Here is a 72,089-nt window from a genome sequence, read left to right as displayed (position 1 = left end):
CACTTCCCCCACAATCGTAGATGTTCCCTTTAAGACACTTTTTCTCATTTTACTCTTAACACAGCAACACAGCTACATCACACAAGTAGCAAAACTTCATTTTCTGCCTAAAAGCACATTTTGTTCAAACAAATTCAAACTAAACTCTATCAAAACAGGGCAAATCTTAATCAATATTGAGTCTTTCATTTAAAACCCTGGCACATGTTGTTTGTCCAAGAGGAACATAGAGTCAGTCATAGCACAACGACTGTAAAATACTAACAGTTGAAGGCATCGCAGATCAGCTTCTACCATCATTTTTGTTCGGAAACACACCGTTCCACCTTAAAAGATGCAGAGCTCCTGACCATACACAAACCAGAGAGAACAGCATTTCCCACACAATCCCTTTAATGGTATAGTTCATAATCGACAGATGTTGGGCTAATTGTATTTAGAGCTTAGAATATGTGAGTTCAGACTGAGTGAAGTTAGCGATTGTAAAAACTGCCCCAGGTTCACCTCCAGTTAACTCCAGTCATCTCCATCAGACAATCAGATTCATATAAAGACATGACTTCACTTGTCTGGTATTTTCCAAGCTGTTTAAAGTAACAGTCAGCGAGGGGTATGTAAATTGACCCACAGGAATTCTGATACTGTGAATTTGAAAAAGTGGAGTGAAATGATCTGTGTGTAAACACTTCTTGTAAAAATAGCTTGTGTTTGTACGAAGGAGATCTCCTGAAATTCTGAACGTTTGTTACAGGGAACCTGTGGAGGACAGAGTGACTTCAACACAAGTGTAAACCTATGACTGCATGTGAATGAGTGAATGTGAGTATGTATGTGTATAAGTGAGTCTATATGTATCTATGTGAATGAGTGAATGAATGAGTGAGTGGGTGGGTATATACGTATGTGAATGTGTCAGTGAGTGAGTCTGTATGTGAGAGAAAGAGTAGATATGTGAATGATTGAATGACTAAGTAAATGTGTGTGCTTGAGTGTATTCCTGAGTCACTAAATAAACGAATGAGGGTGTGAGTGAGTGAATGAGTCTTTTTGTGTGTATATATATATATATATGTAATGTGTGTGTGTGTGTGTGTGTGTAAAAATAAATGAATATGTGTTTGTGTGAGCGAGTGAATTGGTATGTGATTGAGTGGCTGAGTGATGTGAGACATGAGTAGGACACTGGAATCCTGTCCTCGTGTCTTTTCCAGGATGCAGTAGAGTTTATGATCTTCCACATCCTGGAGCCTTTTTGACAAATAAACACACTAGTTACCTTAAACCTCATACCTAAAACCTCAAACCTCATATCTTATACCTCAAAACCTATACCCTAAACCTCATACCTCATATCTTATACCTCAAAACTCATACCCTAAACCTCATATCTTATACCTCATACCTCAAAACTCATATCTTATACCTCAAAACTCATACCCTAAACCTCATACCTAAAACCTCAAACCTCATATCTTATACCTCAAAACCTATACCCTAAACCTCATACCTCATATCTTTTACCTCAAAACTCATACCCTAAACCTCATATCTTATACCTCATACCTCAAAACTCATATCTTATACCTCAAAACTCATACCCTAAACCTCATACCTAAAACCTCATACCTCATATCTTATACCTCAAAACTCATACCCTAAACCTCACATCTTATACCTCATACCTCAAAACTCATACCCTAAACCTCATACCTAAAACCTCATACCTCATATCTTATACCTCAAAATTCCTATCCTAAACCTCATACCTAAAACCTCATACCTCATATCTTTTACCTCAAAACTCATACCCTAAACCTCATATCTTATACCTCATACCTCAAAACTCATATCTTATACCTCAAAACTCATACCCTAAACCTCATACCTCATATCTTATACCTCAAAACTCATACCCTAAACCTCACATCTTATACCTCATACCTAAAACCTCATACCTCATATCTTATACCTCAAAATTCCTATCCTAAACCTCATACCTAAAACTTCAAACGTCAAACTGAAGGCTTTATTAAAGAGTAGCAGTTCCTCTTTTTATTCTATAAGCCTCTGAAGAAGTAGCTGAGGGTGAACGGTCTCCTCTCACATTTCTGTTTTTGTCGTTAGGGATCAGAGTGCGCTCCTAAGGCTTATGATATAAATTATAACTGTTAGACAACTTCAGTTCAATGTGAACAAATTAAAACGACATCAATCCCAGAGGGAAGTAAAATACAGTTAATAAAACCCTTCACTTTATCTCTGTATTTTCTCCTACAAAATAATGAGATCAGATGGAAAGACAAAGGAGACTTTAGCATATGTCTCCTGCTGCTCAACTATGTCTCCTGAGATAAAGGCCTCAGAGATCTCACATTTATCTTCTCTTGAGGTGTAGTGGAGATCTCGGAACTAAGCACTACCTTCTCCTTTATCTCTCTCATGTTTCATGTTTGTTTTCTGTCTCAATCTGTTTTTTCTGGAGGATTTGAGGAGAATCACCATCTCATGAGCCATTGCGAGCAATCTATGAGCAATAGAAATAGAAAACTAAAACACAAAGAGCGACATGACTCTCCTTCATGTTATGAATCAGTCATGCTGACACCTAGTGGCCTGAGTGTGTCAGTATTGAAGCCTATTTTAAACATGTGGGCAACCCTCTCTATGGAGCATATTCTTTTTAATTTGGGGTGGGGGGGGGGTGGTTTGAAAGCCTGCACCACGTATGGTAGTGGGTGGTAGGGGTTCAAGTACCTCAGGGTCTTTATTCTGGACTTTAGGGTGGAGTAATCTATGGCAAGTCTGCCCTTGGTAGTGCACACTTCTAGTGTTAGTCGCTGTTAATCTCATCAGAGCCGAAGTGAGCCAAATATAACTGAGAGTTATAACGAGAGCGTGAGTTTCAGGAGCAGATTCAGGAGCAGGAGCTGGGAAACACCGTCTGGGAAATCACTCAGCGGGACCACCAAGGCTAGCAGGAAGTGGAGCCCACATACCCCCACCCCACCAGGAGGCACAGAGGGTCCCGTTAGCATTTCCTCCCAGTAGTGAGGCCTCCCCTAATCACACAACACTGCTGTGTTTCCTCCAAGACACATGTTTTCAATCTGCAGTTTACACAGCGCCACTGGAGCTCATGGCGCTTGCAGGAGAACACTAACTGCTCAGTTCCGTTATGTCAGCTTTGACATAAAGCTAACAGATGTTCTTCTTTGCTACCGTCTTCCTGAGTGATGGGGGGAGGGAGTGCCATCCGGGCCATCCCACCCACCCACCCACCCAGAAAGATCTATGAAGGAAGGATGGCTGTGGCATCCCTGCGGAACAAGCTCGGGAGACTCCATCTGAATTATTTAGAGACGCCACCTGCTGTTCGCACTCTGTCCAAATCCCCCAGTGAGTGGACCAATAGAAATGCTCCAAAATGACTTCAACACTTCTATCACCTCTCAGACAAAGCTAAGAGCGATTGGTTCTGTGGTAAAAACTATTACAAAGACTTGTTCTGACAGAGACTACGTTCCAGAGTCATGACATTTCCTTTGATTCCACTGCTGAGGAGCCTCAGAGAAGAATAAATATATCTATTTTGAGCGAACAAACTGAAGAGCTCTTCCTTTGTTTTCTCAACTTGTGGCCACAAGTTCTTAATCTGTTCTTACCATTTACCGTCATGTTCTCTTTTTAATCTTAAGTCTTTTTCTGCACCGCCTCCATCACATTTTTAAACAGAGAACACACTGACCCCTAGTGGCCTGAATGTGTCAGATATTCTGCGCTAAACTAAACATGGCCGATCACATTGTGGGGGACCCTCTCTATGGAGCGTGAACTGGTTCATTCTGGTGCTCGTGTGAGTTACACTTCATAGAAAACATGAAGTCAAATGAATAAATCACTTTCACAAGCACTGCCTGCTAAAGGGATAAATGACTGACTGCACCTTTAAAGCAGCTGAAGTCTTTAATGAAGAGGGGGCGGAGATTGAAGAATGTGTGGATGTTGATAAAGAAATGTTTTGGAGTTCTCCTCCTTTCCCAGCGGTGGAGGGATGTGTGTGAATGATTTTAGGTGTTCAGACGAGTGTGTGTGTGTGTGTGTGTGTGTGAGAGAGTGTGTGTGTGTGTGTGAGAGAGTGTGTGTGCGTGTGTGCTGAGGTACAGCGATGACCTCTGTGTTGGAGATACGGTCATCCATCAAAGAGAAAGCACCCCATGAATTTTCCGGACAGTCCCTCTGATCTGCTGTAAGGAGCCCTGCTCCCTGGGGTCCTCTGATGTGAGGCAGGTGTCCAGCAGGACTCGGTCACGGCATTAATCAGACCCTTCACCTGCGTGTGTTCTCATGATGAACGCTTGCTCGTGGCTGGTGGGCATCTCCGGGACGTTGGACAGGACTGTGTGGTCATGCGGTGTGGACGTTTCTCACATGAGCCTAATGTGGCCACGCCCAATGCCAAGTGTGGGCTCGAGGGGTGTACAGCCTCTACAGCATTGGGCTGCGGAGCAGTGGTTGTGTGTTGTCTGGAGAGATCCTCACAGCAGTGTGTTGGGATGTAAAGGAAAGTGTGTTATCGTGGACTTCCTCCTGTCTGTTGTTGGAGTAGAGAATGACCCCCAGGACTGAGTCGTCGCTGTTGTCTGACAGAAGCTACTCCAGAACCATCTGGTGCCCCCCTCCCCCTCCCCCTCCCCATCATCTGAATCAGGAGACCACCTGGATGGATTCATTTCTTACCTGCTGAAACAAAGCGGTCCATGTCAAAGCCGATGGAGCGTGTACAATGCTGCGCTTCTGAGTTCCCCAGGGGCTGATAAAAGCCACTGACACAACACCAGGGCTGCGTCCTAAACCGTGCCCTCTGCCCTACATTGTAAAGCCTGGATTACTACACTGTCCGGGTTCACTCTCTGTGCCACAGAAGCTTGTGAGGATTTGACTGCATGCAGCCAGGCTAGGTACTGATGTTGGATGATTCTTTCTGGCCCCTCCGACTCATCCTAAACACAGTGGAAGGAGATCCATCACTCCCAGGAACACCGTTCCACACAGACACAGGGAGAACACACCACACTCCTCACAGACAGTCACCCAGAGGAAACCCACGCAGACCCAGGGAGAACACACCGCACTCCTCACAGACAGTCACCCGGAGGAAACCCACGCAGACACAGGGAGAACACACCGCACTCCTCACAGACAGTCACCCGGAGGAAACCCACGCAGACACAGGGAGAACACACCACACTCCTCACAGACAGTCACCCGGAGGAAACCCACGCAGACACAGAGAGAACACACCACACTCCTCACAGACAGTCACCCGGAGGAAACCCACGCAGACACAAGGAGAACACACCACACTCCTCACAGACAGTCACCTGGAGGAAACCCACGCAGACACAGGGAGAACACACCACACTCCTCACAGACAGTCACCCGGAGGAAACCCACGCAGACACAGAGAGAACACACCACACTCCTCACAGACAGTCACCCGGAGGAAACCCACGCAGACACAAGGAGAACACACCACATTCCTCACAGACAGTCACCCGGAGGAAACCCACGCAGACACAGGGAGAACACACCACATTCCTCACAGACAGTCACCTGGAATAAATGAATAAAAACTAATAACTAATGTGAAAAACTGTTAAATGAACCACTGTTTCTGAACAGAAAATCACAAGGAAATAAAAACAGGAAAGTGCTCAGTCCGTCTGATGACGAGGTGTGTTCCTGCTGCTCTCTCTGTTCAGAGCTGCTGCTCAGACTCGAAACCACACTCTGAAAACATTCTCCACACGGCACAAAGCGCACTGTGTTGAATGATTGTGGGGAAGAAGCATTTCCTTTAGGAGTGTGAGGAGATGTAAAATAGCTTGAGTAGACTCTCTGTTTCTACCTTAGACCCCTTTCTTCCTCACAGCCCTGCGACACGGGGCAGTTATTTTCAGAGAACCGTTCCAAAGCCATCGTCCCTCTGAGCAGCGTCTCTGTTCACAGCGAGAGCCGTGGAGTAAGGTCAAAGAAAAGGTTTTTACTGAAGAGGAGTCGACTCCCAAATGAATCGATTCTTTGAGCATCTGGGAGTGGTTCATAACAATGATTCATAGAGTTGAATCTCTTGGGAGTCGACTCAGTCTCATTTTAATCTAAGTATAAAACAAAAATGAAATTGAAATGCCAAAATAAACGCTGGTGCTGACAGGGTGTGTACCCCTCAGACATTAGGTGTGTTTATCTGATGTCTTCAAGCTGAAGGTCTGTGTCCATCTGTAACTGGACATTGTGTGTGTGTGTGTGTGTGTTTGGTGATTTATCCGTACTGTGATCCCCTTGTGACTGTCCGTCTGTTCCATCCTGTCTTTGCCCCTCTGCATAGCTCTGTTAACCTCTCCGCTCACAGGAGGACCATAATTCAGCAGAGACCACTGTTCCCCAGGAAGGTGGGGTCTGACCTGGTGCACACGTGCTTTAACGCGGTTAACATGATAACAAGAGCCCTCCAGGGTGTCACCACGTGGCCAAAAGTATGTGGACACCTGGTTATCAGACCTGATCTGAGCACGGGGGGGGGTCCTGGTGCTACCGACGGACGCCGCTGATACACGAGTGTCCACTTGCTTTTGGCGATGAAGGCTGTTTCTCAGGACTCTGCTCCTCTGATATATGCTGGAACAATGCTGTGAGGATCTGATGGATCACAAATGCCACACCAACTCATCCCCAGAGCAGCTTAACTTGCTGTTTATATAGCCGTCTACAAACTTTTGGACACGCAGAGTGCCCTGTACTGACCCTGAGTTATTCGTGATTTGCTGATACCTTGCGGTCCATTTCTCTGACCACAGTCATATCAAGCTCCAGCCCAACACCAAGCATTGATTACAGATGTCCACTGTGTGAGAACAAATGCATTATCATTAAATAAACACCGTTATTCCTCGCTCCCATCGTCTCACTCACATCCCGCTGAATCAAAACATCACTGACCCAGCCACAGTCCGCCCTCTGACTCCATGAACACAGCCAGAACATTAAAGACCACTCTCTCAACTCCACTGACCACACAGGGGCACTTTTGTAGTCCTACAGATAAAGACTGTAGCCCAGCTGTTGCTCCGCATACTTTATTAGCAAGTTCCCTCTGACCCTCAGCGCTCAGGACCCCCACAGAGCGCTGCAGTGACACTGAAGTGGTGGTGGTGTGTTAGTGTGTGTTGTGCTGGTGACACAGCAGTGCTGCTGGAGTTTTTACACCCCTCAGTGTCACTGCTGGACTGAGAAAAGTCCACCAACCAAAAACATCCAGACAACAATGACATTCTGTGGGCAGCATCCTGTGATTGGCATCTTTTGAGCAGTGGCCTGTGTCCTGTGAGGCTATAACTTATGAGCAGTGACTTGTGGGCAGTGTCTTGTGGGCAGTGTCCTGTGGGCTGTGTCCTGTGGGCTGTGTCCTGTGGGCTGTATCTTGTGGGCAGTGTCCTGTGGGCTGTGTCCTGTGGGCTGTGTCCTTTGGGCTGTATCTTATGGGCAGTGTCCTGTGGGCAGTGTCCTGTGGGCTGTGTCCTGTGGGAAGTGTCCTGTGGGAAGTGTCCTGTGGGCTGTGTCCTGTGGGAAGTGTCCTGTGGGCTGTGTCCTGTGGGCAGTGTCCTGTGGGCTGTATCTTATGGGCAGTGTCCTGTGGGCAGTGTCCTGTGGGCTGTGTCCTGTGGGCAGTGTCCTTTGGGCTGTATCTTGTGGGCTGTGTCCTGTGGGCTGTGTCCTGTGGGAAGTGTCCTTTGGGCTGTATCTTATGGGCAGTGTCCTGTGGGCAGCATCCTGTGATTTATATATTTTGGCAGTGTCCTGTGGGCTGTTTCCTTTGGGCTGTATCTTATGGGCAGTGTCCTATAGGCAGCATCCTGTGATTGATATCTTATGGGCAGTGTCCTGTGGGTAGCATCCTGTGATTTACATCTTTTGGCAGTGTCCTGTAGCCAGTGTCTTTTGGGCAGTGTCCTATGGGCTGTTTCCTTTGGGCTGTGTCCTATGGGCAGCATCCTGTGATTGACATCTTATGGGCAGTGTCCTTTGGGCTGTGTCTTGTGAGCATTGTCCAGTGGGCTGTATCTTTTGGACTGTGTCCTGTGGGCAGTGTCCTGTGGGCAGCTTCCTGTGGGCAGTGTCCTGTATTAACACTGTAAAAGGTGGACAAGCAGGTGTCCACACGGTGTATTTATTGTCCACATTCTGAAAAGTCTCTGAGAAAGTGGGAATGTGGTGATTATGAAAAAATGAGTCTCAGAGAGGAGAAGAGAAACGTGATGCTCCAGAGCACAGTTAGGGGGCGCTGTCTGGTGCCAGGGCAAGTTTTAATGGGCTGTGATGGCATGAATGTGAGGAATGTCTCTGACTGGGATGGTAAAGGTTACCCCACACTGCTGCGGTCACCCTCCCGCGGCGCCGCTCTAAGTCACGCCAGCCCTCCAGCACTAACTGCGTGTGAGCGGGTGATGGATGTTTACGAGCCGGGGTTGAGTGTCTCCTCCTGGGACACGTTATTAGTGCGGCACTTTGGTCAACGTCCAATTTCAAGGGCAAAGGAGAAGCATCTGGAGACGGCAAAACACTTTCAGCACATCTGTCTCTGTGGAGGAACCTTTTGTACTTTAAATTCATCCATTCATTAACTTTTAGCATCCACATCATCCTGAGGAGTGTGATGTTGGTAGACAGCACTCATCCAGCCCAAGTCTCCAACCCCTTTACTGCAGTCACAGCTCCACACAAGGCTCCTGGAACATTGCTGTGAGGATCTGATGGTGGCTGCAGGAGGTGGATGTTTAGCTGTGGCACTCGTTCCAGAAGTGTTGGAAGGAGCTCCATAAGAAGCGACTGTATCTTTTAAGGTGGAGTGGTGTGTGTGAGTAAGAAGCCACTGTATCTTTTAAGGTGGAGCGGTGTGTGTGAGTAAGAAGCGACTGTATCTTGTTGGTGTCTGAAGTGTAAATTGTCTGTAAGTGTTTATTCACTGTTTGAATTCCCACAGAAACTCATGTGTAACTCGAGCTGTTTAGTTTTGTAGCACGTTCGCTCTGTGTTTACTTTCATGCAGTTAGCGCTGTCCTGAATTTAGAGTCAGTTCCACCTTAAGTAATGTAACTGTAACAGCAAAAATAAGTCAGTGTTACCCCCCTATGGAGCAGGAATAGAGCAACATCCTCATCTCATTTTCGTGCTTCTCCACCATCGTGTCTCAGCCAGCAAAGCAGAGAGAGAAAGCCTGAGCCGTATCGGGCCGATACCTTTAGTTTCCCCCATTTACTGCCACAGGGATTCGTAAACACATCTGACTTTTTACAGCACTTACACGGACTGGAGAGCATTTTATGAAATGTTTTCTGATTTAAATGAACATTGCCTTTAAGTTGTGGACTTATGAGGACTGTGGTCATTCTGATAAAACCTGTGAGTGAAAGGATGTGTGGTGTTTTCTGCTCAGCATTAATCCCATGTTACAGAGAGTTACTGAGAGACTGAGCCTGGGCCTGTTCTCCAGAGGAAAGAAAGGTGTTGAAAAGATGTGTAAAGCTCTGTGAGAGATGTTATTGAGATGGTATCTCCCTCCTCCTCCTCCTCACACGTAGAGACTGGACCTCCCAGTGGGGCTCTATTACACAGCTCTCTCTTACCTTTGGACAGATTCACCCACTCACCCAGTCACTCACACTCACACCCAGTCACTCAAACACTCACCCACACACTCACTCACACTCACACATTCACCCACACACTCACACGCAGTCACTCACACACTCACCCACACACTTACCCAGTCACTCACACTCACACCCAGTCACTCACACACTCACCCACACTCACACGCAGTCACTCACACACTCACCCACACACTTACCCAGTCACTCACACCCAGTCACTCACACACTCACCCAGTCATAAACTCACTTTTGGACAATTTTACACACTCACCCAGTCACTCACACACTCACTCAGTCACTCACACACTCACCCAGTCACTCACACACTCACCCAGTCACACACACCCTCACCCAGTCACACACACCCTCACCCAGTCACTCACACACTCAGACCTGTGGACAGTTACACACACTCACCCAGTCACTCACACACTAACCTAGTCGCTCACTCACCCAGTCACTCACACACTAACCTAGTCGCTCACTCACCCAGTCACTCACACACTTTCCCAGTCACGCACACACTCACCTTTGGACAGTTTTGCACACTCACCCAGTCACTCACACACTCACACTTACACTCACTCAGTCACTCACACACTCACAGCTGTGGACAGTTACACACACTCACCCAGTCACTCACACTCTCACCCAGTCAATCACACACTCAACCAGTCACACACACACTCACCCAGTCACACACACACTCACCCAGTCACTCACACACTTTCCCAGTCACGCACACACTCACCTTTGGACAGTTTTGCGCACTCACCCAGTCACTCACACACTCACACTTACACTCACTCAGTCACTCACACGCTCACAGCTGTGGACAGTTACACACACTCACCCAGTCACTCACACACTCACAGCTGTGGACAGTTACACACACTCACCCAGTCACTCACACACTCACACCTGTGGACAGTTTCACACACTCACCCAGTCACTCACACACTCACCCAGTCACGCACACACTCACCTTTGGACAGTCACTCACACACTCACACTTACACTCACTCAGTCACTCACACACTCACAGCTGTGGACAGTTACACACACTCACCCAGTCACTCACACACTCACCCAGTCACACACACCCTCACCCAATCACTCACACACTCACCCTGTCACTCACACACTCACCCTGTCACTCACACCTGTGGACAGTGTCACAGAGCCCTGGTTGTGAACCTTATATTAAAATAGAACCGGAGTCACATTTCTGCAGCTGTGAGGAGCATGAGGTTAAATATTTTTATTAATTTATAAAACCTGAGCACAGACACTGTTCTGTATCCTCGGAACCCTCCGGCGCAATGGTCCTGGCCCAAGCTTCTCTCAGTGGAAGCCCATTTCTCCTCTAATTCCTCACTTTTTCCAAAGACACTCCGAAAGATCCAAATACACAGAGAAGAATCGGGAGGCAGGTATTTTTACGGGCTGTAGCTCAGCAGCAGACACTGAGGGGGGACACGTTAGGGACAGTGTTAAAGAGTCCTTGTGTTGGACATGTAAGGCATACAACTTAAAAGTGATGGACACATGACACATGTAATGAAGCCCACTATTTTGGGGGTTCACACATTGACATTCTGGAGCAGCTGCACATGAGCCCAAGTCCACCACACTCAATACAGAGTGGTTCTGAAAATACAGGCTCCTGGGCTTCACTGAGGGACTCCACTGCTTAAGGGTGCACCCAAAGCTCATTGGCCTGTTTTCCACTTGATGGTCCCTACTTGAATCGACTTCTCTCCTCCTCCACCAGGTGAATCAGGTCCTGGTTCTGGAAGCGGGTTCTTGTTTAGTGGCTGTTCTCTCGTGGTTCAGAGCGAGTCGAGTAGGGACTAAACCGTGGCGTGTAAACCTTGCAGAGCGCTGATCGTCCAGAGAGAGTCGTCACTCTACGCCACGCAACGCAGACGACCAGCACCAACTCTCCATCTGTAAAATCTCCAGCTGCAGCAGAGATCACGTTTGTTTTTATCTGACTCACGACGGCAGCTCGTAAAATGACGCCGTGGTCTTTTGAAGAGGTTCAAACGCTCCTTGGATCGGTGGCCGACGAAAGAATCCAGCGAGAGCTGGACGCTGCAACAAGGAAGGAACAAGCTCTACTGATCTGTCTGAACTGATAACGGAGCTGTGTTCAGTCCCAAACAACAACAACACGCCGATACACCATGAGTAAACACCGTGTAACGTTACCACCGCCGTTGTGGCCTTTCGGGGGGGGAGAGCTCTGGGAGTGGAAAACCAACCAGGGACCAAACCGAGAGTAGAGTCCAGTAGAGTCGGGACCATGCAGTGGAAAAGCACCATATGTTTAAACCCTCCTCCACAACCGAGTGGGCTCCAGTTTCCCAGAGGCCTGTGTAAACCAACACCCGGAACCATTAGAAACAAGGAGACTCCAAGAGTCCACTCTTCTCCACTCATTGTCCACTGACCACACAAGACAACTGTGTACTTCTACAGTTACAGACTGGACTCCATCTGTTGCTCTGCATACTCATGCATGCCTGATTTGCACTGATGAGTTTGGGGACATCTGTCTTTATGAGAACAGTGTTCTTTCAGTGCTTCAGGGACGTAGCAGAGGCAGGGAGTTCTGCTGTGTCCACGAGAGAGAGAGAGAGAGAGAGAGAGAGAGAAAGAGAGAGAGTGTGAGAGAGAGAGACAGAGAGAGATTGAGTGAGACAGAGAGAGAGAGAGAGAGTGAGACAGAGAGAGAGATAGAGTGAGACAGAGAGAGAGTGAGAGAGAGAGAGAGAGAGAGAGAGAGATAGAATGAGACAGAGAGAGAGAGTGAGACAGAGAGAGAGATAGAATGAGACAGAGAGAGAGAGAGAGAGAGAGAGAGTGTGAGACAGAGAGAGAGAGAGAGAGAGACAGAGAGAGAGATAGAATGAGACAGAGAGAGAGAGAGAGAGAGAGAGAGTGAGACAGAGAGAGAGAGAGAGAGAGAGTGAGAGAGAGAGATAGAGAGAGTAACATGCCTATTATTGAAACCTGATAAAGACCAGGGTCAGGAGGTGAGGATTAAATTAAGCGTCCACTGTTATTCTACCTCGAGGACATGAGGATTCGCACTGATATGAAAACACGGCTACTTTCTCATAAACCTGGCAGTGAAACCTCCAGCGCCGAGGCCTGCTGTTGACTTTGGCAGAGCTCCTCTGGGTCTCGTTACGCTTCCCAGTGTCTGGAATACACATCCATTAACCTCAGGCTACCGTACGGAGGCAAGACCACAAAGAGACATGGAAAAAAGCCCACGCCAGCCCCTGGTGTGCGCCAGGGTCACGGAGAAATGCTTCATGCCAGACAACGTAAAGAGCTGGGGTTCTTCTCCAGGGATGTGTCTCAATTCCTACCCTGCTTGCTACTCCCTACATAGGCTGCACTGCAACTGTGCAAATTTGTTGTCCCTGAATGAACCAGTTAATGCTCCATAGAGTGGGTCCCACACATGGGTGTGGCCCTTTTAATAAAGGTTTTAATAGGTTTGGACTAGCTAAGCTATGTGTACACTTAATGTCCAAAAGTTTGTAGACACTTCTTATAGTTTGTTAATTCAGCTACTTGTAGTTTCACACTCTGGTGTGTGTTGTCAGTAGAAGAGCAGGACACGAACGAGAGCAGCTGCACATGAGCCTAAAGCTACCACACACAGTGCCATTTGGGCTAGAAGGGTATAAAGCCCCTGAACTCGGCACAGTGGAGAAGTAAAACTAGGCTTTCTGGAACGATGGCTAGCTTTTAGACGGCGGAATCAGAACTGTTCATACAACATCAGTCCCTGACCTTAAAGATTGCAATCAAATTCTCACAGCTGTGGTCTGCTCTGCTAAAAGAAATGTGTGCCAGATGGTTCCAGTGTGGTTAGCTCTGTGTGAGATGTGATGAGGGAGGCAGGTCCAGAAGCTGGAGGTGGTTCATCTGGAGCAGGAGGAGGTTTCTCTGGAGATGGAGGAGGTCTCTTTGGAGCTGGAGGTGGTTCCAATGGAGCTGGGAACAGATTCTGTGGAGTTGTGGGAGGTGCCTTTGGAGCTGGGGGAGGTTTCTATGGAGCTGGGGGAGTCAGTAGAAGCTCAGGAGTCCAGCGTGAACTTCCAGCAGGTGCTCAGTGGCAGCTGGACGCTCAGAGGAAGGACACAGAGACATCAGAGAGAGGAAAGGTCTACTGCAGTCAGGTCAGTGCTGGATCTTCTGATCTATTCCTGGTTACACACACACACTCTCTCTCTCTCTCTCTCTCACACTCACTCTCTCTCACACACACACACACACAACTGCTCTGACCTCTGAACCTCAGGAGCTGATTAATGTCCAGATATTTTGGAAACTTTGTGAAATTCTCTACACTTTTACCTCCTCTACATCTCCATCTCCATTTCCATCTATGTCTCCATCTCCATCTACATCTCCTAAATCTCCATCTCCATCCTCATCTCCTAACTCTCCATCTCCATCTATATCTCCATCTCCATCTACAACTCCATCTCCACCTATATCTCCAACTCCTAAATCTCTACCTCCATTTGTGCTGTAGCTTCACCCTGGGTTCTTCTTCGGCTGTAGACAGATATATAAACAGCACCAACAATGTTCTTCTACTGTTCACTGTTCTCCATTTTGTAATGATAGAAGAACCCTTTCTTTGACAGAAGAACACATTCTCTAATAGAAGCATATCTGTACACAACTTATGGTTCTAGACTGAGTCACGATCCTTAGTCAAGAACCCTTGAAGAAGTGTGTGTGTGTGTGCGTGCGGTGTATCTTAGGCACCTATGTTTATTATTATTATTATTATTATTTAAAATAATTTATCTTAAGCTTCAAAGTTGCTTCACTAAAATTACACAGTTACTATAAACACAAGAAGTAATCGTTTTCAAAAAAGTAGCATCAGTGTTGAGTGAAGAGCGAAGTGTGTTTTACAGCAGACTTGATTTAACACAGTTTCAGTTTTTATAAACGTAGCTAATAGATAATAAACATGAATAATACTGGACTGCCACCGGGAGAGATGTGGAAAGGGTTAAACCATTCACCCGCACTGACTTCTTATTTGTGTTTATTCTATTGTTTGTTTGTTTGGGAGTAAATAAACAGGACACAGCTGTTGTTGATGTAGATGGAGAATGGATTTAAAAGCCACCTCCTTTGTTTCAACACTCACTGTCAACTCTTTCAGTTCCTCTGACCACACAGGAGCACTTTGTAGTTCTACACTTACAGACTGTAGTCCAGCAGTTGCTCTGCATACTTTGTTACCCGAGTTTCCTCCTGCTCCTCGGCGCTCAGGACCCCCACAGAGCAGGTGTGATGTGGTGGTGGATCATTCTCAGTGCTGCAGTGACACTGACGTGGTGGTGGTGTGTTAGTGTGTGTTGTGCTGGTGTAGAGTGGATCAGACACAGCAGTGCTGCTGGAGTTTTTAAACCCCTCAGTGTCCTGTGGGCAGTGGAAACCAAGCTCCTCTAATTATTTACTGTATTTAATATTTACTCTTTTCTCATTTTCTCTGGACAAAGACGAACAGCGTGCATCAATCTTTCAGCCCCAGTCAGTAACTTGGGGATGATCTGTGACCCAGAGCTCATCATCCAACTCCTCCCCGCTAGTGGCTGCCATCAAATCCTCACAGCAATGTGTCCACATCTCGTTTAAAGCCTTCCCAGTCGAGTAGTGGCTGATGCTGCAGCAGAGTGCCACAATATTCAACTGAAGCTAATTATTATTATATTTTATTGTCAGTAATGTGATTCAGTTATAACCTTTACTTTACACTAGACGTTGGGACGTTGCTGTGAGGATTTGATGGCACCCACTAGTGGCAGAGCATTAGGGAGGTGTTGGATGATGAGCCCTGGGTCACACATCATCCCAAAGTTAAAGTCTGGAGCTCCATCAGAACACAGTCCACTGCTTGGCGGCCCAGTGCTGGGCAGATTTACACCCCTCTTGCTGACACATGGCATTGAGCATGGTGAACATGGGCTCATGTGCAGCTGCTTCAGAGCATCCCATTAAGTGTCGTGCTTTTCTGTGGAGGTGACACTGCCGCTACTGTCCTTCCTTAAGGTCAAATCGGATGCTGGACGCAGATGAGCTCCACATGTGTTTAGCCTGCAGCCAACTCTGCGCAGACAGGCCCTGGAGCAGTGTGGAGCTGTTTAGAGCAGACGGGCTGCTGTAACCTTATCGAGGCTGCGGTTTGGGTTCCCCTCTTCTGCAGACTAAGCAGGAGACCGGGCTGGAGTCTAATTACTTTCAGCTCCCTCCATGTAAAAAAGAGCGGAGGAAGCTGGTGCTCGTTGTGGGTTTGTGGCTGAGTTTACGGTCCTCCGCCGTGCCCCAGTCCCATATCGCGGTGACCTTCGTCTCTCTTCAAGCGCAGCAGAAGAACAGTCCGTCTTTGTCTGGAGCTTTTAATTTGTCTCCAGAGAGGAGATGGACAAACAGTCTGGACTTTCCCCTCCTCCCCTTGCTTTGTTTTTTTTATCCCTCCTTCTCTGCAGATGTGATCAGTGCTCACTCGAGCGTCCCCCGGCTCCTGAGAGCGAAAAATATCTGCCCGACAAACGTCCTCTGAAAACACTGCCCTGGTATCCCATGCATAGTCGCTGAGGTGACGCTAGATGATTGCTATTGTGTTGTAGGTAGTTGCTATGTTATCTCAGGTAGTTGCTAAGCAGCAAAAGGAGAGTATTAAATATATTATATACTTAAATATATTAAGCAGGATGTTGCTAGGTGGTTGCTATGGTGTTGTAGGTGGTTGCTATGTTATCTCAGGTGGTCACTATTGTAATTAACATAATGCTATTAAGTTTAGCTTGGTGGTTGCTATGGTATCTCAGGTAGTTGCTAAGCAGCAAAAGGAGTGAAATATATTAAGCAGGATGTTGCTAGGTGGTTGCTATGGTGTTGCTAGGTGGTTGCTATGTTATCTCAGGTGGTCACTATAGTAATTAACATAATGCTATTAAGTTTAGCTCGGTGGTTGCTATGGTATCTCAGGTAGTTGCTAAGCAGCAAAAGGAGTGAAATATATTAAGCAGGATGTTGCTAGGTGGTTGCTATGGTCTCCCAGGTGGATGTAAGTTGTTCTTGCCATGGTGGTATCAGGTGGTTGCAAAGGTCTCCAAGGTGATTACTAAGCAGGGCGGTGCTTTGTGGTTTTAGTAGTATTCTAGGTGGTCTCAGGTGATAAGTAATCAGATTGATAAGTAAGGTGTTGCCAGGTGGTTATATGTTATCCCAGGTAGTCTCACCTGGCTGCTAAGCAGGATGTTGCAATGTTGATATCAGGTAGTCTCAGCTGGCTGCTAAGCAGGGTGTTGCAGGTGGTTGCAATGCTGGTATCAGGTGGTCTGAGCTGATTGCTAAGCAGATCATTGCTAGATGTTTGCTATGGTCTCCCAGGTGCACTCGGGTGGTTGCTAAGCAGGGCATTGCTAGGTAGATGCTATGGTGGGCTCTGGTGGCTGCTAAGCAGGGCATTGCTAAGTGGTTGCTCTGGTATTCCAGGTGGTTGCTAAGTAGGGTGGTGTCTATGGTATCCCAAGTGGTCCTTATGATATTTAAGGTTATGTTAATAGGTCTTTCTAGGTGGTGGCTATAACACTTTTGGTGGCTACGAAGGGGTTGCTACGTAGTTGCTATGATATCCCAAATAGGACAGAGATTGCTAATGAGTCATGCCAGGCGGCTTCTGCGATAGTCTGGGTAGTTGCTAACATGTTGCTGGGTGGTTGCTGTGGTATCACAGATACAGTCACCATGGTGTTGTTACATGGTTGCTAAGGTGTTCTACATTGCTGCCATGGTATTCCAGCTAAACCAACACTAGATCAACACCAACAATCCCCCCCCACACACACACACACACACACATCAACCTGTCCAAACGTCCATTAGTCAGAACTGATATTATTATCGTTTACGGCCGTGTCTGTCCACTGCCCTGGACCTGGGAGCTTTAACCCCTGAGCGCTGGGAGACCCCCCACTCAGAGGCTCTCATTCCTCTGCGGCTTGTTGACATATCCACAGGGAGTGGAGCAGGAACGGCGTTCCCTGCCCGAACGTGTGAGGCTCAGGGCTAATTACTCAGACCTGGAATGTTCATCATACTCAACGTGCTCCACATGGGGATGGTCTCCTGTCCTAGAGGGACCCTCGGACCTCTGAGAGCAAACCAGGCTTCATCACCAGTCAGGGACGCTGGGAGTGGGAGGTGCTGCAGCTGGCCCTGAAAACATATCATACTTTAATATATGGGCACTGTGGGACCACTTGATATTTTGAACATTAAATAATAAATAGAGAAACCAGGGGAAAGACAAATCAAAAAGAAGGCCACCTTAATGTCTCAGTAGTTTCTCCTAGACAACAATCAGACAAAAAAAACACAGGAGCCTTTCGTATAAGTCTCCTGTTGCTCAATTTTGTCTCCTGAGATCTCACACGTCACAGATCTCACCTATCTCCTTTATCCTTCTTGCTCGTGTCTCCTTTGTGTCTCGTGATTTCTCCTAATGTAGTTTTAGGAGAATTGCTGATATACCTCCTGAAACATTACAGAGCAACTGATGAGCAATGAAGGTTTCCTCTGGGAATGTGAAGTCACTGCTGAGTGCCAAGTGTGATCTTGTTCCGCTTGTGCGTCTACACTCTGTGGCTTGCTTTAAAGGGAAGGGTGTGTGTGAGGCGCAGGGAGCTCTGCCTCTTACTGAAAGACACAGATAGTGAACAGACCAAAGAATTAGACTCTAAAATTAAATTTACTGAGGTGTAATCATAAAAACAGAGCTGAGTGCTCAAACGAAAGTGTCTTAAGCATTAATATAATATTGAGGAAATCCAGTTTTCCCGTTATTAAAAACTAAAATCACCTGATCCACAGTGAAAGGTCATGTGTTTTACTGAAGGCTTTAAACTCAAAGGAGAAAAAGAAAAGAAGCTAAATATTTTTTTTAAAAATACAGCTTTTATTCCTGAGATATTACTTTTCAGGACTTTTATTTTGAAATTTTAACTCAAACCAACTTTTAATGGCTCAAAAAACGATATTAAAAAGTGAATTTCTTTATTTATTTTAATATATTTTTGAAAGCCGGCACGGTGGAGCAGCAAGTTAGTGTCGCAGTCACACAGCTCCAGGGACCTTGAGGTTGTGGGTTTGTTTCCTACTCCAGGTGACTGTCTGTGAGGAGTGTGGTGTGTTCTCTCTGTGTCTGTGTGGGTTTCCTCCGGGTGACTGTCTGTGAGGAGTGTGGTGTGTTCTCCCTGTGTCCGTGTGGGTTTCCTCCGGGTGACTGTCTGTGAGGAGTGTGGTGTGTTCTCTATGTGTCTGTGTGGGTTTCCTCCGGGTGACTGTCTGTGAGGAGTGTGGTGTGTTCTCTATGTGTCTGTGTGGGTTTCCTCCGGGTGACTGTCTGTGAGGAGTGTGGTGTGTTCTCCCTGTGTCTGTGTGGGTTTCCTCCGGGTGACTGTCTGTGAGGAGTGCGGTGTGTTCTCCCTGTGTCTGTGTGTGTCTGTGTGAGTCCAAAAACACACGTTGGTAGGTGGATTGGCGACTCAAAAGTAGGTGTGAGTGAATGTAGGTGTGAGTGAATGTGTGTGTGTGTTGCCCTGTGAAGGACTGGCGCCCCCTCCAGGGTGTATTCCCGCCTTGCGCCCAATGATTCCAGGTAGACTCTGGACCCACCGCGACCCTGAACTGGATAAGGGTTACAGATAATGAATGAATGAATGAATATTTTTGAAATGTATGTCACGTAGCCACAAGTCGAATAAAAAATAATGAAATAAAAATCTTTGCTTATGTCCTGAGGTCACTAAGTACGTTATGTATATGCTGCTGAAATTTTCTGCACCCTCTATTTATAACACTTAAGCGAAACAGCAAAAGCTGAAAACAGCAAGAGCTGTGGTGAGTGGAACGGTCTCAGAACATCCAGCCTCTCTCAGCACTGAGACTGAAGAGTGGACCACCCCGTTCTTCTCCTTCTGGATCATTCTGGTCTAATCCCACACGTTCACTCTACTGTAACGTGGAGAGACGCTTCTAAAGACAGAAGCAGTAGATGCAGTAGATGAAAAGAAAACGTTGTGCTGCTCCTGTTTGTTCAGGAAGCAAGTCATGGCAGACTTCCAGAGGATGTAGACATCCAGAGAAAGGTGCCCCTCAAAGTGGTGGGGGGTCTACAAACGTTTTTGTGACAGCTGTTGGATCCTAGAGCATCAGGAGATGTTGAGGAGAAGCCGAGGCAAACAGGACCAGGACCTGCTTTACAGTGGACGCTGCCAGCGTGGTGTTCTGCTCGTCCAAACACAGAGCAACCGTTACTATATTTGACCAAGCTTGGCTTGTCCAGTCAAGGAGGAGGTTGGAGGTTGTGGGAATGCTCAGAGGGGACCAAAAGGACACTGGGAGACGCTGGCAGGCCTCTAACGAGGACTCTCCAAGAGAAACAAATGACAGCAAACGGCAAGCATCAAATCAAACACACTGACAGGAAGGGGAGTTACAAATCAAGCTCTTTAAGACCCTGGGGAGTGCTGGTGTGGGGGTGGTAGCTGGGTTCTGATGAGGACTTCTGTGTTCTCCCAGTGATCACCACACACTGCAGGGAGCTCCAGCCCTCCTGAGGACACAGTTCCATTGTTCTGCAGACCAGTGCTAGGGGGCCCTCTAGAGCACCCATGATATTAAAGCAACACTAGGTAGAGTTTTTACCTTTACAAAAACAGCTTCAAGGTCATTGTGATGCTTCACTCAGCTGTAACAGGGAGAAGAGGGCCTCTGTCACTGCTACTTCAGACTCCACATGGCAGAAACTACACTATGTATCTTTTGGAGGTGGGTAGGAAACCACCCCCTCACTCCACCCTTCACTGATTTCAGGACAGTGCTATAAAGTTGAAATACACTCTGCAACTGTGGAGCCCAGAAGCAAACGTACCAACTCTTACCTAGTGTTGCTTTAAGCATGCAGACACTTGGCTCATGTGCAGCTGCTCTGTTAATGTGCAGAGGGTTGCCTTGTTTGTTCAGAGACAGACCCCACATCAAAGTGCCCACCAGTGCTAATGGTTTGGGTTAAGTTGAGCAATCCTGGTGACATGAGTTCCAGATCTCCCACTTCCGATAATTGGGAACGCCGAGGGCTAATGTGGCCCTTCCTCAGCATTTCTGCCATTCCACATCTGCCTCTTCGCTCTTTGCTTCTCCTTGAGCAGTGCTTTCTTTCCAAACGCAGACAAAGAAACCTCCTCCGTGCTACAAACCAAGCGAGAGACAGCAGTGCAGTCACACAAACCCCGGGCCGGAAGAGTCTGGCACAGGAGGCCACTGTTTCAGCTAAAACAGTCCAGATTCACAAGCTTCATGCTCAACAACGCCACCTGCAGACTGATACTGCTTTTATGCAATTGGTTTAGCCAGGCCATTAATTAACGGATATCTGCCGTAGCAATCAGAGTTTGTTTGATTACTTAATGATACGATAGCACTTTGGTGGTACAGTGGTAACACCATTGGTTCCCATGTGAGAGACCCGGGTTTGATGCCAGATCTGTGTACACAAATGAGTGTTCAAGAAACTGTCCTATGTAAAATTTGGAGGAAGGGAGGAAACCACACCCAACCCGTGCAGTCAGCTGCTTTGTGTAGGCCTGTGTTAGTGCAGTCAGCTGCTTTGTGTAGGCCTGTGTTAGTGCAGTCAGCTGCTTTGTGTAGGCCTGTGTTAGTGCAGTCAGCTGCTTTGTGTAGGCCTGTGTTAGTGCAGTCAGCTGCTTTGTGTAGGCCTGTGTTAGTGCAGTCAGCTGCTTTGTGTAGGCCTGTGTTAGTGCAGTCAGCTGCTTTGTGTAGGTCTGTGTTTGTGCAGTCAGCTGCTTTGTGTAGGCCTGTGTTAGTGCAGTCAGCTGCTTTGTGTAGGTCTGTGTTAGTGCAGTCAGCTGCTTTGTGTAGGCCTGTGTTAGTGCAGTCAGCTGCTTTGTGTAGGTCTCTGTTAGTGCAGTCAGCTGCTTTGTGTAGGCCTGTGTTAGTGCAGTCAGCTGTTTTCTGTAGGTCTGTGTTAGTGCAGTCAGCTGCTTTGTGTAGGTCTCTGTTAGTGCAGTCAGCTGCATCATGTAGGTCTGTGATAGTGCAGTCAGCTGCTTTGTGTAGGTCTGTGTTAGTGCAGTCAACTGCTTTGTGTAGGCCTGTGATAGTGCAGTCAGCTGCTTTGTGTAGGTCTGTGTTAGTGCAGTCAGCTGCTTTGTGTAGGTCTGTGTTAGTGCAGTCAGCTGCTTTGTGTAGGCCTGTGTTAGTGCAGTCAGCTGCTTTGTGTAGGCCTGTGTTAGTGCAGTCAGCTGCTTTGTGTAGGTCTGTGTTTGTGCAGTCAGCTGCTTTGTGTAGGCCTGTGTTAGTGCAGTCAGCTGCTTTGTGTAGGTCTGTGTTAGTGCAGTCAGCTGCTTTGTGTAGGTCTCTGTTAGTGCAGTCAGCTGCTTTGTGTAGGCCTGTGTTAGTGCAGTCAGCTGTTTTCTGTAGGTCTGTGTTAGTGCAGTCAGCTGCTTTGTGTAGGTCTCTGTTAGTGCAGTCAGCTGCTTTGTGTAGGTCTGTGTTAGTGCAGTCAGCTGCTTTGTGTAGGTCTGTGTTAGTGCAGTCAACTGCTTTGTGTAGGTCTGTGTTAGTGCAGTCAGCTGCTTTGTGTAGGTCTCTGTTAGTGCAGTCAGCTGCTTTGTGTAGGCCTGTGTTAGTGCAGTCAGCTGTTTTCTGTAGGTCTGTGTTAGTGCAGTCAGCTGCTTTGTGTAGGCCTGTGTTAGTGCAGTCAGCTGCTTTGTGTAGGCCTGTGTTAGTGCAGTCAGCTGCTTTGTGTAGGTCTGTGTTAGTGCAGTCAGCTGCTTTGTGTAGGTCTGTGTTAGTGCAGTCAACTGCTTTGTGTAGGTCTGTGTTAGTGCAGTCAGCTGCTTTGTGTAGGTCTCTGTTAGTGCAGTCAGCTGCTTTGTGTAGGCCTGTGTTAGTGCAGTCAGCTGTTTTCTGTAGGTCTGTGTTAGTGCAGTCAGCTGCTTTGTGTAGGTCTCTGTTAGTGCAGTCAGCTGCATCATGTAGGTCTGTGATAGTGCAGTCAGCTGCTTTGTGTAGGTCTGTGTTAGTGCAGTCAACTGCTTTGTGTAGGTCTGTGATAGTGCAGTCAGCTGCTTTGTGTAGGTCTGTGTTTGTGCAGTCAGCTGCTTTCTGTAGGTCTGTGTTAGTGCAGTCAGCTGCTTTCTGTAGGTCTGTGTTAGTGCAGTCAGCTGCTTTGTGTAGGTCTATGTTAGTGCAGTCAGCTGCATTGTGTAGATCTGTGTTAGTGCATACAGCTACTTTGTATAGGTCTGTGTTAGTGCAGTCAGCTGCTTTGTGTAGATCTGTGTTAGTGCAGTCAGCTGCTTTGTGTAGGTCTATGTTAGTGCAGTCAGCTGCTTTGTGTAGATCTGTGTTAGTGCAGTCAGCTGCTTTGTGTAGGTCTGTGTTAGTGCAGTCAGCTGCTTTGTGTAGGTCTGTGTTAGTGCAGTCAGCTGCTTTGTGTAGATCTGTGTTAGTGCAGTCAGCTGCTTTGTGTAGGTCTGTGTTAGTGCAGTCAACTGCTTTGTGTAGGTCTGTGTTTGTGCAGTCAGCTGCTTTGTGTAGATCTGTGTTAGTGCAGTCAACTGCTTTGTGTAGGTCTGTGTTTGTGCAGTCAGCTGCTTTGTGTAGATCTGAGTTAGTGCAGTCAGCTGCTTTGTGTAGGTCTGTGTTAGTGCAGTCAGCTGCATCATGTAGGTCTGTGATAGTGCAGTCAGCTGCTTTGTGTAGGTCTGTGTTAGTGCAGTCAGCTGCTTTGTGTAGGTCTGTGATAGTGCAGTCAGCTGCTTTGTGTAGGTCTGTGTTAGTGCAGTCAACTGCTTTGTGTAGGTCTGTGATAGTGCAGTCAGCTGCTTTGTGTAGGTCTGTGTTAGTGCAGTCAACTGCTTTGTGTAGGTCTGTGTTAGTGCAGTCAACTGCTTTGTGTAGGTCTGTGATAGTGCAGTCAGCTGCTTTGTGTAGGTCTGTGTTAGTGCAGTCAACTGCTTTGTGTAGGTCTGTGTTAGTGCAGTCAGCTGCATCATGTAGGTCTGTGATAGTGCAGTCAGCTGCTTTGTGTAGGTCTGTGTTAGTGCAGTCAACTGCTTTGTGTAGGTCTGTGATAGTGCAGTCAGCTGCTTTGTGTAGGTCTGTGTTAGTGCAGTCAACTGCTTTGTGTAGGTCTGTGTTAGTGCAGTCTATCTAATGTTAAGTTAGCTGAGTTGAGTCAGAGGTTAGTGTTCTCCTCCGAGCATGTTGAGCTGATGAACAGAGGTTAGCGTTCTCCTCCAAACGAGTCATGAGATGGTGTTTCACTGGCTGTGGCTGATTTCCTCTCAAATGTAAAATGTCCCCCCAGAAACCCACCCTTTACAGGCCACAGAAGCTCAGTCGGACTGCTGAGGTAATGGTTCTAGACATATGGTCCTTCTCAGTTCACGAGCTTCCTGATGCTCCTTTAAGTTCAGACCAACCCAGCCTCCAGATTATTTCCAGAGCTATATTTGGGGTTTCCATTTCAGTAACACAGCGTCTGAGCACTATAATCCCCGTGAGGTAAAAAAGAAGCTTGGATGACATCACTGTCATTAGCGATGACATCATTCCCGCTGAGTGAAGCAGTTGTGGTCGGCGGCGTGTGATTAAAGGTCGAGGTGGAGAGTGGCAGCCCTGCAGAAGGCTCGGTTAATGCCTACTGTGGGTTCTTCTGCTCCTCTAGTAAAATAAACCTTCCCTCATTAGAGCACAGAACAGAGCCTGTCTCGAACGGGGGGGGGGGGGGGGTGGTGGGGGGCTTTGGGGGTGATGGTGGCGGTGGGCGGCGCTGTGGAGGTACAGGATACAGCTGCATGGATCCACAACAAACACGTCCATATTTGTAAACGAGAACGTTCATGTCATGTGTCAGTCACGTTTCTAGGAGCCAATGTCTGACTGCATCCCGTCCTCGTATCACATCACATCAGGGTGGGGACAGAAAGGGCACCTTTGATTTCTCTGGTTCTGGTTCTCTGCACTGTGCCCTGTAGTAAAGTGGTTCTTTGTGTGTTTTCCTCCTTTATTGTCCTTTTTGTGTTTGTATAGTGTGTGTGTGTGTGTGTGTGTCCTCCTCAGGTCATGTTCTTTTGTGTGTGTGTGTGTTTATGTCCTCCTCTGGCCATGTTCTTGTGTGTCTCCCTCAGGTCATGTTCTTGTGTGTGTGTGTGTGTCCTCCTCAGGTCATGTTCTTTTGTGTGTGTGTGTGTGTTTATGTCCTCCTCTGGCCATGTTCTTGTGTGTCTCCCTCAGGTCATGTTCTTGTGTGTGTGTGTGTGTGTATATTTCCTCCTCAGGTCATGTTCTTGTGTGTGTGTGTGTGTGTGTATATGTCCTCCTCAGGTCATGTTCTTGTGTGTGTGTGTGTGTGTGTGTGTATATATGTCTCCCTCAGGTCATGTTCTTATGTGTGTGTGTGTGTGTGTGGTCTCCTCAGGTCATGTCCGTGTGTGTGTGTGTGTGTGTGTGTGTGCGTGTTTATGTCCTCCTCTGGCCATGTTCTTGTGTGTCTCCCTCAGGTCATGTTCTTGTGTGTGTGTGTGTGTGTATATGTGTATGTGTATATGTCCTCCTCAGGTCATGTTCTTGTGTGTGTCTCCCTCAGGTCATGTTCTTGTGTGTGTGTGTGTGTGTGTGTATGTGTATATGTCCTCCTCAGGTCATGTTCTTGTGTGTGTCTCCCTCAGGTCATGTTGTCTAGTCTTGTTTGGCTCCTGTTGGGGGTGCTGTCTGTCTCCCAAGTCATGAAGGCTGAGGAGTCAGAGAAAGGAGTCACATTCAGCCACGTCTATAAAATCGACTCAGACTGTAAACAGAGCTCACAGGTGGGTTCCTCACCTACAGCACGGTTCTTTACTGAATAGAGAACCTGTCACTCTCCACTGTCTTAAGGCTTGTGGATGTCCACTTGTCAGTGACATTACCAATTTATGCAGTGTCTCTTGTAGTGAGTGAATGAACAAATGTGTGAGGTAATACATCAGTGAGTGAGTGAGTGAATGTATGAGAGAATATGTCAGTGAGTGAGTGAGTGAATGTGTGAGGGGATATGTCAGTGAGTGAGTGAGTGAATGTGTGAGGGAATACGTCAGTGAGTAAGTGAGTGAATGTGTGATGAGATATGTCAGTGAGTGAGTGAGTGAATGTGTGAGGGAATACGTCAGTGAGTGAGTGAATGTGTGAGGGAATACGTCAGTGAGTAAGTGAGTGAATGTGTGAGGGAATATGTCAGTGAGTGAGTGAATACGTCAGTGAGTGTGTGAGTGAATGTGTGAGGAGATATGTCAGTGAGTGAGTGAATGTGTGAAGGAATATGTCAGTGAGTGAGTGAATGTGTGATGAGATATGTCAGTGAGTGAGTGAATGAATGTGTGAGGGAATATGTCAGTGAGTGAGTGAATGTGTGAGGGAATACGTCAGTGAGTGAGTGAATGTGTGAGGGAATACGTCAGTGAGTGAGTGAATGTGTGAGGGAATACGTCAGTGAGTAAGTGAGTGAATGTGTGAGGGAATACGTCAGTGAGTAAGTGAGTGAATGTGTGAGGGAATATGTCAGTGAGTAAGTGAGTGAATGTGTGATGAGATATGTCAGTGAGTGAGTGAGTGAATGTGTGATGAGATATGTCAGTGAGTGAGTGAGTGAATGTGTGAGGGAATACGTCAGTGAGTGAGTGAGTGAATGTGTGAGGGAATACGTCAGTGAGTGAGTGAATGTGTGTGGGAATACGTCAGTGAGTGAGTGAATGTGTGAGGGAATATGTCAGTGAGGGAGTGAATGTGTGAGGGAATATGTCAGTGAGTGAGTGAATGTGTGAGGGAATACGTCAGTGAGTAAGTGAGTGAATGTGTGATGAGATATGTCAGTGAGTGAGTGAGTGAATGTGTGAGGGAATATGTCAGTGAGTAAGTGAGTGAATGTGTCAATGTGTGAGGTAATATGTCAGTGAGTGTATGTGTGAGGGAATGTGTCAGTGAGTGAGTGAGTGAATGTGTGAGGGAATATGTCAGTGAGTAAGTGAGTGAGGGAATGTGTGATGAGATATGTCAGTGAGTGAGTGAGTGAATGTGTGAGGGAATGTGTCAGTGAGTGAGTGAGTGAATGTGTGAGGGAATGTGTCAGTGAGTGAGTGAGTGAATGTGTGAGGGAATATGTCAGTGAGTGAGTGAGTGAATGTGTGAGGGAATGAGTGAGTGAATGTGTGAGGGAATATGTCAGTGAGTGAGTGAATGTGTGAGGGAATATGTCAGTGAGTAAGTGAGTGAATGTGTGATGAGATATGTCAGTGAGTGAGTGAGTGAATGTGTGAGGGAATATGTCAGTGAGTGAGTGAGTGAGTGAATGTGTGAGGGAATATGTCAGTGAGTGAGTGAGTGAGTGAATGTGTGAGGGAATATGTCAGTGAGTGAGTGAATGTGTGAGGGAATACATCAGTGAGTGAGTGAATGTGTGAGGGAATACGTCAGTGAGTAAGTGAGTGAATGTGTGATGAGATATGTCAGTGAGTGAATGTGTGAGGGAATACGTCAGTGAGTAAGTGAGTGAATGTGTGAGGGAATACGTCAGTGAGTGAGTGAGTGAATGTGTGAGGGAATACGTCAGTGAGTGAGTGAATGTGTGAGGGAATACGTCAGTGAGTGAGTGAGTGAATGTGTGAGGGAATACGTCAGTGAGTGAGTGAGTGAATGTGTGAGGGAATACGTCAGTGAGTGAGTGAATGTGTGAGGGAATACGTCAGTGAGTGAGTGAGTGAATGTGTGAGGGAATACGTCAGTGAGTGAGTGAGTGAATGTGTGAGGGAATACGTCAGTGAGTGAGTGAATGTGTGAGGGAATACGTCAGTGAGTGAGTGAATGTGTGAAGGAATATGTCAGTGAGTGAGTGAATGTGTGAGGGAATATGTCAGTGAGTGAGTGAATGTGTGAGGGAATATGTCAGTGAGTGAGTGAATGTGTGAGGAAATACGTCAGTGAGTAAGTGAGTGAATGTGTGATGAGATATGTCAGTGAGTGAGTGAGTGAATGTGTGAGGTAATATGTCAGTGAGTGTATGTGTGAGGGAATGTGTCAGTGAGTGAGTGAGTGAATGTGTGAGGGAATATGTCAGTGAGTAAGTGAGTGAGGGAATGTGTGATGAGATATGTCAGTGAGTGAGTGAGTGAATGTGTGAGGGAATATGTCAGTGAGTGAGTGAGGGAATGTGTGATGAGATATGTCTGAGTGAGTGAGTGAATGTGTGAGGGAATGTGTCAGTGAGTGAGTGAGTGAATGTGTGAGGTAATATGTCAGTGAGTGTATGTGTGAGGGAATGTGTCAGTGAGTGAGTGAGTGAATGTGTGAGGGAATATGTCAGTGAGTGAGTGAGTGAATGTGTGAGGGGATATGTCAGTGAGTGAGTGTGTGAACAAATGTGTGAGAGAATATGTCAGTGAGTGAGTGAATGCGTGAGGGAATATGTCAGTGAGTGAGTGTGAACAAATGTGTGAGTGAATACGTCAGTGAGTGAGTGAATGTGTGAGGGAATATGTCAGTGAGTGAGTGAGTGACTGAATGTGTGAGGGAATATGTCAGTGAGTGAGTGAGTGAATGTGTGAGGGAATACGTCAGTGAGTAAGTGAGTGAATGTGTGAGGTAATATGTCAGTGAGTGTATGTGTGAGGGAATGTGTCAGTGAGTGAGTGAGTGAGGTAATATGTCAGTGAGTGAGTGTGTGAACAAATGTGTGAGAGAATACATCAGTGAGTGAGTGAGTGACTGAATGTGTGAGGGAATATGTCAGTGAGTGAGTGAGTGAGTGAATGTGAGAGGGAATATGTCAGTGAGTGAGTGAGTGAATGTGTCTAAGTGAGTGAGTGAATGTGTCTAAGTGAGTGAGTGAATATGTCAGTGAGTGAATGTGTGAGGGAATATGTCAGTGAGTGAATGTGTGAGGGAATATGTCAGTGAGTGAATGTGTGAGGGAATATGTCAGTGAGTGAGTGAGTGAGGGAATATGTCAGTGAGTGAGTGAGTGAATGTGTGAGGGAATATGTCAGTGAGTGAGTATGTATATTAGTACGTATGTGCGTGGGTATGTGAGTGAATGAGTGAGTTTGTGTAAGTGAATGAGTGGAAATGTGAGTAAGTCTGCATGAGGGGGAATGTGTTTGTGAGTGAATGAGTGCATGATGGTATGTAGTGTGAGTATACGATAGTGTGTGCGGGTGAGTATCTAAGTGAATGAATGAGTGAACATGTGAATGAGTGAGTGAGTTACCAGCCAGGTGGATGTGTTCCGATGAGGTGGTGTCCCCTCTGTCCTCAGGCTGCGGTGCTGGCCCAGGACCAGGCCGCTGAGGGGCAGGTGATGACTCTGAACGGAGAGAACGACATCGTCTTCAAACACAACATCAGGCTGGTGTCGGGCGGCTGCGGCTGCGCAGACTCTGAAGATTTCAAGGCTCTGCTGTACCGGATCAACGGGCTGGAGGAGGAGGTGACCTACCTGAAGAGTCAGTGCGCTCAGGGCTGCTGTAAAGGAGGCTCAGGTACCAGTGCGTGTTACAACCAAGCTCTGCGGACAGCTCGTCCCTGACGTCCTTCTGAACTGACCGTCCTGCTTTGTCTTCCAGGTGTGGACATGAGCTGTGGTGGACATGGTGTGTACCAGCAGGAGTCCTGCAGCTGTAAGTGCGACCTGGGCTGGGAGGGTCCAGACTGCTCCACGTCCTCCTGTCCGGACGAATGTAATGATAACGGATACTGTGTGGACGGAAGGTGCGTGTGCCACGCCGGCTACACCGGACACGACTGCAGCCTCCTGCTGTGTCCAGACAACTGCAACGATAAAGGCCACTGTGTGGACGGCAAGTGCGTGTGCTTCGAGGGCTTCTCCGGAGACGACTGCAGTGTCCAAAAATGTCCGGGAGACTGTAGCGATAACGGACGATGTGTGGACGGAAGGTGTGTCTGCGACGAGGGCTTCTCCGGAGATGACTGCAGTGTCCAGAGATGTCCAGGGGACTGTAACAACAAAGGACGATGTGTGGACGGAAGGTGTGTCTGTGACGAAGGCTTCTCCGGAGATGACTGCAGTGTCCGGAGATGTCCAGGGGACTGTAAAGACAACGGACGCTGTGTGGACGGAAAGTGTGTCTGTGACGAGGGCTTCTTCGGAGATGACTGCTCGATGGGTAAGAGCTAGAGGGAGACATACTGCGGGTGCAGGAGGTGTCTCGGACACCGCTGCAGGGTCTCAGCGGACCAGGGTGGGATCCCTGTGTCCCTGTTCTCCCTGTGTCTGCGTGGGTTTCCTCCCACAGTCCTAACACACATGTGGGTGGGAGGATTGTCCACAGGTGTGAGTGTGTGTGTGACTGAATTCTGAATTATAAAATGGATAACTTCAGTCCTAAATCTGATTGGCTGAGCCACGTTCAAAGTTGAGCCACATTCGAATTCAGACCACATCTGAATTCCAAATTATTCACATATTACTATGCACCGCTGTTTTAAACCCAGCTTCTTTTATAAAATTCTCTCTAAAACAGAGACGCCACTAGAGATTTACGAGTGGAGGGTGGGGCTGGGCTTGGAACGCAGACAGGTCTAAAGACATCAGTGCCCAGAACAGTGAGATATCCAGACTGAAATACAGTGCTGCAGATTGTTCAGATACGTTCATGGTACTCAGCTTCAATGCTTAATACACAGCCTCAGATGAGCACTTCCTGCAACAACTTCTTCAGAATAAGAGTCCCTTCAGGAAGACGACAAAAATCCGTGTTTCTACTTAAAAATCTTGAATACACCTGAACGTTATTTTGTTTCATGGGGTAGCTACGCCTCATTAATACCCCTCATGTTGCCCAGCAACAGTATAGATCGTTTTTTTTTTATATAATTAAATATACAGTGGAACCTCTACTATCGAACTTTCCAAGATACAAACCGGGCATTTGAATATTTTTTGCCTCCACCAATGAACCACGACTCTAGAAATGACCCCGAGCCTCCTCCGAGCCGGCGGCTGGAAATGGCCAATGACCCCAATAGGCGAGTCTCCCAGCGCCCCCAGACTGGAGTGAGCTTTTAAGATTAGCACATTGTAGCTTTAGCAATTTAGCATTAGTGTAAAAAGCAGACATCGAAATTCGTGCTAAGTTAAGCCGTATCTACGCTTCGTCTCCCCACATTCACCGCCTACTCTCCATTATTCCACCCACCCCCCACCTCCCGTCATACAGCCAGTGCCTGTGTTACTCCTCCAGCCAGTCGTCACGTCTTCAAGGTAGCGATGTGTAACCACTTAAAACTTTATCTCTTTTTTATCACTGTTACCACTGTATTTCTCTTTTATTTTTAGTAACGCTACATGTATTTTTTTACTAATTTGAGAGTGTTGTAAACATATATCAGTGCAGAAAGGGTGACTTTCGGGGGGCGGGGGCTGGAACACATTAATTGCTTTTCCATTATTTTAAACGGGGAAAATTGACTCGAGAAACGAACTTTTCTACTTACGAACCGGGTCACGGAGCGGATCAAAGTCGTAGGTAGAGGTTCCACTGTATTTATGAATTGAGCACTGGTGTATTTTTTCATATTTTACTTTGGCAACTGTTTTATAAAAACAATAAGCCACTCGAGACCTTGCATTACTGCAGTTTTATGAAATCACAGTAACGCACGTCCTCTCTTGGCTTATTGCTTTATTATAACATCTGACATTTCTAAACCTAACAGGAAAAGGCTCATGTTGTAGATTAGTCCACAGCTCATTAGAATTAGAATCACTTTTATTGGTCGAGGCAGAGTTTTGTTCTCTGCTTTTAGCCCAATCCGTGCAGTAAAACACACTTTTACACACACACACACACTAGGGAACACTAGGGGGCGGTGGGCAGCCCTAGCCACGGCAGCCTGGGAGCCTGGGACACTTTAGTCATGACCATGATCAAACCAGCAACCTTCCGGTTACACACCCAGTTCCCTACCCACCAGGCTACGACTGCCCCCTCATTACTCATAAACACACAAGTCAAACAAAGCCTGAGAGGTTTAGATTATTTTACTGCTCCACGAAGTGCACTTAATGTTTTACAGAGAAACTAGGCTTGGCTAAATTTAATCTAATGGTTTTACAAATCTAACATACAGCCCACTACTTTGGACGCAGAGAACTGCTGTATTATGACCTACACTATACACTACATAGGGTAGAGGGAAAACCTCAGGCTGTTCTGCAGCTCACATTTTCATTTTCCAGCGAGTAGACCTCCTTTGTTCATTTTAAAGCCAAAACAGAGAACAGTTTAGTTAAACAAAGTATTAAAAAATCTCCTAAGAATCTTTCTTTTTTTATTTAATGACGGAACCTCTGTCATTCCTTCGTGTACGATGATGACCATGAATGTAGTGGGCGAGATCTGATCATAATCTGATCACAACGCATTTTTAGGGTCTTTCCTTGATGACAGTGAAATCCGAATGTGATCTGATCACCACCAACACGTCTCAGTGCCAGGCCCTGTGTGATTGGACACTGAGCTGTTCACTGATACGATGTAATAACTCCCTTGATATCTCCCACTGGTCTGTACAGAGCTGTAATAAAGCAGCGCTAGGGTTTGGCTCTCATCAGTGTTTAATCACACAGCAGTGTCCTCCGCCCTCCTCATCAGCAGAGCTTTAATCCTCAGCGCTAAAGCAAAGCCTCGGAGCAGGAATGCAGGGACACGCCGTCTTCCCTACAACAATATCGGGAATGGGGTAGAGCCTCTGGGCTGGACGCATCATCCGTCCTGACACTTGTGGGTGAGCTTTTACTAACTCAAGGGGACAGAGTAATTGAGTCCATGAATGATAATTACCAGGTAGCAGGCATCCAGCATTCTGCGCCTCTAAGAGCTGCAATTATAGCTTCAAGTTTATGACACTAATGGGCGTTAGCTTAGCACTTAGCCTGTCAATCACTCACCTAATGGTTTAGCTTTAGCCACAGCCATGAACCAAAACATTAAGACCACTCGCAACATTGGTGACAATGCTAGGCACGAGAGCTTCAAGAAGAGATGGGTTTCCTTCTCAGAACTTCAGGAACAATGGGAAAAAACACAGACTTATCACCCATACCACTATAAGGCCTTCTACTTTAATGAGATAAGGCTGAAAAAAGGATGCTGGAACATTGTTGTGAAGAATTGATAGCAGCCACAAGAGCGTCAGAGTTCAGGAACTGATGATGGTGATTGATGATGAATTCATCCCAAAGTTATTAGCTGGAGCGCCACAATGTTAATTTTCTACAGCCCAGCAGTAGGGAGGCTTCTATGAGCATAGACACTTCAGGCTCATGTGCAGCTACTCCAGGGTGCTCCATTGCTATTGCTATTTCACATCTGTCCACAGTCAGGTAAAGGTTAGGTGTCCTGCACCTTGGAGAAGCAACTGAGCTGCAACAAACATTTGGACTTAAGAAGATGTAAGTACAGTCTTTAAGCTGCAAACAATGAGCAGATGTCCCCCATGTACCCCCTCCCCTCCCCCTGCTCCTCCACATGGCTCCTGGAGCCCATCAGCTCTAGACGGAGGTCCACCTCTGGGGCTAGTTTTCACCGTTAAATGTCAGCAGAAATATTTGCAGAAGCCACAGGCGCTAAAGCCGTTTCTCCTCAGCGGGAAGTGTGAGGCCTCGACTCGTAAGGAGAAGGAGGGGAGGATGTGAGATGAAACCAGTCTTCGCGGTTGAGATCAGTCATAAGAGAAATCAGCCGGGAGCTTTATCATAATCGCCTGCTTAATTTCTGGGGATTTTCATTGTGCATCAAACGAGCGCAGATGTAGGGGCTCCGGGGCGCTCTGTGAGAAACGCCCACCGCTCTGGAGTTCTGTACCGAGCGCAAACAAGTCCTGAACTCGCATTCAGAAGACAACCTGGTCTACACTGTGAAATATGGCGCTTAGTGAGGGGAGTTAACTAACCCTAACCCTCACACTGTGTAACAAGACCCCCGTCACTTTTCTGTCCACTGCCTAAATCAGAAAACACAGGATAAAACAAGCTGTTCTGATTCTGCTCCGCTTCTGACGTCAAGTGCAGAGACTTTAGAATAGCCCCGCCCCCTCGTCTGAGTCTGTCCAATCACAGCGCTGCACCTGTGTTTATGTGAGAGCCCAAAGACGAGGTTAAACGCAGCAAAACAGACACAACGAGCGCGGAGAAATAAAAAATGGAGAAAACGTGAACGGAGAAGAAAGAAAACCAAGCACAAACGACTAAAAACCAGCTCGGCTGGATATTTTTGTTCGGTGGACTATTCTCAGTCCAGACACTGAGGGGTTTAAAAACTCCAGCAGCACTGCTGTGTCTGATCCACTCTACACCAGCACAACACACACTAACACACCACCACCACGTCAGTGTCACTGCAGCGCTGAGAATGATCCACCACCACGTCACACCTGCTCTGTGGGGGTCCTGAAATGATTGGGATAAGAAAGTATGCCGAGCAACAGGTTGAAAGGGTCTGTAACTGTAGAACCTCAAAGTGCTCCTGTGTGGAGAGGACAGTGAGTTGAGAAATAAAGAGGTATGTCAGGGTCTGCAAAGCACCTCCTAGCGTTGCCTCATTCCACGTTCTTATGAAGCTGCAGTGTATATTTGATGATGATTATTATTATTATAGTAATTTTCTACGTCTGAATGAGATGTTGCGAGGGCAAGCATCCCCAGATCCTGGTCTCCAGAGTCTGATTTACAGGTCCCCCTGGCCTCTCTGAGCTGTTATTTCGAAGTGAGATTGTTACTGCTTCTGAAAGCAGAGGAAGGCAGGAGGAGTATTAGCTGCCACTGGATGGAAATCTTGTGCTAGAACGAAGGAAAACAGTTCACTTCCTGCCCTCTCCTCATGTGGAACGCTGACTTTACCTGCTGTGAATTCTTTCCTGGTTTAATGTGGTCGCTTAGGCCCATTTTCCCTCCTCCGCTTTCCCTGCCGCTTTCTTTTTTGGGTTTGTTTTTCTAGCATTGCTTGCATTTCCTCGAACCCAGACCGCCGCTATACATTCCCCCGTATGCTACTGGTTAGTCTCTGTGTGGAAACTTCTCAGATGTGTACATTATTTCCACATGAATGAGATATAGCCGCGGTTTGGAAAATCAGAGCCATTTGGTCCTGATTGTGCTTCAGCATCACTGGGACACAGGAGAGGTCTGTGTGTGCATTGGGTTAAACTTTCATTAAGAACAGACCAGTAGAAACACCCCAAACTGAACTGGGATGAAACATCTCTGCGTATCACCTAAACCCAGCGTTATGTACCGTCAGACTTCAGTCCAGAACAGATGCAGATTATCCAATTAATACAGCAGATATAAACAGACGAAGGCCTGTGCCTGAGGACCCCTGAGAGGAGCTGGCGATGTTGGGGTGATGTGGTAGGAAAAGAGTGGGCTAGACCCTATGTTGAAATGGATATCATCAAAATGATCTACATAAGAATTGTAACCAGGTCACCAGTGTCATTGGCAGTGTTTTTGGTTGATATATAGAAGAAAGCCCTGTAGCCGTGCTTGGTCCCTCACTCCGACACCTTCAGCAGCTCTGAGTGCTGACACTGACCTCTCTGGTTCCTCCGCAGTGCTGGGTCCTCAGGGTCTACGCCTGATCTCGGTGACGGACGTGTCTCTCCTGGTCGAGTGGGAGAGGGTCAGAGGAGCAGAGTACTACGTTCTGTCCTACTACCCCGAGAATGACAGGAGGTCTGAGCGGGAGGTTCAGGTCGCCAACACGGAGAACTCATACCTCATCACTGGCCTGAGGCCCGGGGTCACCTACATCGTCGATGTGTATGCAGTCATCAGGGGCGTCAGCAGTGAGAGCGACAGCATCATCGCCACCACAGGTAAATCTGGCCTGATTATAAAGTATGTTAAGGTTTTATTATTATTAATATTAATATTATTATTACTTCTCAATGGATTCCTAAATTGAACTTGTCTTGTTCATGTGGATGAATGCCATCAAATACTCACAGAAGGCTTACACTAGTTTTCTGTATGTTCGCACACCTACACAACCTACCCACTCATGACCAATCATAACCCATCATGACCAATCATAACTCATCAAAACCCATCATAACTCATCATAAACCAACCATAACTCATCATAACTCATCATGACCAATCATAACTCATCATAGCCAAACATATCCAGTCCTAATTCTTCATAACTACTCATACTGTAGAAATGTGAGTAATATCTGTGCTGCTCCTGTGCTTGCAGTGGCTCCACTGTTTCTCGTTCTGTTAAACGCGTGAGAAGCAGCAGCTGGAGCTCCATAGTAAAGTTGTTTACAGTTGTGGGACATCAGGACGAGAGTGAAGTCTCTGAGTGTGTTAATGTGGTCCACTGCGGAGACCCTCAAAGACCTCCCGCCTCTTTAGAGACGGCGAGAATGTGCTGATGGCCTGGTTCTGACTCAGCACAAAACCTCAGGGCCAACAAGAATTCAGACACATGGATTTAACTCACCCTACCACCAGCTGCCACAACATTAAAACCACCTCCTTGTTTCCACACTCACTGTCTATTCAGCTCAGCTCCACTGACCACACAGGAGCACTGTGTACTCCAGCGGTTGCCCTAGATAGTTAGTTACCCCTTTTAACCAGTTCTTCAATGGTCAGGACACTGACAGAGCAGGTGTGATGTGGTGGTAGATCATTCACAGCGCATTCTCAGTTTCACTGCTGTAATGAGAATAGGCCACCGACATAGTCCTGTGATGAGCTACTGTCTCTGACTTTATATCTACAAGGTGGACCAATGAGGCAGGAGTGTCTCACAGAGTGGACAGTGAGTGCACTACTGAAAGACTACTATCAATTGATGAGTTGATGTTGGTCTCTTGGGTTTGTGCTTTTGGGTTCTGCAGGGAGTGAAGATCATTCCCTTGCTTAAGGGGAAGCCCTCCCTGGCCCTCCATTTTAGTTTCCCTTCGCTGGTGTGTGTAAATGCCTTGTCCACCCGCGGTGTTTGACCAGGACCCCTCCTGACTCTTCTTTTCAGACCTGTCTGGTGTGGAAGGAATGCGAGTCCTGGGTCAGACGGAGGACTCGATTCAGGTGGACTGGAAGAACCCAGAGGTCGAGGTGGATTACTTTAAACTGCGACATGCCAACCCTGACGGCGAGGAGGAGCAGGAGAACGTGGCCCGGAGCCAGGAGGCCAGGACTGTCCACACCATCATAGGTCAGTAAGAGATATAGCTCTAATGGGAGTGGCACTGTCCAGAAATTTGCCTGAATATTTACCTCCAGCTGGACACTGCGTACATATTTATACTGGTTACATACATCCAGAAAATGCACTCACAGCAATGCTCAGGTGTTCATAAGTCACTTCAGTTGAGACAGATATGAAGTCAGAGTCGTGAGTCACATGGATTTGAGTTAGTCACTGTAGTATGAACTGAGATCGTGTCACTGTACAGCGATGCGAAGACTGTAAGTCAGATTCGAGTAATGAGTCACTGTACTATTAGTCATGAGATAAAGGGGTGAGAGTCTGAGTCAGGTTGAGAGTCATTTGAAAGATATGAAGTCATGGATGAATCAGAAGTCACTGTACTGCAAGTCAGAATCGAGTCAGAGTCTGATCATGACTCACAGGGGTAAGAGTCAGAGTCAATTTGACAGTCATAAGATTTATATCATATTTGAGTCACATTTGAGTCATAAATCACTGTACAGTTATTCAGAGTCAAGGTATGAGTAGCTTCTGCAAGTCAAAATCAAGTTATGACACAGTACTGTGAGTGGGGTGGAGTCATGGCGCATTGGGGTGTGAATCAAAGTCAATTTGGGAGTCAAAATTTGAAGCCATAGTTATGGGTCACTGTCAGAGTCGAGTCATGAATTACAATCCTAAGAGTCAGATTCAAGTGAAGAGTCACTGTTCAGCGTATCAGAGTTGAGCCAGTGAGACCCAGCAATCAAAGTAGGATTCAAATGGAGAGTCATAAGACTTGAAGCCGAAGTCAAGTTTTGAGTCACATGGATGTGAATCTTAATCAAGTTGGGAGTCGTAAGATATGAAGTCAGAGTTGAGTTGTGAGTCACATGGATGTGAGTCTGAATCAAGTTGGGAGACATAAGTTATGAAGTCACAGTTGAGTTGTGAGTCACATGGATGTGAGTCTGAATCAAGTTGGGAGACATAAGTTATGAAGTCAGAGTTGAGTCGTGAGTCACATGGATGTGAGTCTGAATCAAGTTAGGAGACAAGTTATGAAGTCTGAGTTGAGTCGTGAGTCACATGGATTTGAGTCTGAATCAAGTTGGGAGGCGTAAGTTATGAAGTCAGAGTTGAGTCGTGAGTCACATGGATGTGAGTCTGAATCAAGTTGGAAGTTGTAATGTATGAAGTCACAGTTGAAAGTATTGTTTAGTTGTGTGAGCTCAGGTGTGGTAAAGTTACACAAAGTAAACCAAACACTTCATTTTCTGACAGTGCCACCTTCTGTTACACTGGGGAACTTCACAATGAAGTGACACATAGAAATGATCCAAAACATCATTCAAAAATACCCTTCAGCAGATCTCCTAGATCAGAGTTATCCAAACTGTGGGTCACAAAGGTATCGTGGGTGTCTGCCAGTGCAAGGTGAGATTGCTGAGAGAAACTACTTAAAGGACTCTAGAGGCCCCGGGAGACAGTCTGAATACCTCTGGTCTAGAGCCCCAAGGTCCTGGACATAACATAAACATATAGTGTAAGGTATGGCTCTGGTTCTGTGTGAATATAAACTTTGTTGATTTCTCCCACAGGCCTTAACCCAGGGACGGAGTATCATATCTCAGTGCAGGCTGTTAAAGGGGGCAACGAGGGCAAGCCGTCCCACACCACGGGGGTCACAGGTCAGTATGTCTCCGCTGTGGACGAGCACTCATACTTCTCTGTCCGGCAGTGTCCACAGGGCTTCAAGACACAAGCCACTTTAAGGTGCACCCGTTGTATAATCTCTAGAGCAAAGCCCCGTCCAGTGGAATGAGACACTCACGGAGCAGCTGCACATGAACCTAAAATCCACATGCTCAAAGCCAGAGGGGTATAAAGCGACACAGGTAATGCTCTTGTAGCTGGCAGCAAATCCTCACAGCAATGTTCCAACATCGAGTAGAGCCTTTCCCTAAAAGAAGAGGCTGTCACTGATGAAATGAGTGATTTATACCGTAAGAAACGCCAGACAACCATGTGTCCAGGAACGTCTAACGTTGTCCAGCACGTCCTGGGGACGTCTCTGTCTTGATCAAACACTAGCCCTCTTTCGCTGGGCGTTTATCTTTTTGCGAGACAGGATGTGTGTTGTTCAGTGTTTTTTTGTGTTGTCATAAATCACTTAAACAGCTTCCTACAGTGAAAATTCACCCTCACCTTTTTTTTTTACTTCACCCAAGGCTATTCAAATATGTGCAGCCCCCTCCTGACCTTCACCCCTCAAAGCTGCACACGTCCAAGAGCAACGCACAAATTCCAGAGGGAGCCTGAGGGCTTAGATATTATGCAACTGGACAAATATGTGACGCTTACCTGAGTGTGTGGCCAGAAACGTTCTAATTTCTGCAGTAATATAGACTTGGTAGAGGTGGATCAGACACAGCAGTGCTGCTGGAGTTTTTAAACCCCTCAGTGAATAGTCCACAAAGCCGACAGCGTCCTGTGTCACTGGTGAAGGACTAGAGGACGAGCGACACACACTGTGCAGCGACAGATGAGCTACTGTCTCTGACTCTACATCTACAAGGTGGACCAACGAGGGAGGAGTGTCTCACAGAGTGGACAGAGAGTGGACACAGGGTTTAAAAACTCCAGCAGCACTGCTGTGTCTGATCCACTCTACACCAGCACAACACACACTAACACACCACCACCACGTCAGTGTCACTGCAGCGCTGAGAATGATCCACCACCACGTCACACCTGCTCTGTGGGGGTCCTGAGCGCTGAAGAACAGGGGGGAAGGGGGATAACAAAGTATGCAGTATTGCTGTGAGGATTGGACAGTATTAAACTTAATATTAGACAAACATTAAACAAACAGCACTCTAACTTTTTCCATAAATGGATTGGGAATGGTGACCAGGGTCATGTGCAGCTGCTCCAGTGTCCCATTTCATTTCACGGTTGTTTACAGAAATTACAGACTGAAGGCACTAGAGAATCCAGACATTAGCTTCTTTTGTGTGTATTTCTCTTGTTGTTGATATCTGGCAACCCAACTGCAGAATTATGATTGATTTTTGCTTGTGCCGAGGACCTGGCAACCCTATATTTACTGTCTTTACATTACAGTCACCATCTGGCAGAAGGCAGGAAGCCCAGACATATAACGAAAGCCTAATTTAAACAGCGCCGAGTGTTAAATATACGTCCTCAGGGCACTTAGGGCAATAGCCTGGGCACCGGGCAGCAGTCTGGGCAATTACTGCTCGGTGTTTCTGGCCGAATAATCAGCACGCTCCCTGAGAGTTACGGTCCGAGGAGCGAGAGGATACTCCATTCAGGCCATGGCCACCTTCACCCGAGGGCATTCATATATCACGCTAAAGACAGCCGTGTTCCTGCAGCTCCTGTTCACCATCTGCTCCACTGAGTTATGGTGGAAAACATAAGCCCGGCCTGGCCTTTGACTTAAGGCCTTTCTGTTCCTCACACGGCGGAACATCACAGCGCTGCAGGCGGTCTGCTCTTAACACCGGTCCTCATTCATTACACCCCTCACTCTGAGACTCGGAGAGAGGATATGAACACATCACCCGGCCGGTTTCTCGACACTCTGACTTCCTGAGAGTGATCTCATCCAGAGAGAGTGTCACTGACAGACTGATCACTTTATTAACCCCTGAGGAACATTTACACCTTTCAGCTGCAACAAAAGAGGAGGAACACTTCAGAGCAAAATAATTACACTATAAATGTGTCAAAATAAAAGTAGACCAATAGGAAACTTCCTTTATGCCTGTGGGTCTGAGGACTTTACTCCTCTGGGGATGGGGACTCTAATATTCTCGTAATGAGATATAAGAGGTATTTTGATGAGACTTTTTGGAAGTCCTTTATCTCAGTGCAGAAAAGCGCTGCTGCCTTAAAACAGGGCGTCCCCTCAGTGGAAAGCTCCTTGTCTCTTCATGTCCAAGCTCCTCCACTCCTCTGTTCTCTTCATGCCTCGAGGTCAACAGAAATCCTTCTCATTCTGAGGTGAGCACTTCTATCCTCCTCCTTTCTTCCACTTCGAACCTGACCCCTGCCTCTCACACAAGTGTTCAACAGATCATTAGGATGCAGGAGTGCTCCACACGGCCATACCTCTATGGACACCTGCATCAGGGGTCTTTCCCTGCTCTCTTCTACTTTTCTGGGAAGGCTTGACAGAAGACGATGGCCGGAGGTTGATGGAGGAGCTTTGTCAGCAGCCGGAAGTGCATGAGACCTTGGGTGATTAGGTCTGGATCACAAACATCACTCTGGGTATCCCAGAGATACTGGCTGGAGCTCCATCTCTCCAGAGAACACAGATACAGTGCTTCACAGATGCCTCTGCAAGAACGTCTGCACAAGATCTGAGCTTTGAGAGCTTTAAGGAAGGGGTAAATGGAACAGCAGGTACATGGTGCCTGGTGCGGGTGTGAGGAGTGAGTGTTGTACACAGTTGTGTTGCTGCTGTGTCTGCGTTGGTAACAGATTTAAAACATCCCCCCTGCCCCCACCACACACACACACACTGTGAATCCATACACATCGTGAGGTGGAAAATCTCTTTATAGTCGTCTGAGTTGAAGGATGATGTCAAAATTTAATACCCTGCTTCCACTGTAAATCCCAGCCCCCTTCCTGCCCCTCGAATACAGCAGCCTTTATGTTAGACGCTATTTTCCCCCTCCTCAGCAAATACTGGGGTACTGTGGCCCCCTCGCTTACCCTCAGACAGTGCTCCTCTAGCACAGTCCAGAGGAAATGGCTTTTCAAGGCACTCACCAGGGCTCAAAGACTTCAGGACGCATCGTACCGTCCACCACATGGAATCCCCCATTTAACTTAACAGCCCTAAAGGACAGACCCCGGCTCCAGAGACGCTGGGACTGTAAATCCCTTTTACTGCCAAACCTTATGAGGTTTTACTGTGTTCCTTCATCTGTATTTAATAATCAATTAATAATCACTCAACCATCCATTTTCTGTAAGCGTTTCGTCCTGATCGCTGGGCGCCAGGCAGGAGCGCTACCAACGCGTCAAAGAGTACACTGCCCTTTGTTTCCTTTGTGTTTGTGGAGAGCTGTGTCCAGGACTTCATTATAAAGCTCTTCTTTAATAAAGTTACTTTGCCTCATCAGCTACTGAACAATCAACTGTGCCATAAACAATTAAATGATCATTTAGTCGCCTTCACAAATGTCTCACAAAGAGAGAGAGACCAGTTTGATCATTAGCCATTTAAATTCAGTACATTTCTCACTCTCTCAATTTTATTCAGTCGTAGATCCGGAGTACAGAGAGCTGATCCCTACAGCGCTCTGTCCGAAATTAATCAGTGCCCTATTCACTATAATGTGCACTACATAGTGAGGACTGTAAGGAATAAAGTAGAGAGCCATTTGGAACATGTCACAGGTTACGTGTGACGAAAGCACATTGGGGCGAGTCCTTCTAGAACCCACTGAGAATGAACTGAAGGCTCTGCAGCTCGAAAAAAAGAGCCTTAACCTGAGAGTCTTTGCTGTGTTCCAAAACCTAGGCTGTGGATGAGCTTGGCTACTTTTCCCAGCCGCTACATCATAGAAGACTGTTCCAATATGAGGGACACTTCCTATACGGTATTCAAACTCAGCCTATGTTTGGAGTGATTTCAAGAATGTGACTGATGTATCCTCCATGGCCACAGCTAAGGCTTATGTAGCTGAATGCCATCAGAACCTCACAGAAATGATCTGTGTCCTGTGGTATACATCTGTAGACCTCTGCTGGTCCAGCCTTTCTTCTGAGATAAAGGGCACCGATATGTGCAAGTCTTCAACACAGCCCTCTCCATACACTTCACAAACCACAAGGAAACTCAGGGGTCCACAGCCATCCACAGAGGATAAACCTGGATCCACTGTTTTCAACACACAGCCACAGTTTAATGCCCAAACCTCGCTCCTTTCCTCTGTACTCATTCTGTGCCACTACGACACCCTCTCTTCTTCAGTGCATGTTCACATTAAAGTGTGAATCTGGAGTCCACCAACCCACACACTGTGAAACAAGACCCCAGTCAGTTTTCTGTGCGCTGCCTAAGTCTGAAAACACGGGATAAAACGAGTCGTTCTGATTCTGCTCTGCTTCTGACGTCAAGTGCAGAGACTTTAGAATGGCCCCGCCCCCTCGTCTGAGTCTGTCCAATCACTGCACTGGACCCTCACTGCTGTGCGCTCGGGGTCGGGGTGAACAGCGAGCGGCTCATTATCATTTAAAGGAACAGGTGCTGAAAGCGGGCGTTCTGAACAGGGGCTGTTTACACAGGGGGAGAACACTGCTGTGGGGCTCGTGGGGTTTGATTAAAACCCAGAACTGTCCCCTGTCCGAGAAAAAAACAAAAGGATTCATAGTTGTTAGAAATATTCATCTTAATCTCACAGCAGTTTCAGAGTCAGAGAAATTACACACACAGACCATTAAAGCTCAGTTCTGTTTAGAAAATATGATTTAGTGCAGTGTAGGCAAGAGCAGTCTGGATCGTGTTTTTCTCCAGAACTTTCTGACAGGTTGTTTGTGCACATCAGGTATGCTGACTTAAGCTAGGTCACCCGGATCCGTTACAGGAGAAACGTGTGGCTTTGGGAACGTCTCGGTTTGTGGTTTCAGTGGTGAACAGAAGACACACAGTGTCCAAGGGCAGGAATAAGTTACTGAGAGTCTCTGTTCCACTGGCATTCCAACAGACTGAGGCTATTGTCTGCACTCTGCTTGGACTTGTCCTGAGCTGCAAAAATAATCTGAGGGAAATCATCGTAAAATCAATCTTTAAATCCAGAGTTCCCCTTCTGCTCGTGCTCTAAGAGTCCATCATAAGACTACTCCACTATTTATGGAGGACTTACTTTCTCTTACTGTTCTCATTCAGTAGAGTCTTAGTCCACAGGCGTGTCACAGAATGTAATGTGTTCATTAATTTATTATTATTATGGTCTTGGTCAGTTCTAAGCTAAACCTATGATCAACACGACATATTGTGATTCTTATTTACTTATTCACACCAATTCAAATGATCCCACGCAACATTTAATAAACATGCTGTTAGCTCATTGGAATTTTCCATTCCACCTTTAATTTATCTCTTCCTCTCTCTCTCTCTTTCTGTCTGTCTCTTCCTCTCTTTCTCACTCTCTTTCTCTTTCTCTGTCTCTCTCCCTCTCTCTTTTTATTTCTCTCCCTCACTTTGTCTTTCTCTCTCTGTCTCACTCTCTCTTTTCTACTTTCTCTCTTTCTCTATCTCACTCTCTCTTTTCTCCTTTCTCTCTATTTCTTTCTTCTTCTTTTTCTCTCTCTTTCTTCTTTCACTCTTTCTTTCTCTTTCTCTCTCACTCTCTCTTTTTTATTTCTCTCCCTACCTTTCTGTTTTCTCTCTGTTTCTCTCTTTCTCTCTATTTCGCTCTTTCTTTCTTCTTCTCTCTCTTTCTCTGTCTCCCTTTATCACACTCTCTCTTTTCACCTTTCTCTCTTTCTTTCTCTCTCTCTCTTCTTCTTTCACTCTCTTTCTCGGTCTCTCTCTCTCTCTCCCTACCTTTCTGTCTTTTTCTCTCTCTGTTGCTCTCTTTCTCTCTATTTCTCTCTTTCTTCTTCTTTCTCTTTCTCTCTATTTCTCTCTGCCTCACTCTCTCTTTTCTCAATTCTTTTCTCTCTCTCTCTCTCTCTCTCTTTCTCTCTCTTTTTTTCATAAATGATCCCTGCATATGGAAAGGTTCCTTGAGGCCCCTAGAACCTGTTTATAGGTTCTTCGAGTGCCCATTTTATAAAACTGAGGGTCCTCTAGTTGTTTTGCTGTAGACTGAATAAAGTAAAGATGGTCCTGCAGCCACCTGAGATCATCTCCAGAGCAGACCTCAGACCGTCTCCAGCGTCCCCATCCCTCAGTCTCTAATAAAGATGGATCCCTGTGTTCCCTGATGGTCATTAATCAAGTTCCTCGAGGCAGAGAGAACAGTGACCAGGCTCCGACCTCACTGCAGTCACTGAGGAATTCCCTGGGTCTGTGATGACTTTCCCATCTCTCTGCACTTCCTCTGTCTGCGGAAGCCACCGGAGCACAGCTCTGAGGGAATGCAGTGCGCACATCAGTGAAGTGAAGGAAGCTGTGAGGATTTGATGATAGCCGTAACAATGTTATTTATTTAAACTGTGTACAAAGTGTGTGCTCAGAATGTGACAGTTCAGCTTTAGTCCACCTCTCGGTGTGAGTTTAAAAGCTTCCTGGTGTTCGGTATCAAAAGTATCCAAGATTTCTGCTCAAGGTTCTGATAAACGCTGATGGAGTCTTTGATCCTGTCTCCAAACCTTATCTGTTTCCAAAAACCCAACTCTCAAGTTAAATCCAACCAGACTGCTTTAATCTACTCAGATACCTTTTAAAAACTGGCCCCTGCTGCACCATTTAAGGTGGAACAGGACGCTGGTGATTCCTGTACTGAACGGGACAGAGCAGACTCCACCTGCTCCGGAGGCCAAGGTCATTCGGTGTGCAGGGACCACTCCTGAGGACCTTTTCTGATGCAGCAGTAGTGGCATCAGCCATCTTTTATGGAGTGGTCCGCTGGTGCCGCAGCATCTCCGCCACAGACAGGACGAGATTAGACAAACTCATTCAGAGAGGAGGGTCCACTCTGTCCTGGGACATCCCCTAAACCCAGGGCAGGTGGTGGGAGAAAGGAGGACATTGGAGAATGACTCGAACCCCAGGCATGAGACTCTGACAGCACTGGGCAGTTTCTTCAGTGGCCGGCTGCTGCGACCTGAGCGTGTGAAGGAACGCTATTCCTGCTCCCAGTTTACACTGATAAACCACTCACATCTACACTGACACTTTCCTCACACTAACAAAACTACTGAACTGCCTCCATCTCCACGGCTCAGTGCTGGGGGGCTTTACTCTTGACTGTAAACAACAGTGATGTCTCTGAATTCTTTGACACTACACCTACGTCCTACAGATATCGACGCTCCCACGAAGCTGGTGACCCGGGAAGTGACAGAGACCTCGGCCTCGGTGGCGTGGGACAGGGTCCGCTCCGAGATCGACGGCTACGTGTTGAGCTACAGCTCGGCCGAGGGCAGCAGCGCGGAGATACGGCTCGGAGCGGACGCTACGGCCCACCGGCTGACGGGCCTGAAGCCAGGGGTCCTCTACACCATCTTCATCCGTGCCTTCAAGGGTCAGCGCTCCAGCAGGAAGAGCTCCACCGAGGCAGAGACGGGTAAGACCCTCCCCTCAGCGTCCAGGGCTGGGGGATTCATCCTCGCTCTCTTTGATTGCCTTCCTCGGGAAAAGCCATCGTGACCCAGACATAAGGCTTTCATCTTCTCTGAGGAACAGGCCTTCTCCTTCTTCTCTTAATCAGCATCCCTCTCTCTCTTTTGTTGTTTTCAAGCTTCATGTTTTCTCCTCTTTTCTTTTCCTTTGGGGAGGACTCTAGGAGGAAAACAAAGTCTAGTCCTGACACATGTGGCACAGATTGAACAGATGTGTTTCTTTCCAGCATTTTACTGTTATTTGAGCCTGTTTACACACAAATAATAGGCTTTTCATTGTATCGCCATGAAATATTTAGTCTACTGCTACAGGAAATGTCTGGCGTAAGGGAGAATATTAGACAAAGGCTTTAGAGCTGTGTTTATTTTAGCAGCTCGTTTTGTTTTTGTGTAGTTTTACTCTTTGTGCTTGGACTAAAGTGTCTATTAGTTTTATTTACATTACATTAGTGATGCAAGTTCTTAGCTTTAGTCTATTTTTAGTATATTATATGAAACAAGCCATTTTACATTTATATAACATTAATATTTAAGTTCAAAGTCGCTGCAGAATGCATCACAAACTGAGACTGAGTCGACTCCAAAAGATTCAACTCTATAAATCACTGGCCGACAGTGAATACGAGTGACTCCTAGACGCTGGAGCAATTGATTCTTTGGGAGTCGACTCATTTTCATTGATCCACTTTTGGCCTGAAAACTGCAAACAGACGGAGCATTTTCCTGTTTTTATTTCCTTGTGATATTCTGTTTTTAAATCAGAAACTATGGGTCATTTATCAGTCATTCACTGTAGTGTTTAGTTTTTATTCATAAACCATAAACCACGCAAAAGCATAAACCATTTCTTCATAGTTCTCATTTTCAAATGACTATTTGCACTTAGTTTCCGAATCGAAACATGGGTCATCATCGAATATTTTTATCATTCATTCATTATCTGTAACCCTTATCCAGTTCAGGGTCGCGGGGGGTCCAGAGCCTACCTGGAATCATTGGGCACAAGGCGGGAATACACCGTGGAGGGGGCGCCAGTCCTTCACAGGGCAACACACACACTCACACACACACATTCACTCACACCTACGGACACTTTTGAATCGCCAATCCACCTACCAACGTGTGTTTTTGAACTGTGGGAGGAAACCCACACAGACACAGGGAGAACACACCACACTCCTCACAGACAGTCACCCGGAGGAAACCCACGTAGACACAGAGAGAACACACCACACTCCTCACAGACAGTCACCCGGAGGAAACCCACGTAGACACAGAGAGAACACACCACACTCCTCACAGACAGTCACCCGGAGGAAACCCACGTAGACACAGGGAGAACACACCACACTCCTCACAGACAGTCACCCGGAGCAGGAATCGAACCCACAACCTCCAGGTCCCTGGAGCTGTGTGACTGCGACACCTACCTGCTGCACCACCGTGCCGCAGTGTTCATTTCATTAATGAAAAATATGATAAAAATAGCCCTGTGAAGGATTGGCGCCCCCTCCAGGGTGTATTCCTGCCTTGCGCCCAATGATTTCAGGTAGACTCTGGACCCACTGCGACCCTGAACTGGATAAGGGTTACAGATAATGAATGAATGAATAAATGAAATGAACACTGCTTTTCCCGTACTCCAAAGCTTTTCTGGAATATTCTCCCTTTCTCCAAAGTCTCGTCTCCGAGGTCTAAAGGGCTGTGAGCAGTGGAACTGTGGAACTGTGTTCTCTGCAGTGGTGGAGTTATATCTAATAGCTCTGGGATGAACTGGAGCTGTGGTTTTGATCCAGACTTGATCATTCAGTACAATATCATGCTGCCACCCGTAGGCGTCCTGAATAGACTCTCTCTCCCTGCAGCGTGATTTTTGAGTCTCTAACAATAAAAGAGTATTGAAGCTGGCTGTGATCTAAGGAGCAGGAACGTCAACAGCAGCACGAGAAGGTCCTGTGATGTCCAGACGGGTGATTTATGTGGTCAGTGGGGGTGTTTTCAATATCGCTGCACTTTTTGGTGCTGATCAAAGACAGCAGGCGTACTTAATAGTAAACATCTTCAAGGAGGCTGTGGTTTTTGTAGAACAGATGTTTTAACTGCTGGACCAGCTGAGAAGACAAGCGCACATCTGGATCTGGATCTTCTACTGTATAAGACCAAACGCTGTGAGCTTCCTGTCAGCGCTGATGGGGGTTTTTGGCTTGTCACGATAGACGTTTTTTGCGGTCGATATATTGACCCAGAAATAATTGTGATAAACGATATTATTATCATTTTGGGACAATATTAGGCCTCTGATATAAAGGTAGTGTAATAGCACCCCGTTAAAGAGCAGTGAGCCTTTAGCGGAAACAGGGTTAATGTTAATTCAAACGTTTCAGAACAGAACTGAGCGAGCGGCTGAAACACTGCTGTAAACACTCACTCAGTAAACACTGAGGTCTGCACCAATCACAGAGGACGTGTCCACGCAGTGTAGGATGAGTAGGTCGTGAGATTACAGTGACAGGCCTACGCTGGTCGCTCTTTGCTTTTCTGACAAGGCTTGGCAGTAGAGGTAGGAATATTGCTGTGAGAATTTGATAGCAACCAATAATGTATGGAGGACCAGACCTGCCACAATGAAAGAAAAAAAAGATTGGTTCAATAAATGAATAAATAAAATGTCTTAAATATGAATAAATGATGCAGGAACAATGCAAACCTTTAATTACACGTAACTTTAATAACAAATAAATGTCTTGAACTTGATTCTGCATTTCCTTACCACACAGTTTTAAGGCCATGGCACTAAAGAAAACAATAATTCAGACTTTTTATATTTTCTGATTTTTTTCTCAAAAACGTTCTGACTTTATTCTCTGAATCTTATTTATTTTGTTCAGTGCCGTGGTCCTAAAACCCCTGGTAAGTACTGACGCCAGAACTGTACTGAGAGGCTGCGGTGTTAGCCGTACATCACAGACGCCACTCCAGCTGATCCCAGATTTTTGTGATGGAGCTCTACAGTTCCACAGCCTAGTGCTGGAGGCTGAGGGCATCTAGTGGACACTTGGCATTGTGCCTGGTGATGTTAGCCTCATGTGCAGTGTGTCCCAGGGGCCTGATGGTACAGACTGGAAACAGTGATACTCTTTACCCCGGGCCTCGGTGGAGAACAGGACGGAGCAGACATGGACGGGTCTCATAACTCGAGCGGTGGGACGCCCGATGTGGACGCTGTGATCTGAGTGCGGGGAACAGAAGCCCTGGAGGGGCAGAAGCTCTCAGTGTTTATCTTTCTTTTCTCCTCCACATGCCTGTGTGATGAGACCGGTGTGTGTTCACTGACCCCCTGCTTTAGTGCTGAGTCTAAACCTACTTCATCTACTCGCTTTTACACTCTCTGACCACACAGGAGCACTCTGTACATCTACAATTACAGACTGTAGTCCACCTGTTGCTCTGCATCCTTTGCTAGGCCTCTTTCACCCTGTTCCTCAGCGCTCAGGACCCAGTAGCACTGCTGTGTCTGATCCACTCTACACCAGCACAACACACACTAACACACCACCACCACGTCAGTGTCACTGCAGCGCTGAGAATGATCCACCACCACATCACACCTGCTCTGTGGGGGTCCTGAGCGCTGAGGAACAGGGGGAAAGGGCAACTGATAGACTACAGTCTGTGATTGTAGAATTACAGACCATTGTCCTAATACAGATCTCTCAGTAAGACTGAGCTGCCAGATGTTGCATGCTGCTAATACAGATGTGTATGAGCATTAACCCTTTCACTGATGGCTCTTCAGAACTAGACGCTCCTACTAACCTCTTGGTGCGCGAGGTGGCGGAGGACTCGGCGCTGCTGACGTGGAAGCAGGCACAGGCCAGCGTGGACGGCTACCTGTTGAGCTACAGCTCTGCGGATGGCTCCAGTCAGGAGGTCCGGGTGGGAGCAGACAGCGCCACCCACAGGTTCACTGCTCTGAAGCCTGGGGTCGTCTACACCTTCTACGTCTGGGCCGTGAAGGGCCCCCACTCCAGCAGGAAAGCATCGACCAGCGCTGAGACAGGTTCATCAGACACGTCTTTCTTACTAAACACAACTGGCGTCCTGCGTCTTCTTTGTCCCGTTTTTTTGCGTTATGTCTTTGGCAGTACGTTTTAACAGTAGAGATCATAGCGAACTTGTAGAGGGGATCTTCATTTGCACATGCTCAGATCTTTCTCCTAACCTGAGGGTGTCTGTGGACGTCTGCCATCCCCGATCACACTGTGTTAAGGCATGAATGAGTCTCCCTTCACTCCCCTTCAGATTGTTTACTCACAGTTTGGTGTTGTTGCAGAAATCGATGCCCCTAAGAACCTAATGGCCACTGATATCAAGATGGACTCCGCATCCTTGACATGGAAGGCCCCTCAGGCTCGGATCAATGGCTACGTCCTCACCTACAGACCTGAGGACGGCAGCGCGCAGGTAAGGGACGGATCCGCTGGTCAGAAACACTGAAATTTGCTGTGTGTCATTAAACATATGCTTGTTCTTGTTATTCAGGCCGTAGAGAAGAAGCTCGCCGCAGGAGACACCAGACTTGTCCTCTCTGGACTGAGCATGGGGAAGAAGTACATCTTCACCATCGTTGCCTACAGAGGCTCAAAGAGGAGCAAAGTTGTGGAGACCACATTCAGCACCGGTAACGAACACCATTTCCAATGTTAGAAACGTGGACGTGGTTTTACTTTTACACTGTTTTCCCCTGTAATTGAGGTCAGATTTATTGGGACAGGATGTGGAGCTGCTAGCGAGCAATGAGGAATAAAGGGGGGAGGGGTGAAAGAGTTAAAACCCTTCATTTCAGAAGAATCTGTGTCCAAGCTGGTGTTTGGGAACATTTAGCCGTAGAGTGTGTATTACAGAGAGATTCTCTGCAGTTTAACAAAGAGAACTGTATTCTATGGGCTTTGGCAAAAATGCCAAGCTTTACCTTTAATTTTTTGACATTAAATCACCCAAAAGCAGCACTTCTTTGTTTAATTGAGGTTTGTTTTCTCTCATTTTTTTATTATTATTTAAATTACATTATTTTCTCTTTTCTGTTGCTTATGTTTTTGTTTCATCTTTGTTCACTTTCCTTTGGTTTCTTTTTTCTTATTGTTTTCTTGTCATTTTATTTTTATTTCCTTGTCGTTTTCTTTTACCATTTTATTTATTTTTTGTTTTTTCATTTGTTTTCATTTTTTTCTTAATCTTTCTCTTACTTTTTTACTTTTCTTTTCTTTGATGTTCTTTTTCTGTTCTTTTTTGAGCCATTTACCAGCTGCTCCTCTCCCTGTGTCTCAGTCCTGGTGGGTCTCTGCCCTGCACTATTTAGAGATTCCTCTGCCCTTAACACACCTCACGCAAATAATGAGTTCCTTAAGACCCCTCTCTGGAGCTGAAGTGTATGTGAGATGGACAGTGGCCCAGCAGAACCAGACTGAAATATCTCTGGGTGATGATCAGCTGCTGGTTGCAGGAGGCGCAGAGCGACCCCCTCCACATCCAGGCCACTAGGTGTCAGTGTAATGGACGATTCAGGGAACAGGCCGAGTGTGTTTAATAGATCAGAATCTGGAAGAGAGATTTAAACCTGCTTTAATGTGTTCCACCTCTGTTTTGGGTTCTGACAGTGGGAATCTCATACCCCTTCCCAATGGACTGCTCCCAGATCATGAAGAACGGGATCACGGAGAGTGGCGTGTATACGATCTACGTGGCTAATAACCGCAGCAGGTCGATGCAGGTTTACTGCGACATGACCACGGACGGAGGCGGCTGGATCGTAAGAGAACTTTTAAAACTTTGTACAAGAGGCAGATGTAGATGCTGTGAATCTAAGATACAGAGTTGGAGCAGTGTGTGTTCACCTCCTGTGCACTGAGCTGTTCAGTGGCATTGTTTTCCCTTTTTAAAGCTGTTAAAGGGATCACCAACCCACACACTGTGAAACAAGACCCCCCCTCCCAGTGCGCTGCATGAGTCTGAATACATGGGATAAAACAAGCCGCTCTGATTCTGCTCCGCTTCTGAGAATGGCCCCACCCCCTCATCTGAATCTGTCCAATCACAGCGCTGGACCCATGTTTATGTGAGCACACAGACGAGGTTAAACTCAGTAAAACAGACACAACGAGCGCGGAGAAATAAGAGCACTGAGTAAAAACGGAGAAGAAAGAGAACAGAGTGAAAACGGCTAAAAACCAGAGCTTCTGCTCCTCGCTCCTCACTGCTGTGCGCTCGGGGTCGGGGTGAACAGCGAGCGGCTCATTATCATTTAAAGGAACAGGTGCTGAAAGCGGGCGTTCTGAACAGGGGCTGTTTACACAGGGGGAGAACACTGCTGTGGGGCTCGTGGGGTTTGGACCAAAGCAGGTCACAGATAGAATAACAGCCTCTCTGTACATTACTCGTATTCAGTGAAATCATCTAAAAGCTTGTTAATGTATCTGATGAGTTTCCTGTTTTTCTATTTTAAGATCATCCAAGTATTTCTGTCTTTCATGCCCTAGGAGATTTTATTCAGTAAAAGTCTAACGTTCTGCAGTAGATTAACACTGTGTTCAGTAACTCGTCTCTGTTCTGTGGCCGAACCCAGGTTTTCCAGAAACGCAACACTGGAAAGCTGGACTTCATGAAGCGCTGGAGACAGTACACGCAGGGCTTCGGGGAACTGACCGAGGAGTTCTGGCTTGGTATATACGTTTAATATTTTATTAAATACTGTGCTTATATTTAATGTAACTATATTGTATTTTGATTCCACCTGCAGTAAAAGTAAAAAGACACACACACACACACACACTACTGACTTGCACAAACATGATGTGAATGTAGAACTTCATTTCTCTGTGAGTGCAGTGGAACGTGTTATAACGTGAGCACTGGTGCTTGTATTGTCCAGGACTGGAGAAGATCTATGAGCTAACCAACACCCCGACGGAGTATGAAGTGCGTTTTGATGTCGGACTTGGATCAGAACGAGCCTATGCTGTTTATGATAATTTTAAATTGGGAACCTCCAAACAGAAATATAAACTCACCGTCGGAAACTACAGAGGAAACGCAGGTAAGACTCAGAATCATGATCTTATACCTCGCACCTACACACAGCATAGTCAAAGCTGAAAATATGACAAAACCAAAGCGTTTATAAGTAAACTAATATTACAGAGAGACTCTGGAGCACAGAGAATATTACAGAGAGACTCTGGAGCGCAGAGAATATTACAGAGAGACTCTGGAGCGCAGAGAATATTACAGAGAGACTCTGGAGCGCAGAGAATATTACAGAGAGACTCTGGAGCACAGCAGAATATTACAGAGAGACTCTGGAGCACAGCAGAATATTACAGAGTGACTCTGGAGCACAGAGAATATTGCAGAGAGACTCTGGAGCACAGAGAATATTACAGAAAGACTCTGGATCGCAGAGAATATTACAGAGAGACTCTGGAGCACAGAGAATATTACAGAGAGACTCTGGAGCGCAGAGAATATTACAGAGAGACTCTGGAGCGCAGAGAATATTACAGAGAGACTCTGGAGCACAGAGAATATTACAGAGAGACTCTGGAGCACAGCAGAATATTACAGAGAGACTCTGGAGCACAGCAGAATATTACAGAGTGACTCTGGAGCACAGAGAATATTGCAGAGAGACTCTGGAGCACAGAGAATATTACAGAAAGACTCTGGATCGCAGAGAATATTACAGAGAGAATCTGGAGCACAGAGAATATTACAGAGAGACTCTGGAGCAAAGAAAATATTACAGAGAGACTCCGGAGCGCAGAGAATATTTCAGAGAGACTCTGGAGCACAGGAAATATTACAGAGAGAATCTGGAGCGCAGAGAATATTACAGAGAGACTCTGGAGCGCAGAGAATATTACAGAGAGAATCTGGAGCACAGAGAATATTACAGAGAGAATCTGGAGCACAGAGAATATTACAGAGAGACTCTGGAGCAAAGAAAATATTACAGAGAGACTCTGGAGCACAGAGAATATTACAGAGAGACTCTGGAGCAAAGAAAATATTACAGAGAGACTCTGGAGCGCAGAGAATATTACAGAGAGACTCTGGAGCACAGCAGAATATTACAGAGAGACTCTGGAGCACAGCAGAATATTACAGAGTGACTCTGGAGCGCAGAGAATATTACAGAGAGACTCCGGAGTGCAGAGAATATTACAGAGAGACTCTGGAGCGCAGAAAATATTACAGAGAGAATCTGGAGCGCAGAGAATATTACAGAGAGAATCTGGAGCACAGAGAATATTACAGAGAGAATCTGGAGCGCAGAGAATATTACAGAGAGACTCCGGAGCGCAGAGAATATTACAGAGAGACTCTGGAGCGCAGAAAATATTACAGAGAGAATCTGGAGCGCAGAGAATATTACAGAGAGAATCTGGAGCGCAGAGAATATTACAGAGAGACTCCGGAGCGCAGAGAATATTACAGAGAGACTCCGGAGCGCAGAAAATATTACAGAGAGACTCTGGAGCGCAGAAAATATTACAGAGAGACTCTGGAGCGCAGAAAATATTACAGAGAGACTCTGGAGCGCAGAAAATATTACAGAGAGACTCTGGAGCGCAGAAAATATTACAGAGAGTGTTGGGAAGGCTGATATTGATTGAAATGTAGGCGAGGTTTATATTAGTGGTATTCACTCTGGGGTGCCGGTCAGAGCACAGGAAAGAGGCAGACGTTTAAATATTCCTCTCTTTACTTGCAATTCAGAGCAGCAATACAGAACATTGCACATTAGCAGATATTTCAGTAGGTAGAGGATTGTCTATGTGTGGCTGCAAAGTAATCAAACAAAGAATAATCACTATCACATTCTATGCTCACATCCTATAGAAAACAATGAGTGCCTAAGTAGTGATATAAACCAGTATTTCTAGTTCACACACATAACGCGATTCTAACGGCTAATCGCTAACAGCCACTTTCTAACAACAGCACGTGATTACTGCACTGTATAAACTTTGGAGAGTAAATCTCTAACTTAGTTACATGAAGTGGTGTCGTTTAACAACAGATAAAACATAGTTACTCACTTATTTGGCATTCACGCACACAACACTACATCACAGTGACTGATAAGCACTAACAGGTGTAACTCTTATATAAGTCCTGAATGCAACAATTGCAGTGCGAATAAGTCCGGTACATCACTCCTTCTCGAGCACATAGCCTTTTGTACAGAGAGACTCTGGAGCGCAGAAAATATTACAGAGAGACTCTGGAGCGCAGAAAATATTACAGAGAGACTCCGGAGCGCAGAGAATATTACAGAGAGACTCTGGAGCGCAGAGAATATTACAGAGAGAATCTGGAGCGCAGAGAATATTACAGAGAGACTCTGGAGCGCAGAGAATATTACAGAGAGACTCTGGAGCAAAGAAAATATTACAGAGAGACTCCGGAGCGCAGAGAATATTACAGAGAGACTCCGGAGCGCAGAGAATATTACAGAGAGAATCTGGAGCGCAGAGAATATTACAGAGAGACTCTGGAGCGCAGAGAATATTACAGAGAGACTCTGGAGCAAAGAAAATATTACAGAGAGACTCCGGAGCGCAGAGAATATTACAGAAAGACTCCGGAGCGCAGAGAATATTACAGAAAGACTCTGGAGCGCAGAGAATATTACAGAGAGACTCCGGAGCGCAGAGATTATTACAGAGAGACTCCGGAGCGCAGAGAATATTACAGAGAGACTCTGGAGCGCAGAAAATATTACAGAGAGACTCTGGAGCGCAGAAAATATTACAGAGAGACTCTGGAGCGCAGAAAATATTACAGAGAGACTCTGGAGCGCAGAAAATATTACAGAGAGACTCCGGAGCGCAGAAAATATTACAGAGAGACTCCGGAGCGCAGAGAATATTACAGAGAGAATCTGGAGCGCAGAGAATATTACAGAGAGACTCTGGAGCGCAGAGAATATTACAGAGAGACTCTGGAGCAAAGAAAATATTACAGAGAGACTCCGGAGCGCAGAGAATATTACAGAAAGACTCCGGAGCGCAGAGAATATTACAGAAAGACTCTGGAGCGCAGAGAATATTACAGAGAGACTCCGGAGCGCAGAGATTATTACAGAGAGACTCCGGAGCGCAGAGAATATTACAGAGAGACTCTGGAGCGCAGAAAATATTACAGAGAGACTCTGGAGCGCAGAAAATATTACAGAGAGACTCTGGAGCGCAGAAAATATTACAGAGAGACTCTGGAGCGCAGAAAATATTACAGAGAGACTCTGGAGCGCAGAAAATATTACAGAGAGACTCCGGAGCGCAGAGAATATTACAGAGAGACTCTGGAGCGCAGAAAATATTACAGAGAGACTCTGGAGCGCAGAAAATATTACAGAGAGACTCTGGAGCGCAGAAAATATTACAGAGAGACTCCGGAGCGCAGAAAATATTACAGAGAGACTCCGGAGCGCAGAAAATATTACAGAGAGACTCTGGAGCACAGAGATTATTACAGAGAGACTCCGGAGCGCAGAGAATATTACAGAGAGACTCTGGAGCGCAGAAAATATTACAGAGAGACTCCGGAGCGCAGAGAATATTACAGAGAGACTCTGGAGCGCAGAGAATATTACAGAGAGACTCTGGAGCGCAGAGAATATTACAGAAAGACTCTGGAGCGCAGAGAATATTACAGAGAGACTCTGGAGCACAGAGAATATTACAGAGAGACTCCGGAGCACAGAGAATATTACAGAGAGACTCTGGAGCACAGAAAATATTACAGAGAGAATCTGGAGCGCAGAGAATATTACAGAAAGACTCTGGAGCGCAGAGAATATTACAGAGAGACTCTGGAGCACAGAGAATATTACAGAGAGACTCTGGAGCGCAGAGAATATTACAGAAAGACTCTGGAGCGCAGAGAATATTACAGAGAGACTCTGGAGCACAGAGAATATTACAGAGAGACTCCGGAGCGCAGAGAATATTACAGAGAGAATCTGGAGCACAGAGAATATTACAGAGAGAATCTGGAGCACAGAAAATATTACAGAGAGACTCTGGAGCACAGAGAATATTACAGAGAGAATCTGGAGCACAGAGAATATTACAGGGAGACTCTGAAATGCAGAGAACATTCACATTCTCATTAGCTCTTGTTACTTTGTGTTTTATATAATCCTCTAAGGTGACGCGATGACCTATCACCAGGGCAGACCCTTCTCCACAGTGGACTCAGACAATGACATCGCTTTGGGGAACTGCGCTCTCACGCACCGCGGAGCCTGGTGGTACAAGAACTGCCACCTCGCCAACCTGAACGGCAAGCTCGGGGATAACAGACACAGCATGGTAAGGCAGTGGGTCCCGGCCCTGGTCCTGGAGGACCTCACGCCCTCTCCCTGTGGGAGACACTGTGTTACTGTCCTGTTCTTCATCACTAGCCAATTACTTGTGGGCACTTGCTTGTCCAAGGTCTCTGAGGGGTGTTCATGAAGCTGGATGCTTAGTTCTGTGTGAGAGTGCCACTCTAAAATGCCCCAAATGTATTGAAGAGGCTTCTGTACCACAGTCTAGTGCCGGGGAGATTAAATACCCTCCGACACACTTTCTTGCCCCTTATTTGTGATGGTGATGATTTATTTTCAAAGATTGTTTATTAACCATCTCAGTCAGTTAAGATTTGTCGTAAAATCATGGCTTTCAAGGACAGATCTGCCACCTTTTATACTTTTATTATTATTCATGCTGCTCTATCTTGCTGATGCAGGGTCATGGCCACCAGGGGCCGCCATCCGTGCAGTAAAGCTCATACTGCCATTCATAACGTCAGAGCACACACACAGAGAGAGAGAGAGAGAGAGAGAGAGAGAGAGAGAGAGAGAACCGATTTCCATGAGAAAATGTCCAATTATTGTACGGAGAAAGAGGGAGAGCCGTGCCCTGGATCGATCAGCTCCCATAAACTCCACAGACTCACAGGAAGTTTCTGCCCAGAACCAGAGCATTCTGCGCATCAGGAGCTTCTCCCTGAGACTTTAACAAGCTGTAAAACTTTATCCCAGATTCTCAGGAGGAGAGCAGCTGGAGCAGCTGGCAGTGTTGTATTTGAGGGTAATAGGAGTCTGTGTTGTGCTGGTGGTACTACGGATGTTTATGGGCTTACACTGGGATCTGAGGACCACATTGTGATGGTTCTAATGTTTTGGCCATTCATGTGGGGTGTTATATCAGGTCACACTTCCTGCGATAACCCTGCGCCTCAACAGGGGGCACTGTAGTCTACCATGTCTGCTTGTGTGTGTGTATATATTAGGATTAGGAACACCTACCTTGTTTCTTCTCTCACTGTCCATTCTCTCAGTTCCACTGACCACACAGGAGCACTGTGTAGTTCTACACTTACAGAATGTAGTCCATCTGTTGCTCTGCATACTTTTTAAACGCAAGTTTCCCCCTGTTCCTCAGCGCTCAGAACCCCCACAGAGCAGGTGTGATGTGGTGGTGGATCATTCTCAGCGCTGCAGTGACACTGACGTGGTGGTGGTGTGTTAGTGTGTGTTTTGCTGGTGTAGAGTGGATCAGACACAGCAGTGCTGCTGGAGTTTTTAAACCCTGTGTCCACTCTCTGTCCACTCTGTGAGACACTCCTCCCTCGTTGGTCCACCTTGTAGATGTAGAGTCAGAGACAGTAGCTCATCTGTCGCTGCACAGTGTGTGTCGCTCGTCCTCTAGTCCTTCATCAGTGACACAGGACGCTGTCGGCTGGATGTTTTTGGTCGGTGGACTGTTCTCAGTCCAGACACTGAGGGGTTTAAAAACTCCAGCAGCACTGCTGTGTCTGATCCACTCTACACCAGCACAACACACACTAACACACCACCACCACGTCAGTGTCACTGCAGCGCTGAGAATGATCCACCACCACATCACACCTGCTCTGTGGGGGTCCTGAGCGCTGAAGAACAGGGGGGAAAGGGGGAGAAAGAAAGTATGCAGAGCAACATATAGACAAAAGTCTATAAGTGTAGAATTACAAGAGGCTCCTGTGTGGTCAGTGGAGCTGAGAGAGTGGACAGTGATTGTTCAGTGTGTAGCTAACAGGTTTTAGATGATGACCTGCTTAATGCTACGCTGAAACTAACCCGCATTTCCACGTGTGACCACCAGGGCGTGAACTGGGAGCCGTGGAAGGGTCACCTCACCTCTCTGGACTTCACCGAGATAAAGATACGGCCCGTATCCACCGCCAGCAGGAAGAGGAGGTCACTGAAGAGGAGGACCGCTGCCTAATGACAATCACATCCGCTGAAGAGAAGAGTGTGGTGACCTTAAGGTCATCTCCTCTGACCCCTGTTTCCATAAGGCCCTGTAGATGCATTAATATGGCGCACATACACAATACATTACGGTAATCGGGACTAGCTTGTATGTTTATATATATAAATATTTTTTCTCCTGTGGTTCCTTTGCATGTTATACTGACACCTAGTGGCCCTGGATGGGTCTGACATTTCTCTCGTGGTTGACCCACTCTGTGGAGCGTAAAGCACTGCTTCGTGTGAGATATGAAAATAGTAAATAACCACTTTAATAAAGGAGTGCCCCTCTATGAAGTCATAACACTTCATGACCTCAGGATGTTAGTGTTTGTCACGCAGACACATGTTCGGACCAGGAGCGTTATCATATTTACACTACGGTAATAATAGTAATACATCTGTCACACCTAATAAAGTGGCTTATATCTCATTATCTCTATTTATACGTGACTGCACAAGCTCAGATCAGGCTTTTTAAAGGTATTATAGGTGGGATGTATGACATAAACGAAGTGTATAATGCATTTATACTGCGTTATGAACACAGGAGTCTCAGGATGTGTCCTCAGACCCCTCTGGATTAAACCCGGGTCAGAACCGCTCTAATCAGGAAAAGCCACTCTCTGGTTCAGACGCTGTCCAGATTTGTAAGACCTGTTATAAAATATGATCATCATGTGTGACGTCATTAAAGGAGAAACTCCTTCCTGAGTTCAGTGTGTGAGGTGTGGACACAGGTGTGAAGTGGTTGATTCTCGAGAAGCTTGTGGATTCTGATTTCTTTCCAGTGGTGAATGGAACCAGACGCATCACTCCCTGTCCTCTCTCTCTGCTGCCGTGGCCTCCACACGTCTGAAGGCCTTCATAAAGATGATGATGAGGATCCAGATGCTGTCAGAACACAACCTTGTATCTGCATTTTTATTTTTTTGGTGTATGTTCTGTGCACTGTGTGATAATGTCACTAGGAATGAACTGATAAAAATGAAAGTTGCTTAGAACTCTCATAGTTTCCATTAACTTCTGTTCAAAGTTAGGAATGATATCTTTAACCTCGGTTATATCTGCTGCCTTGGAGATACGAGGTTTTGATCTGACAGTCACTTTAGAGATTGATGACCTTCCTGACCTCAGCACAATGCTTGTTTTAAAGTGGTTTTTGTAAAACATCATCGTAATTCAAAATACAAACATTGCATCGTTTTAAAGATTTGTCTTTTTATTCTAAAAAACAACAACTAAGATGAAGTATTAAGATGCTATGAGCTCCTGAACTCTAACAAATCCCCGTTTGTAACTGGTCTAAACCCACACTCACACAGAACTTTGGACACAGTATTGTCCCCAAGAACAGAACAAACCCATCACAGTCTTCTGCAGCTTTTTCCTGATGGAGCTCAGAACCAACGCAGCGCCCAATAAACTCTTCACTTTTCACACTGCTTCAGTTTTAGGTTCATTTCTGTTGAATAAACTGACAATTGTGGTGTTTTAATACGACACACAACAGTCACTGTCAAATGACAAAAGAGCAGGAGAATGTTTGAAATTTACATTCATTCATTCATTCATTCATTGTCTGTAACCTTTATCCAGTTCAGAGTCGCGGTGGGTCTAGAGCGTACCTGGAATCATTGGGCGCAAGTCAGGATCACACCCTGTAGGGGGTGGCAGTCCTTCACAGGGCAACACACACTCACATATTCACTCACACCTATGGACACTTGAGTCTCCAATCCACCTACCAACGTGTGTTTTTGGAGGATACCCACACAGACACAGGGAGAACACACCACACTCCTCACAGACAGTCATCTGGAGAAAACCAACGCAGACACAGGGAGAACACACCACACTCCTCACAGTCACCTGGAGGAAACCCACGCAGACACAGGGAGAACACACCACACTCCTCACAGACAGTCACCCGGAGGAAACCCACGCAAACACAGGGAGAACACACCACACTCCTCACAGACAGTCACCCGGAGGAAACCCACGCAGACACAGAGAGAACACACCACACTCCTCACAGACAGTTACCCGGCGGAAACCCACTCAGACACACACACGAATATGTTCTGGTCTTTGGCAACACATCTTTCTCAAAGATTAATTTCCAACCTGTAGAACCAGATGGACCCAGTTTTGGAGTTCAGATGCCCTCTGGTGGTCCAAATGTCCTCTAGAGCCTGTTATTGGCAGTTTATCTGCAGCTGGTTCACAGAGGCTCCGATGTGCACTTTCTCTGATTTCACTTTATATTTGATGGAGAAACCTGGACAAACGTGTAACGATTTATTTCTGCACCAGCCACAACATTATGACATCCTTGTTTCTACACTGTGTCCATTTTATCAGCTCCACTGACCACACAAGAGCACTTAGTAGTTCAATAATCACAGGCTGTAGTCTATTGCTCTACATACTTAGTTACGTTATCTTATTCTCCATTGGTCAGGCCCACCACAGAGCAGGTATGATTTGGGTGGTGGTAGAAACAAATGAGGTCTTGGGGTCGTAGGTGTATTTCAGTTAAATATGGATTAGACATGTATTAGAGGTTTTAAAAAGTGTTTTCTTCATGTGTGTGTGAGAGAGAAAGAGAGAGAAAATGGGACAGGGTTTGAGGTGGAATTGGGCCTTTTTTTTTTACTCCAGAGGCCATCTGAACTCCAAAACTGGGTTCAGCTGGTTCTACAGGTTGGAATCCATCTTTGAGACAGATCCCAGTGTTGCCATAGACCAGAACATAGCCCTTCAGCATCCAATAATCTTGGATTTTGTGTGTGTGTGTGTGTGTGGGGGGGGGGGGGGGGGGGTGTAATGGGACCGAACTGGCCCTCTTGGAATCTTGGAGTCTCCTGGAATGGAGTTCAACATTTTAGAAAGATCCCATTAGCTCCACAGACCTGAACCAAGACTTTAAAAGCAACCATCTAGCTATTAATCCTGCCCCAAACAAACAGGTGGCCTCCATAGACCAGGACCATGGCTCTTCATATGAGAGGTGACAAACACACAAGAGAGCAAAAAAACATTCTGACTCACCTCATAGACCTTGCTCAACATCTCTTCAAGATGATCACACTGGCCATAGACTGGAACCAAGCCCTTTCAGATGTGAGTGGACTGAATGGAAAGTCTCTTTTTTAACTTCAGACGGATTCAGTTATTGCCCCTTACTGAATGGACCTGGGGTATTTACCCAAGAGAACCCAAATTCAGCCTCATCTAAAGACAACAGCCAAAATAACAACAAAATAAAGTCCTATTTTCCGAAAGCAACAAGACTGCTGGGAAAACTGCTGAACTGAACCGACTCCAATTAGTAATCACTCAAGTCCCAGACAGGTGGAGACTGCTTTGAAGCTTCATCCTGATTGGCCAGAAGATTTAAAGGCTTAAAACAGTGACATCTGGTGGTTTGCAGAAATCACAACAGCCATACTCTCCAGACTGAGCACACACAGACCCAGGATCAGTGTTTACCATTTAGCTGTGAGACAAAGATTAGAAAATGGCTTAGTTGTGAACATCTGAGTGAAGCAGGAAATAGCTCTCACTCCATTTCTTTAATTTTTCATTTAATTTTTCTTTGAAAAACAAGACATAAAATCATTTTCAAGAGCTAAGGAAAGTATTAAATGCTTTCAAACTTCTTTGTACACCTTTGTGTAATTCAACATTCAAACACTCCTAAATTCAGTGATGAATTCTTCTCGCTCGTCATTTTCAAACTACTCAGTTTGTGTTGAAAAATATTACTAAGAAGCAGGAGAATATTTAAACTTTGAATTAAGATTATATGCTGCACACACACACATACATATGAATCCAAGGTTATTGGATGCTGAAGGGCTATGTTCTGGTCTATGGCAACACTGGGATCTGCCTCAAAGATTGATTCCAACCTGTAGAACCAGCTGAACTTTTGGAGTTCTGATGCCCTCTGGTGTAAGAAAAGGGCCAATTCCACCTCAATCCCTGTCCCATTCTCTTTCTCTCTCACACACACACTTTAGCGCAGGGCTTGCAAGGCTGATGATCTGATAAGTTCTGAGCATCAGAAAAACACCCACCACAGCTCTGTGGGACAAAGTGCATTTCCTCTACACACTGAAACAAGCTGCAAATCGTAACAAAATTACGCCATGAATAGTTATTTAAAACGTGTATTCTGTACTGTGATTGTATATATACATTTATGAGTGATTTAAATGCTACATCTACACTTAAAAGAAACTTAGATGACTGGGTGGCACGTTGGTGAGCACATTCGCCTCCCAGCGCTGGGATCTTGGGTTCAAGTCCCATCTGGGTGAAGTTTACATGTTCTCTCTGTGTCTGCGTGGGTTTCCTCCGGGGTCTCCGGTTTCCTCCCACAGTAAAAAAAAAAAAAAAAAAAAAAAAAAAACATGGAGGGTGTAGAATGGACGAGCAATGGTTTACTTGATAATGTAACTTTATTCGGCTTGACAACTCACAACAGGATAGCGAGGCAGCAGGTAAAACACAGCAACAGTAAGTTCCCACTTTTCTTGCATGCCGTAAAACAATACAGTGTCGTGAAGTGTGGTACACAACAGCAGTTCACAGTACACTTACTCAAACTAATATATGACAGAGGGTAGGTGAATTGGCTTCTGTAATAACTGTCCTGCTGTGTGAGTGAATGAATGTCTGTATGTGTGAGTGAATGTGTGTGAGCCCAGATATGGATTGGCGCTCTGTCCTGGGTGAAACCCTTGTGCCCGATGCAGTCCTCCAGGTGGACGGTCGTTTCTGGTCGAGAGTACGCTGTGCGCGTTTGGCTGCCGCTTCTCACCAGTGTGTGGATTGAGTGTTCTGAGCAGTGTGGATTGTAAAGCGTCCTTGGGTATCTAGAAAAGTGCTATATACGTGTAACGATAGATAGATAGATAGATGACTGGTTCAATAAGCAAAGAACTACAAATGCAATAATGTCATTAGCAGCTCAGCCTTTCCAACATCCAAAGTAATTAATTTGTTTTTATATATTTTCTTATTGGATTAATCCATGGCAAACAGTGTGTAAGGGTGTATCAGTGATCCACGAGTGAAACGGTTTTATTAAGGGGCAGGTTTAAGTGGCAATTTCCAGTAAAATAGTGTGTAAGTCATTAGCTGATAAACCTGTTATCCGTTTACATGATGCTTTTAGTGAATCTTACAATTAATTCCTAAATTAAAAGCCTGTGAAATTAATGGAAACATTACTGAGCCTTTGAGGTTTATTTTACGGTTGTTAGGTAGCTTTTTTAAACTAGGTGTCGTTAAGAAAATTAGTTGTCACCCCTTTGGCTGAAAGTAAATTCTGAAAATCAAAAAGCAGTGGCAGAGTCTTTCAGAAATGAAGATGGGGAGGGCTCTTTCATTTACTGCAATGACTCTACTTCACATAAAGAAGCAGACATTGTACAAACAACTATTGGCTTGGTCGTATCAGAGATTGTGTACTAAATCTATTTTAAACATGAAGGGGACCCACTCTATGGAGCATAAACTGGTTAATTCAGCATATGGACAGGAAAATCATTTTCAGAAATACTTTAGTGTTCCTGTGATGGTTAAATAACCTTGAAGGTCAACATGTGTTTAAAGTGCAGCACAAAGAGAAAAGGAAACTCGATGAAGTCTTTTCTTCAAAACTGTGATGTCTTTATCCATCAGGTATTTCATAACAGTGTAAACATCTGTGTGTACATGTGGCACAGCTTTGGTTAAGACAGCAGCACATAATAAAAATGTTGTGGTTGTGTTAAATGATTGCACTGATAGCTTGGAGTGCTTCAGCGAGGCTGAAGATAGTTCTGCAGAAGTGGTGATGGCAGACCCAAGGCAAACAGACTGTCCAAACACTTCTGATAATTAACCCCAGAGCCACATCATGCTGCAGCAGCACCAGGTGGAATCAAAGGCCAAGGATTTAATGACACTATTTAGTAACCCTGCAGTCTTATGACCCCATACTCGTGAGAAAACCAAGGGCACAACCACTAATTCCACAGTCTTTCATAAGTTCTACAGTATTTTTAATCTAGGAATCATAAGTGATAAGTGTTTGGTTTTTGGGTCACCTTCAAACAATGGGCTTCTCATTTTTATCATTTAGCTCTTTATCATAAATTTCAAAATGAACAACACATTTATCTAATCATTTGTGCTTTTTGAACATTTAGGTGCTCAGACCCAGTATTCAATAATTCTGTGAAAAAGAGTGTAAAAGGTTATAATTTAGAGATAGTGGTCGAAAAGTTAAAAATCCCAGCTTGGATTAGCGCACCATGCTCTACTGTTGTGGATAACTGTTCACTTACTTGGCTATGTGCTACGCTTGTAACTGGAGGCTCCCACTAGAGGGCAGACCAGAGAAAGACACGGGTGATTGCAGATTTGACTCTGACACAGCCTTCTTCCAAACTTCCCGCCATTGTAATGCTGTTGATCGCCTGCACTGCCCCTTATTGTTTACACCTGTACTACGCTATGTGTACATATAGCATTTATTTTCTGAAGATGTGCAAAAAAAAGAAAACACACCATATCCCAGACTTTTTACTGCACTTTATATGTATTGATTAAGCCTGCTAATACGCTCAGCACAGCTTGAACAGTGTCCCCGCTTCTCCTCCAGAGCTGGTGGATTATTTTCCAGGATCTCTTTGAAGTCACCCAAAAGTCATTCTCCATGGCCTCTCCAAACACCTCCTACACTACAAATTGTTCTTCTGCAACTGTCAGACTTAATCATTTGCTGGTAGTCATCAGCTGCATCAGGAGTTTCAAGAACGCTTCAAAACTTTGTGGGCATTGCACCACACACTTACTATTATTTATTTTTGTTGGTATCGGACAACTGTTAGACACTGTCGAATACTACCCATAGGACTCTCTCCCATTTTCCATCAGGGTGCTTCATGGACCTTTGGTGCTTGTCTGAATTTTCACAGGTTACAGAAAAATAATCATTAAAAAATATATATATATTTTTAAAGGCAACGTGCCACTGTAGACCAAAGTGTCTTCCAATATTATTATGAGGAACATGACGTTCATGTTTTAGCCTTGTGAAGTGACGGCTCTGTACTTCCTCACTCTGTAAAAGTTAACTGTAATACTGAAATATCTGCTCCATTAGAAACATGTCACTGATCATTAGAAAAACTGTGTGATATTTTTCATCATTGAACATTTAGTGTTTGATTTAAATTGTGTCTGTTACTGTAATACTGGTGTAAAATCTTCACAATTTAGGGAGGATGGATATAACAAGTAATCTTTATTTAAAACAAACAAAACCTAAAACAACATATAATCTGAAATGAAATGTGGGAAGGGTGAGGAAAACACAAACTAGAATACAAAGAACTAAACAGGACAAAACCAAGCAGGAACAAACAGAAAACAACCATGAAACTTTGTGGACATAGACAAACAAACACACATCCACACACAAGACCAGACAAAGGAGTACTGAGAACAAGGGGGTATAAATACACATGACCACAGACAACACCTGGGTAGGATAACGAGGGGGCAGAAATACAAGAGAGACACAGGTGGAAACACTAATGACAAGGCGGGACTAAGGCAGGGCTAAGGCAGAGATAAGGGAGGAGACTGGAATAAAACAAAAACAACCATGTGCTAAAGAAACACGGAAACAAAAACGGGAACACAGGAAACGGCTAAAGCGTGACACAAATATAGACCGTTTTTCACTGCATGTGTTTCTAGGTATCAGTGCTCCTGTTTTTATCAGTATAGAGAACAAAACACTGGAAAAAATGGATGTTGAGGCCTTCAGGGGCTCAGAGTCAGACACATCCACGTCTCCAAACACTTGCTCATCCCAGGTTTTCAGGACAACACATATCCATCATACACAAATGGTTTAACTGAACAAATGTTCCTGATTTCACCTCTCTGAGCATATTTACAGCTTCTCACCAATCAAGAGCAACACATTTCCTGTGTCTCTAAAGTGAGTGAGGTTATTACACAGAGCGCAGGTGAGAATCAATTAGTGCATTATCTTTAATTACCGTAATTAGTCATTTCAGCAATGTTTAGGATTTTCAGTCGATTAAGTGCATTTTTACTGTATCAGCTCGATATAAAACAGATATCGGGGTATCATGACACTTACAGCAGGTGTTTTTCATAAATCTGTGGTGAAATGTAGTTGCTGTCCACAGAAAAATGTTTATTTCTCATATCTTTGCTTTTTCCTCTGACAATTGTACACTAAATGGTCCAAAGGAAATGCTCTTAATGACATTAAATTAAACCTTTTTACATTCATTGGAGGAGATCAAGAATGTTACTGATTCCTTCTTAAAGTCTCTGCTTTGGACACAGCCTGTTAATAATCCATGCATTCATTATCTGTAACCCTTATCCAGTTCAGGGTCGCGGTGGGTACAGAGCCTACCTGGAATCATTGGGCGCAAGGTGGGAATACACCCTGGAGGGGGCGCCAGTCCTTCACAGGGCGACACAGACACACACACACATTCATTCACACTCACACCTACGGAGACTTTTTTGAGTCGCCAATCCAACTACCAACGTGTGTTTGGACCTTGGGAGGAAAGCACAACCTCCAGGTCCCTGGAGCTGTGTGACTGCGACACTTCCTGCTGCACCACAATGCCACTCTGTCTGTTAATAAATAAATGAATAATGTGAAACCAGTGTGTAGTGAGTTAAAGACTGGATTTAACTTACTCAACCTTTTAGGTTTCTTTGTATCACATTCCTCTCGATGTCCATATCCTTTATTCTTATCCTTTTTGCAAGTGCTGAACTTTAGACACACATTTACATAGTAGTCACTGCCTGTAAACTATGAAAAGATGGTGAAAATATGAGTGTGGGGAACATAGATAAACAGTTATAAATATTTCTGATATCCATCTCTGTGCTCATGAGTTTATTACAAATTGCTCATGTTAGTTTCTGACAGATAACTATTGCGATGTGAAATATTATAACAGTAGTTTTAGATTATATTGACATTGCATTCATTTTCAGAACAAATCAGAAAAAAATTTATTCCATTCAAAAGTTTGGAGTAAATAATTTGAACAATATTTAACCAAATGTTTGAATAAAAGAGAAGCTGCTGAACATTGTGAATGAAGTTAAAATGTAACTCATCCAGAATGTTTTACATTTCAAAAGTGGTGTTTAAAAAATCTAAACACAGTCATAACAGCTACAGAGACTACTTACTTTTGTTGTTGGCAAGAGCTGTTCATAGGCAACATGATCAGAACCTCCAAAGTCCTCATTGGCTGCAACCAGAGCCTTGTCAATGTGTGTTTTATATGAATCAGGCAGGTCCTGATAGTTCCCCCACTGAGCGGAAACCAGCAGAGTCACAGCAGACAGCAGCAGCAGCTTCAGTCCAGTCTTCATCATGAGGAGGTTACACTCAGCTCTGGGGGCTGGAGTTTTCTGAAGTCACTAATGTCTGACGCCACTTATAACATGAGGATGCAGAGCAAAGGGCAGTGCTTTCCCTCTCCCTCCCCTTCTGGCGCTAGGAACGTGTGTTGTATCACTGTCATCACTGATCTGATGATTTAAAGGTGATCGAAAGGTGACGTTCACGGTTATAATTTTTAGAATTGAAGTTATGTAATAACATAATTTTGGGAGTAGGACCACGCCAAAATGCCTCCCCTCAGCCCTATATATACCCTGCAAACTCATGTCATTTCTGTGTCTGATAAACTCGCTCCCACCTCCACCCCGTTCTGCACTGCTTTTTCTTGTATTCATCTCTCTAACGGGGCGTTTGGCTTCATACGCATTCCGAAGCCACCCTGAACTCCCCAAACACATCTGAGTTTACCTGTTTCAGCCTTTATGAGCATGGTCTGTAGTAGCAAACATGTTTTATAAAATTCTGAGGATGCTTCCTCACCATGTGCTGCTCTCCTGTCTGTTTGTGTTCGAAACCACTCCAATGTGTTTACGAAGCCCCAGTGTAAGTAAATAGGTTAAAAATAAAAAAATATAAAGGGTCTTGATCCAGTACGCTAGTCTCACTCTCTCTCTCTCTGCTCATGGTGAAGAAACAGCACCTTGAGGTTTTTAGACAACAAAGACACCTCCAAACTTTAAAAAGCATGACCCAACATGAGGATATTGCTCTATTCCGGCTCCATTGATGAATATTGACTTATTTTTTGCTGTAGATGGAACTGACGCTAAATTCGGGAGAGTGCTAACTGTATGAAAGTAAACAGACAAAGTTCTACAATTCGAGTAACAAATGAGATTCTGTGGTAATTCAAACAGTGAATTAAAACTTACAATTTCCACCACATACAAACAACAGTCATTTCCCCCTCCCCTCAAACATACCATTCCACCTTAAAAGAAGCGGAGCTTCTGAATGTCAACAAACAAGAGGACAGCATTTCCCCACAATTGTAGATGTTGCCTTAAGTCAGAAAACTTGACTTAAAACAAGCATTCAGATTTCTCCTACTTCAGATGTACAGTGCATACACTTTAGAATTGTCCCAGCCCCTCATCTGCGTCTCTCCAGTCACAGTGTTTGTGAGAAAGCAAAGATGAGCTCTTGCACATGTTCATTGCCAGGAGTACAGTGCAGTAATCTAGCCGTCAGCTTATAAATGCATACACAAGTTTTTCTGCATCTTTTAAGGATAAGATATGCCGGATTTTAGCAATATTGTGTAAATGGGAGAAGGCAGTTTTGACTGTACTGTATATATGGGTATTGGGGATTACTGTTAACTTGTCAAAATTAATGGCAGCATTTCCAAGCGAATGAGTATCTGTTCCTAGTAACAAGTCTCATCCAGTCTTTAATTTCTATTGGAAGGTCTGTTTTGTTTTGTAGGCAAGCAACATCAGTAAGTTTGGCTGATATATACAGTTGTGTGTCGCCAGTGTAGCAGTGGAAATAAATACCATGCTTACGGATTACTGTACCCAGTGCCAGCATATAGAGAGTGATTAACAGTGGACCAAACACTGACCCTTGTGGAACACCATATCTAACTGAAGTAAGATGTGAGGATTTATTATTCAGTTAAACAACTTGATAACAGTCAAATCAACAGGATCTAAACAAAAGAGAGCCGAGTTAGAGATAAAGCCTGTATAAAGTGAAAGGAGTAAGTCATTGGTTTCTTTATTAGAACTGTTTTTGGTCTAAATCCAGACTGAAAAACTTTGTCATTATTTTGTATGTAAAAGCACAACATTTTCTCAAATTTTTGCGAAAAACAGGAGGTTTGATGTTTCTTTTTTGTTGCCTGTTAGTTTTGTCAGAGCGCTAAGAAGTAATCTAGGATTGTTCTTGATGTTTTATTTAAGGGAAGAGATGTACACCATATAAAAGTCTAATTAATATTAAAATTATAATGTGAACACACGCTTCACTCTGCTGACGCTAAAGGTCCAGATGAGCTTTAGGAGTGTTGTTGTTTTATTATTAGGACTTTGGGTTGTATTTGCAGGAGTTAAACTCTGTCACTGTTTGAGTCAGGGGCAGTATTTATTGATTTTATTTTAAAAATATTTGCACAGAGGCAAGATACTCTTCATCTTGTGGGTGGTGAGCACACATGATCCTCCCATGCTGCCCTTTCGGGTCTGATCCTGGCTAGGTCATAAGGCACTCGCCGTCGTACACTATCCCCAGGCTCCCCCTAGCTCCAGGGGTAGGTCCTGGTAACCTTCTCCCAGGCAGGGTACACTTTAATCCTTTTAAGCTGTTCATAGGGATGCTTCTTGGATCTTTTTTGTGTGGATCCTCACTCCAGACCTGTTCAATCTGAACCAAATATCATGTGAACTCCTCAGGTTTGAGCTAAAAGTGCTCACGTAGCCAGGTTTGATTTATATTATGGGATGGTATACTGCCCAGATAATTGTCAGTGCTATAAAAAAGTGCAACCGTTGCTCCATGTCAAATTGCACAGAAACCTGCATGACTCCACAACACAGGAGATTCTTCCTGTCTGAACTTTCTTGCTCCCACCACATACAGATCAGACCAATAAGTGAAGAGAACGTTCTCACATGGTTTGTTGTGATGCATTTTGGTGCTCTTTGATTTATCACTGTGTGAAAACAAACTAAACTTAGGGGAAAACGCTCAAAGTAAACAATCTTGTGAATTAAATCGAACCAAAGAAAACTAACTATAGGTGTGAAAACTCCACTGTACTGATGTTGTAGTTTGTCTGTATTCCACAAGAGGTCCCAGCTCAGTGGTGGAAGTACAGTTTAAACTCACAGTTCTGTGTTGGTCAAAAGGGATTTTCTGTAGAGCTCCACCAACCTCACACC

At 45.6% G+C, this 72,089-nt stretch overlaps 1 protein-coding gene across 2 annotated transcripts; it reads left to right on the top strand.

Moving 5' to 3' along the window:
* The first annotated feature begins 13,814 nt into the window (after positions 1–13,814).
* Positions 13,815–61,077, top strand: tnn (tenascin N). 2 transcript variants are annotated; one of them, XM_066681433.1, is made up of 16 exons: positions 13,815–13,912; positions 25,523–25,660; positions 29,137–29,359; positions 29,444–30,004; positions 35,454–35,717; positions 36,887–37,069; positions 38,647–38,736; positions 46,063–46,326; positions 50,178–50,441; positions 50,715–50,845; positions 50,924–51,062; positions 52,039–52,190; positions 53,004–53,100; positions 53,310–53,474; positions 57,593–57,756; positions 59,575–61,077. In XM_066681433.1, exons 2-16 carry the CDS (start codon positions 25,526–25,528, stop codon positions 59,695–59,697), a joined length of 2,955 nt encoding a protein of 984 aa, XP_066537530.1. In that variant the 5' UTR covers positions 13,815–13,912; positions 25,523–25,525; the 3' UTR covers positions 59,698–61,077. The 2 variants fall into 2 exon arrangements, with proteins under 2 accessions (XP_066537530.1, XP_066537531.1); XM_066681434.1 differs by lacking the exon at positions 50,178–50,441.
* Positions 61,078–72,089: the final 11,012 nt, after the last annotated feature.

The sequence above is a fragment of the Hoplias malabaricus genome, chromosome 9 (genome assembly GCF_029633855.1).
Source record: "Hoplias malabaricus isolate fHopMal1 chromosome 9, fHopMal1.hap1, whole genome shotgun sequence".
NCBI classification, from domain to species: domain Eukaryota; kingdom Metazoa; phylum Chordata; class Actinopteri; order Characiformes; family Erythrinidae; genus Hoplias; species Hoplias malabaricus.
This window is presented reverse-complemented; position numbering and strand designations above follow the sequence as displayed.

Coding starts and splice junctions, on each gene's coding strand:
- tnn (XM_066681433.1), top strand. CDS start 25,526: ATGTTGTCTAGTCTTGTTTGGCTCCTGTTGGGGGTGCTGTCTGTCTCC. Junction 38,737..46,062: donor CCACACCACGGGGGTCACAG/GTCAGTATGTCT, acceptor TACGTCCTACAG/ATATCGACGCTCCCACGAAG. Junction 50,442..50,714: donor ATCGACCAGCGCTGAGACAG/GTTCATCAGACA, acceptor GTGTTGTTGCAG/AAATCGATGCCCCTAAGAAC.